At 36.3% G+C, this 72,089-nt stretch overlaps 1 protein-coding gene across 3 annotated transcripts; it reads left to right on the top strand.

Moving 5' to 3' along the window:
* Positions 1-29,278: 29,278 nt before the first annotated feature.
* On the top strand, positions 29,279-61,063 carry LOC145641825 (phospholipid-transporting ATPase 2-like). Of its 3 annotated transcripts, XM_081692803.1 has the most exons (25): positions 29,287-29,535; positions 29,831-29,961; positions 32,111-32,324; positions 34,950-35,066; positions 36,405-36,497; positions 36,589-36,763; positions 39,521-39,687; positions 39,815-39,919; positions 41,062-41,159; positions 41,238-41,380; positions 42,670-42,766; positions 42,900-43,009; positions 43,099-43,263; positions 44,086-44,240; positions 44,323-44,403; positions 51,268-51,388; positions 53,955-54,061; positions 55,931-56,062; positions 56,427-56,580; positions 58,346-58,463; positions 58,562-58,735; positions 59,199-59,250; positions 59,587-59,714; positions 60,081-60,231; positions 60,353-61,063. In XM_081692803.1, exons 2-25 carry the CDS (start codon positions 29,834-29,836, stop codon positions 60,683-60,685), a joined length of 3,318 nt encoding a protein of 1,105 aa, XP_081548929.1. In that variant the 5' UTR covers positions 29,287-29,535; positions 29,831-29,833; the 3' UTR covers positions 60,686-61,063. The 3 variants fall into 3 exon arrangements, 2 of the variants coding, with proteins under 2 accessions (XP_081548930.1, XP_081548929.1); XR_014115546.1 differs by lacking the exon at positions 60,353-61,063 and having other exon boundaries at positions 29,279-29,535; positions 59,571-59,714; positions 60,081-60,219; XM_081692804.1 differs by lacking the exon at positions 59,587-59,714 and having other exon boundaries at positions 29,280-29,535; positions 60,353-60,493.
* The last annotated feature ends 11,026 nt before the right edge of the window (positions 61,064-72,089 follow it).

Here is a 72,089-nt window from a genome sequence, read left to right as displayed (position 1 = left end):
CATACCCTTGGTTGGAACTTGAACCACGCCCCCCTTGTGATCTTGGCCTCTTTGATGCCATTTTGAAACATGGGTTTGTAAAAAGTTTGCTTGAAATTAGAAAAGATTGGTGTAGAAATGTAGAGGATGAAGATAGAAGAACAAATATGTAAAAAAATTTTGGATTTGGGTGAGAAATGAAGAGGAAATCTTAGAGAGAAGGACAGAAGGTAGAGAAAATTTGAGTTTTTAGTGAGAGAAACAATGGAAGAAAAGAAATAAGGAAGAAAGAAAGATGAAGGAAGAAGAAAGAAGAAAAGGGAAGAGGGCGGCTGATCTCGCGCCCGGTCGGACGATCTAATCCACTTAACTTGGCCCTTCTCGCGTCGGTCGGGCGAGCTCACCTCTAATTTTTCTTCTACTCTCGCGCCTGGTCAGGCGCCACCTCACCCGATCGGGCGAAAAAAAGCTCCGTACTCGTCAACCGGGCGCGCCTTCGCCCGGTCGGGCTAATTTCATCCTTTTTGAACTCTCTTCTCGCGCCCGGTCGGGCGCGCTACAGCTCTTGAGTCCGATTTTTTTTCTCTTTTCTTTTCTCCAAATTTGGCTAACTCTTTTCCTCCAAACCTGTACAAAATCTCATAAAACTCATTTTTTTAGTTCTGTAAAAATAAGTTTAGTTCAGCAAAAATAAATTCAGTTAAGAAAAAATAATTTCAATTTAGTAAAAATAATCTCAGTTTAGTAAAAATCACTAAATGTAAAGAAGAAATATAATAGAGATTTATTAAAAATAATTTCAGTTTAGCAAAAAAAATTCATTTTAGTGAATTTAATTTCAATTCAGTAAAAATAATTTAAGTTCAGCAAAAATAATTTCAATTCTGTAAAAATAATTTTAATTCTGCAAAAATAGGGTGAAGTGAACGGGATCTAATACTAAACTAGTATTTAGCCCGGGTGATGCCCCAGATTTATACGTTAAATATTCTTTACTTTGAATTATAGTTTTCTTGTACTATAATAATCTTAAATTAAATACTTTTATTATAGATTTGGATGAAGAAAATAATTTGTATAAAAAAAATATATCTCATGCCATATATTAACTATATTTAAGAAGAATAAATAAATAACTAATATATAAAGCTAAATTTTATGTCAGGTCACGAAATAGCGACACTTGGCATTTCAACTTTTCGTCAAGTGTCGCGCCACCTTGGATAGATTTAAATAGACTTCATATGATAAAAAATCGTCAAGTGTCGCGCCACCTTGGATAGATTTCATAAGATAAAAAAAATTAGGTAAGTGTAGACACCCATTTGTGTCTCCCTGATATGTCTAGTTTATATAGTGTTTTATCCCCGCCCCTTGGTCGTTATTAGTAGTGTTTTGGCTCTTTCGGGCCACTTTTATTACTAATTTGTGTGTTCTAGTGTTTTCGTAGTTTTAGTTGTATTTTACAGGAAATTGCACTCTTGGAGCATTTTCCCGGGCCTTATTGGATCGACTACGGAAGCTAGTAGGACACGACCACTTTTCGAGACCAAGATCGGTGAGAGCCGGTGATTAGGGGCTCGGTAATCTGGATCACGAGGTGATAGGGTAAAGTCGTATCCCCTAATCAAAAGTAATACCTAAATCCTCTAACTAATGTAGATAGGGAAGTAGGGTCGATCTCCATAGGGAAACAAGTCTTTTTACTTCTAATTAATTATTATAATCTAAATTGTCTAAGTAACCAATATTTTAAATGTGAATTCTATGCTACGAAGAATGAGTTTAGGGAGAAAAGAATCAATAATAAGGAAACCTAGGGTCACAGGTTCACCAATAATTAATATTCCGGGATAAAACGAAGTAATTAATAATTAACAATGCACAAATAACATGATTAACAGGCTCTCGCAATTTATTAACCAACATAGATCTAACAGGCTCTCGCAATTTATTAGACCTAAGTTCCTATTAAAAATAGCCTTAAATATTAAATCAACATCTGCTCGATTCATCAATTCAATATTGCTAAACATTCACAATCAAATTACATCTGCTCGATTCATAATCTAATTGCAAAGAATTAGAACAATTCAATAGGAAATTATCATGCAATATCAACAATCAATAATAACAAACTATCCCTTCATATTAATTATGGATCCCCATAAACCCTAGAATTAAACTACTCACTAATCATCATAATTAAACCAATTAAATAAATAAATAAGAACATGATCAAGAAAACAATTAAAATAGCTGAAATTAAAAATGGAAGTAATTGTACCAAACTAAATCTGGAATTAATGAAGGAATTAAGAACAAGAGTTTAGAGAGAATTTAAGAGAGAGAAAAATACTAAGTAGAGAGAGAAAGTCTAAGAGAAAGAAGATCCGTAAATAATCCGTACAAAACGTATAAATACTTCTCCTAAAACAAGAATTAACTAAACTTAATCAGACACTAGGAAAAACACGCGCCCGATCGGGCGAAGGGGCGCCCGATCGGGCCCGCCTTTTTTCCTATGCCCAGTCTAAAGTGCCGCGCCCGATCGAGGCTACGCTCACCCGATCGGGCGCGCCTTTCCTTGATAGCATTCATACGCGCATCCGCCCGATCGGGCGTATGCTTGCCCGATCGGGCCTGGTCTTCATCTTCAAGGCTTGGACTTCGATTGGGCTAGATTTCTCGGCCCAATCCATATTTCATCTCGGGTCTCGAATACATGGTCCAATTGCCTCGTGATCCAAATAACCGAGCCCTTAATCACCGGCTCGATGGCTCTAGCCAGCCTTGGGCTCCAAAAGTGGTCGTGTTCCTCCAATGCTCGTAGTCACTTCATAAAAATCCCGGGAAAATGCTCCAAAGGTGCAATTCCCTGCAAAACTTAACCAAAACTACGAAAACACTAGAAAACACATATTAGTAATAAAAGTGGCCCTAAAGGGCCAAAAACACTACTAATTATGACCAAGGGACGGGGGTAAAATACTATATAAAATAGACATATCAAACTCCCCCAAGCCAAACCTTTGCTTGTCCCTAAGCAAAGAGCTCATCAATGAACATATAAAACATACTTCACCCCAATCAACAAATCAAAAGCCAACGATTCAAGGTAAAATTAAACAAACATGCTTCAACGTCGATCAATCTTATTCATCTAATCACCCTTCCTCCCCAACAATTGTCAAGTAGAGCAAACCACAAGAGCATATAGAATTCAAGACTAGTGCTCACACACTTGACTCTCATTTATGTGGCGAGTAAAGAATGTACTCGATCGCTCTCCACCCAACCCCTTTAATGTGAACAATGCCCTCCCAACTCACACTCTCGTGTGTATAAATACATTGAACGCTCATCCTACTAGTCGACTCGAAATATGCCCAGTCATAACTTGCATTGAAAAGCAACACTTTCACATTTACATAACTTCTATGCACAAGGTCGGAAGGTCTTTTAGGCTTGTAATGTAAGGCTAGGGTAAAGGTAGGATAAATTTGGGATTATGTGAGAGAAAAGCTATGCATTAAGGGAGCCAAATCCTAATAAATCCATGATCAAAAATAATGATCATACACATCTCCAACATAACCAACTCCAAACAACAATCCACCAAATATACTCCAAACAATAAAACAATCCCAACACTCACAATTTCACTCATAAAAATATGATAATGTAGAACAAGAGTGAATAACAAACTTTGAACTCATAACTTGAAATATTTACATTGAAACTCAACTTTTTTTTTCTTTCTTTTGATTAACCTTCACTTAGAACATTTGAACATCAAGCATTTTTTCCTCTTTTTTTTTTTCTTAGAAGTTCACTTTCTTTTATTCAAATTTCTCTTTTTTTTTTAACTTCTTTTTTTTCCATCACACTTTTATTTTTCTCAAATATATACAACTTTTAAACTCATAAAAACAAAAATATGATCAAGAACAAATTACTTCTCAAAACCCACCCAAATTGTGCAAATAATGTGCACACTACAAACTCCCTCACCTCACTCACTAATAGCTCCCCCAAGCCAAGCTTGGGACTAGTAACCAATGGGGCAATTAAGGCTTGTAATGTGGCTATAAACAATAAAGAGTCAAGGCAACAACATGGGTAGCAAGAAGGGAACAAATGTATCTAAATACTCTGAAGGCTACCTAAAAGAATGAATGCCTTCGTCCTCCTCATGTGCATAATAAAAAGTCATGAAACACTACTCATAGTTGCAAATCAATACTCAAATTCATTGACATACCAGGAATTATGGAACTATCACACATTTCCTAACCAAATCAACTAGTCAAGCACGATATTCACAAGTAGTTGGGCAAAATTGACGCAAGTTTAGGAATCCAAACAATTAGACTTCAAATCATGACCAACAAATCCACAATGCTCATCATCAGATACCAAGAATCAAAACAATTTTTTCTCAAGTATGGGGAACAGGGAAGCATAATTTACAATTCATTGGAACGTATTTTTGAATTTTTTTATTTTTTCAATTTTTTTGTATTTTTCAAATATAAAAAAAAAGCAATAAAAAACTACACTAGGAAAGCAAATAAAAACTATACTAGAAAGCAAATAAAGAGAGAAAAGGAAGAGAATTTCCAAGGTGAAAGAACACCCCCCCAAGCCGAATCAAGTAATGCCCTCATTGACTTGGGAGAGTAGCCTACTCGTCATCCTCATCCATCCTAGAGTACCCCCCACCGTGGCTAGAGCCGGCTCCTCCATGGCTAGAGCCACCACCACCATACCCCGAACCACCGGCATAGTAGTTAGGGTCTACATTCCCACCCATACCCCCATATCCGTGGACCGAAGAGTAGTCCACATAAGTACCATAAGCACCGGGGTGAGAATACCCTCCTTGGGGGTATTGGAACCAATCGGGAGTAAGGGAATCGGGAGGAATAGCCCCCCGACGAGCATAATCATCATACATAGGGTAAAGGCCCCTCCCAAGGTTCCTCTCAATAAGACCAACCCGCCCATCTAGGGTGCTTAACCTAGAGTCTAGGTTTTGCATCATGCCCTCAACCCTCCCTTGCCCCGTCTCAATGCGGTCTAGTTGGCTCCTAAAAGCCGAAAAGTCATATGGGGCATTGGGGTCGACATTGTAATCGACCGAGGAAGTGGGCATGCCATAGGTGAAAGGTGGGGGTGGTTGGCAGTGGGGTGAGTGGTGAATGGGGGATTGGTGAGGTTGTGGTGAGGGGTGAGGAGGTTGAACCTCACCTTGACCATCTAACTCGAAAGTGTAAGAGGGCTTCCCCCTCTCAAATTTGGTCAAGGTGGGGTTGGGTAAGGTAAAGGCTTGGTCCCTCCTACCCGATTGTCGGTGGACAATCCACCAAGTATCACTCCCCACCGGTTGTACCCAATTTAAGCTCCCTAAATAGGGTAGGTCTATTAGGTTCGATCCCACAACTTTCCTATGGCCATCGGGGTTCCAACCTAAGTGTTTCCTAGCTATATGGGTCACTAACCCCCCAAAGTAAATAGGCGCTCTAGACCTACTAGCCTCGGCCGCATTGGCCGCCCTTTGGAAATGGTTGGCTATCCTATGGGGTAAATTTAATTTTTCAGCATTAGGAATTATATAGGAAGCTAATAATTCTAATTCATCCCTCCGAACATTTGCCGGTTCATGCCTGCCAAAAATAGTGAGGCCGGCAAATCTTTGCCAAAGTTTGGGGACGGGATGTTGAATCCACGTCCCTTTGGCATGTTGGAGGTTCACCAAATCCTCCCCTGTTAACCTCTTATAGACCACGGCGGTGTGGTCTTGAGAGGGTTCAATAGGCTTGTCCGATTTCAAGTCAAACAACTTACCAAATTCTTTTAAAGTTAGTCTCACATTGTTGTTTAACAATCGAAATTGGACATGAGTGATAAGTGCATTCATTTTGATAACATTAAAACTTGATATAAATTTCAATGTTAAATAATCATAAGTGTCGTGGCACATTTGAAAAAACCCACTCATGCATATGCCCTTAAACAATTTTTCTACGTATTTATCAAGACCTAGCCTAGCTAAAGTAGGACGATGAATGAAACGGGTAGAAATTACCTGACGATCGATGAGGTTGATCATCCGAACCCGTTGCTCCTCCGAGGTGATTACAACCTCCTCCCATCCCGGAATTTGAAGGTCCGGGTTGATTGTTGGTTGTGGTGCACTAGAGCTCTCACCCCTTTGATTTCTTGAACGCTTGGAGGCCATTATCTTTGAAAATAGTAGAAAATTTGAGGTTTCTCCCTCTTAGGGTTTGAGAAAAGTTGAGAGAAAATTGGGGAAAATTAGTATAGAGTGTAGAGGAAGGTGAGGGGAGATGGAATATGTAAAAAATTTTGATTTTGGATGGAAGAATTGGAGAAGATCTTGGATTGAAGTGTAAGTTTAAGGTTTGAAAAATGGAGGTTTTAGAGAGAGAAAGTGAATGAAGAAGATGAAATAAGGAGGAAATGAGGAAAGAAAGAAGAGAAAAGAAAATAAAGGGGGGTCGGCCTGAAGGCGCGCCCGATCGGGCGAAAGTGCGAACATCCAAAACTCAAGTTGCGCGCCCGATCGGGCGAGATCCGCCCGATCGGGCGCGAACGCGAACGAATTTTCGCCCTTTTTCTCGCCCAACATTTCTTTTTCTTTTACTCGATTTTCAAAAAAAATTGCCCGATCGGGCAAGCTTCGCCCGATCGGGCGAAAAAAGCCCCTGAATCCAACTGAGCTTGCGCGCCCGATCGGGCTGTTTCGCCCGTTCGGGCGAAATTAGTTCCGATTTTTAGCTCACTTACGCGCCCGATCGGGCAACGTCGCCCGATCGGGCGAAATTGCTGCTGAATTCTGGGTAGCTTGCGCGCCCGATCGGGCAAGCCTCGCCCGATCGGGCCCGAGAGAGCCTTATTCTCCGATTTCGTTTCTTCTTCAAAATTTTTCTAAGTCTTTATACCCTGTCAAATTCATACCTGTACAACAACACTTAAAACTGGTGAAATATCACTCTCCTCGCCTCTCTAAAAAAAATAAAAATAAAATAAGAAAAATTAAGGAAAAGGAAAACTAGCCTATAAAGCATGAAATACGGGTTGCCTCCCGCAAAGCGCTGGTTTATCTAGGTCCCGCACGACCTTCTCACCACCTTGAAACTCATGTTGGAAGTGGAGTTAGGAGAGTCTCCTCCACATCTCTAATGGTAGCACCTTCATGATACACTTTCAACCTTTGGCCATTAACCGTGAATTCTTCAACTTTGTCATTCACCAACTCTACCGAACCAAATTTGTTTACCTTTGTGACAGTGAAGGGACCGGACCATCTAGACTTCAACTTTCCTGGGAAAATCTTCAATCTAGAATTAAAGAGAAGAACCTTATTGCCCGGTGCAAACTCTCTTGGTAGGATCCTTCTGTCGTGCCACTTCTTGGTCTTCTCCTTGTAGATCCGTGCACTATCATATGCCGACAATCTAAACTCATCCAACTCATTGAGTTGGAGGAGTCTCTTCTTACCCGCGGCCTTAGAATCCATATTAAGCTCTTTGATCGCCCAAAAAGCTTTGTACTCCAATTCTACGGGAAGATGACATGCCTTACCATAGACCAATCTATAAGGTGAAGTACCGATCGGTGTTTTAAATGATGTTCGGTATGCCCAGAGTGTGTCATCAAGCTTCATGCTCCAATCTTTCCTTGACTTGGCTACTACCTTTTCTAGGATCGCCTTGATTTCTGTTGTTTTAATGAATACTACAAGAAGGGGGGGTTGAATTGTAGTATGAGAATTTAGCCAAACTTTTTGCGGAATTAAAATTAAGTTAGCTAAAGGAACTGAGAGATTATCTAAAGGAACTAAAGAATGCAAGAGAGATTTTACGTGGAAAACTCCTTGGCCCTAACAAGGAGAAAAACCACGACCACTTGGGATTTTGGGAAAATAATCTTCACTATAATAGGGCAAATGATCCTATTACAAGCTAAAGACTCAAACTCAAGTTCCTCAACGAACTTGAGACCCTGAGGAACAAGTCACCCAACTTGTTACTCTTCTCTTCTCTTTCTCTCTTCTCACTTCTCTGTTCTCTCTTCTCTTTCTCTTCTCTTTCTCTTCTCTCTCTCTCTTCTCTTTCTCATACACAAATGTTCACTCGAACTTCCCCATTCCCCAATTACAACTCGAAAGAAAAACAAACTCTAGTATAAGGACATTAAGAACACTCTAATGAACTTGTGTGGAATTTGACTCTTAACTCGTTTAAAGCTTGAAAACTTATGTGAGTAGGGGTAAGTTTTTCCATCTGAAATCAACAGCTATTTATAGACCAAAATTCGTTTAAGAAAAACTTCTTTGTGCAGCAAATCCACAACGCCACTACTCCAACCCACTAAGAAGATCATGTTCCTAAAATTAAGGAAACATGAACTCCTTAATGTGCACGACCATGACTTGAAGAAAATCATGGAGGAGTAGGCCGCAAGTTTTTAGAAAACGTGGGAGATTTTATTTGCAAAAGGTATTTTTAGAAAATCAGAAATAAAATCTTTTTGGTTAAGAAAAAGATAATCGTTAAAAGACTTAACCACTTACCTAAAAACTAGCATGCACAATTTTATCTCTTTAGACCAATTCCACACAGATTTTTCGAGTGCCATTTAATATCTTATACTTACATAAATCCTAAAATATAAAAATATATTTAGTCTTCATGTTCTCTGATGAAGCTTCTACTCCGAGGCTTCTGTTCCTTGGGAGGAACTTCTCTTCTCTGATGAGGCTTCTTCTCTGAAGCTTCTGTTCCCTGAGGGAACCTTCTCTTCTCCAGTCTTCATTTCTGAAGCGCCAGTTCCTGTGAGGGAACTCTTCTATATGGCTAGCTCTGCTTCTGGCCTTCTTGTTCCTCATGGTATTTTTACAAGACACTTAATTCTCCTGGTCTTTATAACTGAGTACACACTTAAACAATCAAGCACTTATTAGTTTGTAAGTAAGTGAGGTTGTGTCATCATCAAAATCATTAAGTCCAACAATATTCCCCCTTTTTGATGATGACAAACAAACCAAACTTACTTACAAGGAAACAGAGATAATCCATTTTATTCCTAAAGAAAGGAAATGCAAAAACAAAATACAATGCAGAATGGAAACTAATGTTTAAGGAAATAAACAATGCATAAATGAATAACTTAAGGAAAAACTGAAAAATAAAAAATAACTAATGTTTAAGGAAATAAACAATCTAGAACACCTGGGCATAAACAAAGAACTAAAGACAAATATGAGATTTGCCTCAAAGAACTAATGTTCTCTGAGGCAAAAAGGGGACAATCTAGGCTACAAAAATATAATCAGAAAATAAAAATAAAACCGTTTCCCCGGCAACGGTGCCAAATTTTGATAGGGTAAAGTCGTATCCCCTAATCAAAAGTAATACCTAAATCCTCTAACTAATGTAGATAGGGAAGTAGGGTCGATCTCCACAGGGAAACAAGTCTTTTTACTTCTAATTAATTATTATAATCTAAATTATCTAAGTAACCAATATTTTAAATGTGAATTCTATGCTACGAAGAATGAGTTTAGGGAGAAAAGAATCAATAATAAGGAAACCTAGGGTCACAGGTTCACCAATAATTAATATTCCGGGATAAAACGAAGTAGTTAATAATTAACAATGCACAAATAACATGATTAACAAGCTCTCGCAATTTATTAACCAACATAGATCTAACAGGCTCTCGCAATTTATTAGACCTAAGTTCCTATTAAAAATAGCCTTAAATATTAAATCAACATCTGCTCGATTCATCAATTCAATATTGCTAAACATTCACAATCAAATTACATCTGCTCGATTCATAATCTAATTGCAAAGAATTAAAACAATTCAATAGGAAATTATCATGCAATATCAACAATCAATAATAACAAACTATCCCTTCACATTAATTATGGATCCCCAAAAACCCTAGAATTAAACTACTCACTAATCATCATAACTAAACCAATCAAATAAATAATTAAAAGCATAAACAAGAAAACAATTAAAATAGCTGAAATTAAAAAGGGAAGAAATTGTACCAAAGTAAATCTGGAATTAAAGGAAGTATTAAGAACAAGAGTTTAGAGAGAATTTAAGAGAGAGAAAAATACTAAGTAGAGAGAGAAAGTCTAAGAGAAAGAAGATCCGTAAATAATCCGTACAAAACGTATAAATACTTCTCCTAAAACAAGAATTAACTAAACTTAATCAGACACTAGGAAAAACACGCGCCCGATCGGGCGAAGGGGCGCCCGATCGGGCCTGCCTTTTTTCCTATGCCCAGTCTAAAGTGCCGCGCCCGATCGAGCCTACGCTCACCCGATCGGGCGCGCCTTTCCTTGATAGCATTCATACGCGCATCCGCCCGATCGGGCGTATGCTTGCCCGATCGGGCCCGGTCTTCATCTTCAAGGCTTGAACTTCGATTGGGCTAGATTTCTCGGCCCAATCCATATTTCCTCTCGGGTCTCGAATACATGGTCCAATTGCCTCGTGATCCAAATAACCGAGCCCTTAATCACCGGCTCGATGGCTCTAGCTAGTCTTGGGCTCCAAAAGTGGTCGTGTTCCTCCAATGCTCGTAGTCGCTTCATAAAAATCCCGGGAAAATGCACCAAAGGTGCAATTCCCTGCAAAACTTAACCAAAACTACAAAAACACTAGAAAACACATATTAGTAATAAAAGTGGCCCTAAAGGGCCAAAAACACTACTAATTATGACCAAGGGACGGGGGTAAAATACTATATAAAATAGACATATCACGAGGCATTTGGACCAAGTATTCGAGACCCGAGAGGAAATATGGATTGGGCCGAGAAATCTAGCCCAATCGAAGTCTAAGCCTCGAAGAAGAAGACCGGGCCCGATCGGGCGAGCATATGCCCGATCGGGCGGATGCGCGCAAAGGCACCCTTAAGGAAGAAGCGCGCCCGATCAGGTGAGCGTAGGCTCGATCGGGCGCGGCACATCAGTGCAGGCGTTGTAAAAAAGGCGGGCCCGATCGGGCGGCCCTTCGCCCGATCGGGCGCGTGTTTTCTTAGGACCTGATTAAGTTTAGTTTTAATTCTTGTTTTAGGGGAAGTTTAAATACGTTTTTTGTACGGAATTATTACTTACCTCTTTTCTTAGATTTTCTCTCTCTACTTAGTATTTTTTTCTCTCTTAAATTCTCTCTAAACTCTTATTCTTAATACTTCCTTTAATTCCAGATTTACTTTGGTACAATTTCTTTCCTTTTTAATTTCAGCTATTTTAATTGTTTTCTTATTTATGCTTTTAATTATTTATTTGATTGGTTTAGTTATGATGATTAGTGAGTAGTTTAATTCTAGGGTTTTTGGGGATCCATAATTAATGTGAAGGGATAGTTTGTTATTATTGATTGTTGATATTGCATGATAATTTCCTATTGAATTGTTTTAATTCTTTGCAATTAGATTATGAATCGAGCAAATGTAATTTGATCGTGAATGTTTAGCAATATTGAATTGATGAATCGAGCAGATGTTGATTTAATATTAAAGGCTATTTTTAATAGGAACTTAGGTCTAGTAAATTGCGAGAGCCTGTTAGATCTATGTTGATTAATAAATTGCGAGAGCTTGTTAATCATGTTATCTATGCATTGTTAATTATTAATTACTTCGTTCTATCCCGGAATATTAATTATTGGTGAACCTGTGACCCTAGGTTTCCTTATTATTGATTCTTTTTTCCCTAAACTTATTCTTCGTAGTATAGAATTCATACTTAAAAATATTGGTTACTTAGATAATTTAGAGTATAATAATTAATTAGAATTAAAAAGACCTGTTTCCCTGTGGAGTTCGACCCTACTTCCCTATCTACCTTAGTTAGTGATTTAGGTAATTATTTTTTATTAGGGGATACGACTTTACCCTGTCAAAATTTGGCGCCGTTGCCGGGGAAACGGTTTTATTTTCTGATTATATTTTTGTAGTCTAGATTATCCCCCCTTTTGCCTCAGAGAACATTAGTTCTTTGAGGCAAATCTCATATTTGTCTTTAGTTCTTTGTTTATGCCCAGGTGTTCCAGATCAGGTGACATCCCTTTTGATCCTGAGATCGAGCGTTCTTTTCATAGGCAAAAGAGACTCTATAGACAAATTATGGCAGGTTCTGAGGAGGACAACGATCGAAGAGATCCTCCCCCTGATTCTAGTGACATAGATATTCCTTCAGATTCAGAATCAGAGATGACGGCCCAGAAGAAACTCAGTGATTATTCGCAACCGAAGCTCACAGATTTCCCGCACCTTACTCCCACTCCGGCTCTAGATGGAGTTCAATTTGAGATCAAGCCCCAATTTATCACTATGATAGAGAGGAAGCAGTTCAGCGGAGCTAAGGGTGAAGATCCCAATCTTCACATCGCAGATTTCTGCCAATATTGTAACACCATTAGACAAGCCGGGGTCACGCAAGACCAAATCAGGGAGATTCTTTTTCCCTTTTCATTATGTGGCAAAGCAAAATTATGGTTTAATGGTTTGAATAGAACTGCACTTGGTATTACTGACTGGGAAACTCTTGCTTTGAATTTCTATAATAAATATTATCCTGTAGAGAGAACAGCGGTGCTAAGGAGTGCTATTCAGAACTTTGCTCAAGAGGCCGACGAAACATTATATGAGGCTTGGGAGAGGTTCAAGGATCTACAGAGAAAGTGCCCCCACCACAATCTAGCACAATGTCAATTGATCAAAGCATTTTATAATGGACTTGGAAATTCTTCTAGATCAGTACTAGATTCGGCAACTAGTGGGAGGTTTATGAATTTAAATGTGGATGATGCAGGACAGGTTATCGAAGACATGGCAATACACAACTCCCAATATGGGAATCCGAGGGGGTTTGCAAATAAAGGAAAACATAATGTCGATTCCGTATCCTTTTTGCAAGCTCAACTAACATCTATTTGTCAAAAATTAGATAATCTTACTGCTGCTCCTAACTCTGTAGCTAATGTTTCTGTTGTTGCTAACCATGAGGCTTTCTGTAAAAATTGTGGAATTTTAGGTCATTGGGAGCAAGATTGTAGGAGCTCTATGGAACAAGTTAATGCCTTTCAAACCTATAGGAAAAATAACCCCTATTCCAACTCCTACAATGCCGGTTATAAAAATCATCCTTATCTTTCATACCGGAGTACCAATGTACAAAATCCTCCACCTCCACAACAACCACAACAGCAAACACCACCAAAACAAAAATATTATCATCCTAATGCCGGCCAGAAAAATCAAGCATTACCCTCATCATCTTCCGACCCTGCCATGACAGAAATTAGAGCAATGCTTGCTAATATGCAAAAGCATATGGAGAGTAGGGATGCGCAAATTGATTCTATCCTAGCCCATAATAAAATCATGGACAATCAAATTGCACAACTTTCATCTACCCTACAATCCCGTCAGCAGGGAGCTCTACCTTCACAACCTATCCATCCTACAGATCATGCTAATGCAATCACTCTAAGGAGTGGTTCACATTATGATGGACCTCCTATGCCAAAGGAAGATAGACCAATTCCTGATCTAGATTCCTCTATACCAAACGGTAATCCTACTAGCCTTGCAGGGCTACAAATAGATACTAACCCTACTAATGTTTCTGTGCAGGGTAAATCGCAGGATAAGGGAGGAGATGTGCAGAGCCCAGTTATCAAGCTTCCATTCCCTAATAGACAACTGAAGAGTAAGCTTGATAAACAATTCGGTAAGTTTTTAGAGGTTGTGAAAAACCTGCAGGTAACAGTCCCTTTCACTGATTTAATCACTCAAGTACCTGCTTATGCTAAATTCATGAAAGACATTCTGACTAGGAAAAGGGCCTTTAATGAAGTAGAAACTGTAGCTTTCACAGAGGAGTGTAGCGCTTATTTGCAAAATAAATCCCCTCCTAAATTAAAGGATCCCGGTAGTTTTTCTATCCCTTGTCACATTGGGAATGTTTTTATTGATAAAGCTTTGTGTGATTTGGGTGCTAGTGTCAGTGTCATGCCATCATCTATCTGCGCTAAATTAAATATAGGAAAATTAAAAATTACTAATATAACTTTGCAAATGGCAGATCGTTCAGTAAAATACCCCTTAGGTATTTTAGAGGACGTACCTGTCAGAGTTGGTAAATTTTTCATTCCTGCTGATTTTGTTGTTTTAGATATGGCAGAGGACACACAAATACCCATTATATTAGGTAGGTCTTTCCTCCACACTGCAGGAGCGATTATTGATGTGAAAAATGGTAAACTAACCCTTTCTGTAGGTGACGATAATGTTACCTTTAATTTAGGGAAGGTTTTGAAAGGGCCTATGTTAGAGGAAAATTGTTGCTACATTGATACAATTGATATAATGGACGATATTTGTGATGATAGCTTGCCACAGGTTCTTGCGAAGGATCCCTTAGAGGAAGTTCTCTGCGGGAATTTATCTAGCGACAATGCAAGCGTTTGGGGTAATGAGGTACAGGATATTGAAAAGGCTCTTTCCTTAGAAGAGTTAAGCCCCAAGGAGACAATGAAGGTAGTAAATTTAGTTCAGGAATCAAAACCTGCAGAGGTCAAGAAACCTGAGCTAAAACCTCTCCCTTCTCATTTAAAATATGTTTTTCTCGATGAACAAGAACTACACCCCGTGATCATCAGTACTGCACTCACTGACCTACAATCTTCCCAACTTCTAGGGGTCCTCAAAACCCATAAGAAGGTTATAGGGTACAGTATTGATGATCTCAAGGGTATTAGCCCTGACTTTTGCATGCACAGGATTCATCTAGAGGAAAATTACAAGCCCTGCATTCAACCCCAACGAAGATTAAATCCCAACATGCAGGAAGTAGTCAAGAAGGAGGTGATGAAATTACTTGATGCAGGTATTATCTATCCTATTTCTGACTCCAAGTGGGTAAGTCCTGTGCAGGTAGTACCGAAGAAGGGTGGGATGACTGTGATAACAAATGAAAAAAATGAATTAATTCCCACTAGAACTGTAACAGGGTGGCGTATGTGCATAGACTATCGTAGATTAAATATCTCCACTAAAAAGGATCACTTCCCTCTTCCCTTTATTAATCAAATGCTTGAGAGGTTAGCCAATCACAAATTCTTTTGCTATTTGGACGGGTATTCGGGATTTTTTCAAATTTCGATTCACCCTGAAGATCAGGAAAAGACCACCTTTACATGCCCTTATGGCACTTTTGCATATCGTAGAATGCCCTTTGGTTTATGTAATGCACCCGCTACCTTTCAACGTTGCATGATGAGCATTTTTTCTGATTTCATAGAGTCTATTATGGAGGTCTTTATGGATGATTTTAGCGTATATGGTTCTTCATTTGATTCATGTTTAATTAATCTCGCTAAAATTTTGAAAAGATGTGAAGAGTGCAACTTAGTACTTAATTGGGAAAAATGTCACTTTATGGTGACAGAGGGAGTAGTCCTTGGCCATATTGTATCTGATAAGGGCATACACGTAGACAAGGCTAAAATATCAGTGATTGAGCAATTACCTCCACCAGTCAATGTTAAGGGAGTTAGAAGCTTCTTGGGTCATGCGGGGTTTTATCGCCGCTTTATCAAAGATTTTTCTAAAATTGCTAAACCACTGACACAGCTTTTGCTCAAGGATGCCCCATTTATTTTTACTGACGAGTGTCTTGAGGCTTTTAACAGGATTAAGCAGGCTTTGATATCGGCTCCCATCATATGTGCCCCCGATTGGAACCTTCCTTTCGAGATCATGTGTGATGCAAGTGACTTTGCACTAGGAGCCGTGCTCGGACAGAGGAAGGAAAAGGTTTTGCATGCTATTTATTATGCTAGCAAAACCTTAGATGAAGCCCAAGTCAACTATGCCACCACAGAAAAGGAGTTTCTTGCTGTTATTTATGCTTTAGAAAAATTTAGATCATATCTAGTTGGTTCTAAAGTTATTGTTTTTACTGATCATGCAGCATTGAAATACTTGATAGCCAAGGCGGAATCAAAGCCAAGGCTACTCCGGTGGGTTCTCTTGCTCCAAGATTTCAACATAGAAATAAAAGATAAAAAGGGAGCAGAGAACGTAGTGGCAGACCACTTGTCACGTATCAGGTATGATGAGGGTAAGGACTCTTTACCTATAGATGATTCTTTCCCTGATGACAACCTGTATGCAGTTTTAGAGCATCACCCTTGGTATGCTGATTTTGCTAATTATATAGTGGGTGGTACTCTACCTCCTGACGTGTCCTACCAACAGAAAAAGAAATTCCTTTATGATGTTAAACATTATTTTTGGGATGATCCTTTTTTGTTTCGTGAGTGTGCAGATGGATTATTTCGCAAGTGTGTTCCTGAATGGGAGGTTCACGGCGTCCTTACCAGTTGTCATACTTCACCCTATGGTGGACATCATGGCCCCGCTAAAACGGTGGCTAAGATTAATGAGTCAGGCTTCTTTTGGCCTACTATGTTCAAAGATGCTAACACATTTGTGCAGGCTTGTGACTCTTGCCAAAGGACTGGCAACATTTCGCGGAGGCATGAGATGCCCCAAACTGGGATTCTCGAAGTTGAAATATTTGATGTTTGGGGTATCGATTATATGGGGCCGTTCCCATCTTCCAATGGGAATTGTTACATACTTGTAGCCGTCGATTATGTGTCCAAGTGGGTAGAAGCCATAGCTTCACCAACAAACGATTCTAAGGTAGTCATCAAGCTCTTCAAGAAGATCATATTTCCCAGGTTTGGTGTTCCACGAGCTATTATTAGTGATGGGGGTACCCACTTCCATGAAAAACAATTGGATAACCTCCTTAAGAAGTATGGCGTATATCACAGAACAGGGCTTAGTTACCACCCTCAAACTAGTGGTCAAGTTGAGGTCTCTAATAGGGAAATCAAGGCGATCCTGGAAAAGGTAGTAGCCAAGTCAAGGAAAGATTGGAGCATGAAGCTTGATGACACACTTTGGGCATACCGAACAGCATTTAAGACACCGATTCGTACTTCACCTTATAGATTGGTTTATGGTAAGGAATGTCATCTTCCCGTAGAATTAAAGTACAAAGCCTTTTGGGCGATCAAAGAGCTTAATATGGATTCTAAGGCCGCGGGCAAGAAGAGACTTCTTCAACTCAATGAGTTGGATGAGTTTAGATTGTCGGCATATGATAGTGCGCGGATCTACAAGGAGAAGACCAAGAAGTGGCATGACAAGAGGATCTTACCAAGAGAGTTTGCACCGGGTGATAAGGTTCTTCTCTTTAATTCTAGATTGAAGATTTTCCCAGGAAAGTTGAAGTCTAGGTGGTCCGGTCCCTTCACTGTCACAAAGGTGAACAAATTTGGTTCGGTGGAGTTGGTGAATGACAAAGGTGAAGAGTTCAAGGTAAATGGCCAAAGGTTGAAAGTGTATCATGAAGGTGCTACCATTAGAGATGTGGAGGAGACTCTCCTAACTCCACTTCCAACATGAGCTTCAAGGTGGTAAGAAGGTCGTGCGGGACCTAGATAAACCAGCGCTTTGCGGGAGGCAACCCGTATTTCATGCTTTCTAGGCTAGTTTTTCTTTTCGTTATTTTTGTTTTTTTAGAGAGGCGAGGAGAGTGATATTTCACCAGTTTTAAGTGTTGTTGTACAGGTATGAATTTGACAGGTATAAAGACTTAGAAAAAATTTGAAGAAGAAAAGAAATCGGAGAAAAAGGGCTACTCGGGCCCGATCGGGCGAGGCTCGCCCGATCGGGCGCGCAAGCAACCCAGAATTCAACAGCAAATTCGCCCGATCGGGCGCGCAAGCAAGCTAGAAATCGAAACCATTTTCGCCCGATCGGGCGAAACAGCCCGATCGGGCGCGCAAGCAAGGTTGAATTCAGAGGCTATTTTCGCCCGATCGAGCGCTTTTTTTAGAAAATCGAGTGAGAAGGAAAAGATATGTCGGGCGAGCAAAGGGCGAAAATTTCTTCGCGTTCGCGCCCGATCGGGCAGAGCTCGCCCGATCGGGCGCGCAACTTGAGTTCTGGAAATTTCCACTTTCGCCCGATCGGGCGAGGCTCGCCCGATCGGGCTCGCCATCAGCCCGTCCCCCTTTTATTTTCTTTTCTCTTCTTTCTTTCCTCACTTTCTCCTTATTTCATATTCTTCATTTCACTTTCTCTCTCTAAAACCTCCATTTTCAAACCTTCAACTTACACTTCAATCTAAGATCTCCTCCAATTCTTCCATCCAAACTCAAAAATTCTTACATATTCCATCTCCCCTCATCCTCCTCTACAATCTACACTAATTTTCCCCCATTTTCTCCCAAATTTTCTCAAACCCTAAGAGAGAGAAACCTCCAATTTGCCACTATTTTACAAGAAAATGGCCTCAAAGCGTTCAAGGAACCAAAGGGGTGAGAGCTCAAGTGCACCACAACCAACAATCAACCCGGATCTTCAAATTCCGGGATGGGAGGAGGTTGTCATTACCTCGGAGGAGCAACGGGTTAGGATGGTCAACCTCATCGATCGTCAGGTAATCTCTACCTGTTTTATTCATCATCCCACATTAGTTAGGTTAGGCCTAGATAAATATGTGGAAAAATTATTCAAAGGTATAGGCATGAGTGGTTTTTTTCAAATGTGCCATGATACATATGATTATTTAACATTGGAATTTATCTCAAGTTTTAATGTTATTAAAATGAATGCACTAATCACTCATGTACAATTCCGATTATTAAACAACGATGTGAGACTAACTCTTAAAGAATTTGGAAAGTTGTTTGATTTAAAATTGGATAAACCTATTGATCCCTCTCAAGACCACACCGCCATGGTCTATAAGAGGTTAACTGAGGGAGGATTTAGTGAACCTCCAACATGCCAAAGGGACGTGGATTCAACATCCCGTCCCAAAACTTTGGCAAAGATTTGTCGGCCTCACTATTTTTGGGAGGCATGAACCGGCAAATGTTAGGAGAGATGAATTGGAACTATTGGCATCCTATATAATTCCTAATGCTGAAAAATTGAACATACCCCATAGGATAGCCAATCACTTCCAAAGGGCGGCCAATGCGGCCGAGGCTAGTAGGTCTAGAGCACCTATTTACTTTGGGGGGTTAGTGACCCATATTGCTAGGAAACACCTAGGTTGGAACCCCGATGGGCATAGGAAAGTTGTGGGATCGAACCTCATGGACCTACCCTATTTAGGGAGCTTGAACTGGGTGCAACCGGTGGGGAGTGATACTTGGTGGATTGTCCACCGACAATCGGGTAGGAGAGACCAAGCCTTTACCTTACCCAACCCCGCCTTGACCAAATTTGAGAGGGGGAAGCCCTCTTATACTTTCGAGATAAATGGTCAAGGTGAGGTTCAACCACCTCACCCCTCACCACAACCCCCACCATTCCCCCATTCACCACTCACCACACTACCAACCACCTCCACCCTTCACCTATGGCATGCCCACTTCCTCGGTCGATTACAACGTCGACCCCAATGCCCATATGACTTTTCAGCTTTTAGGAGCCAATTAGACCGCATCGAGACGGGGCAAGGGAGGGTTGAGGGTATGATGCAAAATCTAGACTCTAGGTTAAGCACCTTAGATGGACGGGTTGGTCTTATAGAGAGGAACCTAGGGAGGGGCTTTTACCCCATGTATGATGATTATGCCCGTCGGGGGGCTATTCCTCCCGATTCACTTACTCCCGATTGGTTCCAATACCCCCAAGGAGGGTATTCTCACCCCGGTGCGTATGGTACTTACGTGGACTACTCTTCGGTCCACGGATATGGGGGTGATGCTCCTTTTGGGGGTATGGGTGGGAATGTAGACCCTAACTACTATGCAGGTGGTTCGGGGTATGGAGGTGGTGGCTCTAGCCATGGAGGAGCCGGTTCTAGCCACGGCGGGGGCTATTCGAGGATGGATGAGGATGAGGAGTAGGCTACTCTCCCAAGTCAATGAGGGCATTGCTTGATTTGGCTTGGGGGGTGTTCTTTCACTTGGTAATTCTCTTCCTTTTCTCTCTTTATTTGCTTTCTAGTATAGTTTTTATTTGCTTTCCTAGTGTAGTTTTTATTGCTTTCTTATATATGAAAAATACAAAAAAATTGAAAAATAAAAAAAAAATCAAAAATACGTTCCAATGAATTATGAGTCATACTTCCCTGTGCCCCATACTTGAGAGAATTTGTTTTGATTCTTGGTATTTGATGATGAATATTGTGGATTTGTTGGTCATGATTTGAAGTCTAATTGTTTGGATTCCTAAACATGCGTCAATTTTGTCCAACTACTTGTGAATATAGTGCTTGACTAGTTGATTTGGTTAGGAAATGTGTGATAGTTCCATAATTCCTGGTATGTCAATAAATTTGAGTATTGATTTGCAGCTATGAGTAGTGTTTCATGACTTATTATTATGCACATGAGGAGGACGAAGGCGTTCATTCTTTTAGGTAGCCTTCAGAGTATTAGATACATTTGTTCCCTTCTTGTTACCCATGTTGTTGCTTGTGCCCCTTTATTGTTTATTTAGCCACATTACAAGCTTATATGAGCCCCATTGGTTACTAGTCCCAAGCTTGGCTTGGGGGAGCCATTAGTTGGTGAGGTGAGGGAGTTGTGGTGTGCATATTATTTGCACAATGTGGGAATAAAAGAAGAGTTATTGTTCTTTGATTTTTGATTGGAAAATATTGATGTTGTGTTTCAAAGTTGAAATTTCCAATATGAGTTGAAAAGGAAAAACGAAGAGCAAAAGAAAAAAATTAATGCTCAAATGTTCTATTTGAAGGTTGTTCTAGAGAAAAAAAAAAGAAAAAAAAGAATGAGTTCAAAGTTTGTTTTTCACTCAAAGTTCTACATTATCATATTTTTATGAGTGAAATTGTAAGTGTTGGGATTGTTTATTTTGTTTGGAGTATATTTGGTGGATTGTTGTTTGGAGTTGGTTATGTTGGAGATGTGTATGATCATTATTTTTTATCATGGGTTTATTAGGATTTGGCTCCCTTAATGCATAGCTTTTCTCTCACATAATCCCAAATTTATCCTACCTTTACCCTAGCCTTACATTACAAGCTTAAAAGACCTTCCGACCTTGTGCATAGAAGTTATGTAAATGCGAAAGTGTTGTTTGTCAATGCAAGTTATGACTTGGCATATTTCGAGTCGACTAGTAGGATGAGCGTTCAATGTTTTTATACACACGAGAGTGTGAGTTGGGAGAGCATTGTTCACATTAAAGGGGTTGGTTGGAGAGCGATCGAGTACATTCTTTACTCGCCACATAAATGAGAGTTGAGTGTGTGAGCACTAGTCTTGAATTCTATATGCTCTTGTGGTTTGCTCTATTTGACAATTGTTGGGGAGGAAGGGTGATTAGATGAATAAGATTGATTGATGTTGAAGCGTGTTCATTAGATTTGCTTTGAGTTGTTGGTTTTTGATTTGATTATTGGGGTGAAGTATGTTTTATATGTTCATTGATGAGCTCTTTGCTTAGGGACAAGCAAAGGTTTGGCTTGGGCGAGTTTGATATGTCTAGTTTATATAGTGTTTTATCCCCGTCCCTTGGTCGTTATTAGTAGTGTTTGCTCTTTCGGGCCACTTTTATTACTAATTTGTGTGTTCTAGTGTTTTCGTAGTTTTAGTTGTATTTTACAGGAAATTGCACTCTTGGAGCATTTTCCCGGGCCTTATTGGATCGACTACGGAAGCTAGTAGGACACGACCACTTTTGGAGCCCAAGATCGGTGAGAGCCGGTGATTAGGGGCTCGGTAATCTGGATCACGAGGCATTTGGACCAAGTATTCGAGACCCGAGAGGAAATATGGATTGGGCCGAGAAATCTAGCCCAATCGAAGTCCAAGCCTCGAAGAAGAAGACCGGGCCCGATCGGGCGAGCATACGCCTGATCGGGCGGATGCGCGCAAAGTCACCCTTAAGGAAGAAGCGCGCCCGATCAGGTGAGCGTAGGCTCGATCGGGCGCGGCACATCAGTGAAGGCGTTGTAAAAAAGGCGGGCCCGATCGGGCGGCCCTTCGCCCGATCGGGCGTGTGTTTTCTCAGGACCTGATTAAGTTTAGTTTTAATTCTTGTTTTAGGGGAAGTTTAAATACGTTTTTTGTACGGAATTATTACTTACCTCTTTTCTTAGATTTTCTCTCTCTACTTAGTATTTTTCTCTCTCTTAAATTCTCTCTAAACTCTTGTTCTTAATACTTCCTTTAATTCCAGATTTACTTTGGTACAATTTCTTCCCTTTTTAATTTCAGCTATTTTAATTGTTTTCTTGTTTATGCTTTTAATTATTTATTTGATTGGTTTAGTTATGATGATTAGTGAGTAGTTTAATTCTAGGGTTTTTGGGGATCCATAATTAATGTGAAGGGATAGTTTGTTATTATTGATTGTTGATATTGCATGATAATTTCCTATTGAATTGTTTTAATTCTTTGCAATTAGATTATGAATCGAGCAGATGTAATTTGATTGTGAATGTTTAGCAATATTGAATTGATGAATCGAGCAGATGTTGATTTAATATTAAAGGCTATTTTTAATAGGAACTTAGGTCTAGTAAATTGCGAGAGCCTGTTAGATCTATGTTGATTAATAAATTGCGAGAGCCTGTTAATCATGTTATCTATGCATTGTTAATTATTAATTACTTCGTTCTATCCCGGAATATTAATTATTGGTGAACCTGTGACCCTAGGTTTCCTTATTATTGATTCTTTTCTCCCTAAACTTATTCTTCATAGTATAGAATTCATACTTAAAAATATTGGTTACTTAGATAATTTAGAGTATAATAATTAATTAGAATTAAAAAGACCTGTTTCCCTATGGAGTTCGACCCTACTTCCCTATCTACCTTAATTAGTGATTTAGGTAATTATTTTTTATTAGGGGATACAACTTTACCCTGTCACTCCCCAAAACCAAACCCACTGATGAGTACCTTTCGCGTCGAATCATAATCGAATGAAGCGAAAGTGTGGAAAGTATAGTATTGCGGAAAGTTTTAATTTCTTTTCTCTTCTATCTGTTTTTGAAAACTTATTTTAAGAAAACAGCCAATCCAGTTTGGTTGGTCCATGATATGGGTCCAATAGTAGTGTAGTTGGATGGGGCTTGACAAGAGCTTTCCAACGATATATTATAAGCCCAATTCCGATGAATATTGAGGAAGTTATGGCCAATTTACTGAACTGGGCCCAGTTTGAGCCTTATATGCGGCCCAATGATCTAGGGGAGGGCCTAATATGATTTATCATTCCTAATGCAATTAGGAATGGTTTTAGTCTTTTAGATTCTTCTAGAAGGTTCTTTTCATTCCTAATTCAATTAGCATTGATAAATTGACTTTTGTTGACTTTTAAGAGTTTTAATTAAAATCAAAAAGCATTTTCGAGGAAAAGATACGATTTTATCCTCCAGTACGGCAAACTTATCTGATTTTCGAAAACGCGTCAAGAACAGGCCTGGCGCCTGACTCCAGGCGTTGGCGCCTGGAATCAGGCTTGGCGCCTGCGCCAGCCATTGGCGCCTGGTGCTAGCCATTGGCGCCTGGCGCCAATTAGCTGGTGCTGGCACCAGCTCTGTTTTGCGTGCGCCAATCGTGTTTTACGTGCGCCAAGTGCTCTGTTTTGATATTTTATCTTTTTGGCTTATTTCTCTATAAATAGCGAATTAAAAATTCCGTTTTCATTCACGAATTCTCACCTACAATCAGTTTTCATTCGCAATCATTAATTCTCTAATTCTCTCTTAATCATTCACCAATTCTCATCAAGTTTTCTTGATTATTTCATCTCTCTTTCTTTCTCTAAACTTTGTTTTCACATACAAAATTCCGCATTCGCAAGATCTAGAAACACCTAGCCATATTCGTAGTTGCCTTCGCCCTAGACGTGAAAGGTTTAATTTCTGAGGGTTTGGTCCCAAATCTCTATTTCAATTATTTAATTTAATTGTTTTGATTATTATTTTCCTTGAAGTTACTAACGTGTGTATTTTGTTATTAGAAAGAGGTACGAAGCATCAAAGTAAGTGCTTTAATGGTTTTAATTGATTTATGATGTAGAAATCATGTTTATATTGTTATTATGATATTCCTAGTATCATGTCTAGGGTAATTTTAATATCAAATATGCTTATTATGATTGCTATGATGCCTTTTATTCTCTTCCTAATATTTATGATTGTTAGTATTATGTTAGGGTTAAAGATTTGATTTTTATTGCTTAGTGACATGCTAGGATTTGTTATTAATCTCATTAGTATCATGCCTAGGATCTTGCTATTATTATTATGCTTTAATTGTTATGATTTATGATGATTATGAATACTATTATTATTATTTTAATGATGATTATTTTATTTGTGATGATTATTATTATTATTATTATGATTATTATAATTATTATTCATTATATTGATTATTTATTATGTTGCTTGATATTTATTTTTATTGCTTGATCTCACCTTTTATGCATGTTTAAAGGGAATTTGGTACTTGTAATCACGCTTAATAAGATAATTAATAATCTTGTTTAGGGTAATTATGATTATAATTCAAGTGATCGCCAATAATAGATTTATTTGTGCATTAAATTCAACCAACATAGATAAACAGATTTAGGGTAAATCCTATTGTTTGCATGTTAATTAAAAAGCGCACATGAATACGATCAGAATAAAGTACAGGCCTATTATTAGGGCAGGTTCAATCTCTTTTAGGTTGGATTTGTACCTTCATCCCCGAACCCTTATTTGGTTCTAGACCTTATGGAGTTGACGATCTCTTGGATCGTTAAGGGGTGTAACCTTCACCCTGTGAACGGTTTACAAGTTCCTAAAACTTGTTGGCGACTCTTTTGCTATATCTTTTTCCCTTTTGGACGCCACCGTAATTTAGTGTATGATCACAGTGGGGTTCAAGCTAGGGGTTTAACACTTGAAATCATTCCCTACAGTAAGAATTCTATTTTCAATCAAACTAGGATAGAATTTTAGAATAAGATTATTAGTTTAGAGTTATTTCTTCGATAAAATACCAAATAATAAATTGGAAAAATTGCCCGGATTAATCCGACCTTTTGCTCATCCGCTCAAAATAATCCCACCTATTGATTATTTTTAAACAATCCGACCTTTATACCCAATCCGCTTAAAATGGTCCCAACTGGTCATGTAACCTGTAATAACAAGTTACTTGACATGTGTCGCCATATGATTTGTCAAAAAAATAAAAATAATATAAAATAAATTTTAAAAAAAGTTAAATGTTTTTTTAAAAAAATAAATAAAATTAATAGTTATTTAAATACCACCACCAGCCCAAGTGGCTCCGGTCACCCCTGACACCCAGCCAAGTGGCTCCGGTCACCCAGACCATCAGTGTCGGCAGCACGCCTAAACCCCCTTCCCTGAACTCCGCCTACCTCCCTCACGTCTCAAGAAACCACCGTCTCCCTCCCTCCCTCACGAAACCACCAACCAAACCCCCAACTCAATTCAACCTCTCTCCGAAAACCCACCTCCCCGACCTCAATTCAGGCCGCCTGAAACCGACTAATATCCCAACCCAACCCCAAAACCCTTTCGAAAATCGAAACCCACCACGCAAACGCAATTCAGGCCGCGCGACCTCAATTCATCTAGCGTGGTGGGTTTCGATTTTCGAAAGGGTTTTGGGGTTGGGTTCAGATATCAGTCGGTTTCAGCCGGCGGGGGATTCGGGTCTGGTGGAGCGGTGATTTCCGATCTGGGTAGGGTGGTAGTTCTAGGGTCTGGGTTTGGGTGGTTGTGGGGATGGTGGTGGTTGTGGTGTGGCTTAGGTGGTTGTTTATTTTTATTTTTATTTTTATTTCTTTTTTACTTTTGTATATTCTTTTACTTTTTTTTATTGTTATTATTTTTTTTTTATTATTTTGGACGAATCAAGTTATGACACATGTATATTAAACTTAATAAAAAAAAAATTTACCTCTTCAACCGGTTACTGGTCACCCGGGACTATTTTGAGCGGATTAGATATAAAGGTCGGATTATTAAAAAAATAATCCAAAGGTGGGATTATTTTGAGCGGATGAGCCAAAGGTCGGATTATTCCGGGCAATTTTTCCTAATAAATTTATAATTAGGTCACAAGACAACATCATTTAGCGTTTTAATTTTTCAATCAAATTATAATTATAATAGTGTAGGGAATAAATTCAAGCGTTAATCCCCTAGCTTGAACCCCACTGTGATCATACACTAAAGTACGGTGACGTCCAAAAGGGAAGAAGATAGAGCAAAAGAGTCGCCAACAAGTTTTTTTTAGGAACTTGTAAACCGTTCATAGGATGAAGGTTACACCCCTTAACGATCCAAGAGATCGTCAACTCCATAAGGTCTAGAACCAAATAAGGGTTCGGGGATGAAGGTACAAATCCAACCTAAAAGAGATTGAACCTGCCCTAATAATAGGCCTCTACTTTATTCTGATTGTATTCATGTGCGCTTTTTAACATGCAATCAATAGGTTTAACCCTAAACCTGTTTAATCTATGTTGGTTGAATTTAATGCACAAACAAATCTATTATTGGCGATCACTTGAAATTATAATCAAATTAACCCTAAACAAGATTATTAATTATCTTATTAAGCGTGATTACAAGTACAAATGCTTTTTGAACATACATAAAAAGGTGTGATCAAGCAATAAATAAATATCAAGCAACATAATAATAATCAAAATAAATATCATCATTATAAAATTATAATCATAAAAATAAATTATAATTAAAACAATCATAATAATCATAATATCAATAATAATAATGATCATCACAATAACAATTATAATAAACATTATAATCATAGAATCATAATCATAGCAATCATAATTAATAATAATTATAATAATATTCATGTTAAAGCATAATAATAGCAAGATCCTAGGCATGATAATAACAAGATTAATAACAAACCCTAGCATGTCACTAAGCAATAAAAATCAAATCTTTAACCCTAACATGATACTAACAATCATGAATATTAGGAAGAATAAAAGGCATCATAGCAATCATAATAAGCATATTTGATATTAAAATTACCCTAGACATGATACTAGGAATATCATAATAACAATATAAACATGATTTCTACATCATAAATCAATTAAAACCATTAAAGCACTTACTTTGATGCTTCGTACCTCTTTCTAATAACAAAATACACACGTTAGTAACTTCAAGGAAAATAATAAACAACAATTAAATTAAATAATTGAAATAGAGATTTGAGACCAAACCCTCAGAAATTAAACCTTTCACGTCTAGAGTGAAGGCAACTACGAATATGGCTAGGTGTTTCTAGATCTTGCGAATGCGGAATTTTATATGCGAAAACAAAGTTTAGAGGAAGAAAAGAAAGAGATGAATGAGAGAATTAATGAATGATTGAAGGCGAATGCTAATTAAAACTAATTGTAGATGAGAACTCGTGAATGATGAGAATTGGTGAGAATAGGTGAATGAAAATGGAGTTTTTAATACGCTATTTATAGAGAAAATCAGCCAAAAAAGATAAAATAAACAAAACAGAGTCTGACGCTCAAAAAACAGAGTTGGCGCAAACCTTGGCTAACTGGCGCTAGGCACCAACACTAGCGCCAGGCGCAAATGGCTAGCGCCAGGCGCTGGGCCTGGTTCCAGGCGCTAGTGCCTGGGGTCAGGCGCCAAGCCTGTTTTCAACGCGTTTTCGAAAATCAGATAAGTTTGCCGTACTGGAGGATAAAATCATATAATTTCCTCGATAATGCTATTTGATTTTAATTAAAACTCTGAAAAGTCAAAAGTCAATTTATCCATGCTAATTGAATTAGGAATGAAAAGAACCTTCTAGAAGAATCTAGAAGACTAAAACCATTCTTAATTGCATTAGGAATGATAAATCATATTAGGCCCTCCTCTAGATCATTGGGCCGCATATAAGGCTCAAATCGGGCCCAGTTTAGTAAATTGGCCATAACTTCCTCAATATTCATCGGAATTGGGCTTATAATATATCGTTGGAAAGCTCTTGTCAAGCCCCATCCAACTACACTATTATTGGACCCATATCATGGACCAACCAAACTGGATTGACTGTTTTCTTAAAATAAGTTTTCAAAAACAGAGAGAAAAGAAAAGAAATTAAAACTATCCGCAACACTAGACTTTCCACACTTTCACTTCATTCGATTATGATTCGACGCAAAAGGTAGTCATCCCTGGGTTTGGTTTTGGGGAGACACAAATGGGTGTCTACAAATAGTATAATTTTATCTTACATAAACTATCCCGGGCATCGCCGGAGCACAAAACTAGTAAATAAGGGTTCGTTTGGCATTGCTGTGGTTTTCTGTTTTCAGTTTTTTTGTTTTCTAAAAGCATATGATATGAGTCCCATAATGAATCAAAAATTATATAAACTTATTAAAATTATAATAATTTAAAAAACTGACAACAGAAAAGTGGAAACACTTTTTTCTTGTTTCCTATTTTTGGTTTTTGGTTTTAAAAAAAGGAAACTGAAAACCAAAACTGATGCCAAACAAGCCCTAAATAAACGTATTAGATAGCAAAGATGATATGATTTCTTATCCATTTTCTAATGAACTTGAGTTCAATTCTTGACATAAACGTTTTTTAAGTTGATATGTTCGAATTCTTCTTGGTGACATGGCATCTTTTTAATATAAGAGCGGTGTGCCACGTGGCGTGTATCCTTGATTAGGGACGCCTTTTAATGTATAGTATAGATAGATAGTACAGTATAAAGGAAATTTTGTGAAAAACTACCTATTATACTCCAGAATTTGCAAGAAACTACCTATTAAAAAAATGTTGTAATTGACTACCTAATTTTCGAAAAATGTTGTAATTTACTACCTTACGCCGGATTATGAAGGAGTTTGACCAAAGTTCTCCGGTGTTGACTTGGTCACGTGACCATCACGTGACACTTAATGACCCTTTTCTTTCACAAGTGTGACGTGACCAAGTCAATGTCGGAGAACTTTGGTCAAACTCCTTCATAATCCGGCGTAAAGGTAGTAAATTACAACATTTTAAAAAATTTAGGTAGTCAATTACAACATTTTTTTTAATAGGTAGTTTCTCGCAAATTCTAGATTATAATAGGTAGTTTTTCACAAAATTTCCTATTTTTTTTTTGGAGAAACATATAGATAGATAGTATAGATACATTTATACAGCGTACAAGCCACTTTAATGGATAAATAAAAAATTAAAAAAAATAAAAAAACAAAACAAAAAACTGTGGAACGTACCTGTCTTCTTCCATCTCCGTCTCTCTCTTCCTCAGTTTCCCATTGAAGCGCGCTCCACGCTCTCCGTTGAGTGACTTGAGTCGCCTTCTAATATTAATATCTTCCATTGAAGCAGCTTCTTTTAATATTTCTATCCTCCATTGAAGCAGCTTTTGAGGTAAATTGTTGTTTCTGTATGTAATCATCATTTCAATTTCACAATCTAGGTTTAATCGTTGATCTAATTGAATTGAATTGAATTGAATTTAATTGTCAGTATAGTAATTTAGATTTCAAATTGAATTGAATTATGTGATTTTTCGAGTTTGATTTGATAATTGAATCAAATTTGGTTGATAATGTGTTGTAGAACCTTTAATGTTAGGGTTGAACGATGAACTTTTTCTGTATAAACCTGTAATGTTCGCTTGGGTATGGCTATTGATGTGGTTCGTATGATTTTATGATTACAGAACATGATGAAGCGCTACGTTTATATAAATGATGATGAATCTGTGCATGAACTTTACTGTGATAATCGTGTATCGAATCGGAAATACACATTGCTCAACTTCCTCCCAAAGAACTTATTGGAACAGTTCAGGTGATGTTTTTTTTTTTTCCCTAATTTGTGGGGTTTTGTATTTCGAAGCTGTTTGTTCTTGCATTCTCAATGATGTGCTTAAGTAGGTATTAACTTTGACATTATTATCAACTCTCTTTGGTTGATATTTTGTTGCCAATATTATTGACTGTAATTTTGTAAGTGCTTACGTTTTCAATTTTTCTTTGTAATTTTCTTTAGTAGACTTCTCACTTTCGTTGCCTCATTTGTTGTTGGTTATGTGAAGGTATGTATTTGAAGAATACTATTAATGTGATAATGTCACATTGCTATACATGCTATAATTAGATTTATCACTGAGAACTATTTTGATTTAAGAAACTACAAATTCATAAGTCATTACAAACTTTGTCGCATATTAACAGCAGTAGCATGAGTGTGTCCAGGCGTCCAGCACTACACTTCCAAGCAGAACTGAATTATATGTATACTAGATACTAGGTTTATGGATTGGGCGGTCAGGCATTTAAGAAAGACAAGTAAAACTGTAAATTTGATTTAATGATCTTCTATTATGAAGTATTTGAGAGTAGAATTACAAGATTATTTTGGATTAATAGAAAAGTTGATTATTTAACTGTAAGTGTAAAACTTAAACATTTTGGACTATTCTATCATGTAGGGAGAAATGACAAAAAAGGAAAGTGTCGAAGAAGATACCTGACATGTGAAAAGTTAATCGGGAAAGAAAGTTATGTGTCCACGAAAATGTTCTTATGTAATTGGATCATGTGCAATGGTTTAATGAAATGTAAGTCCCGAGTGAGAGATAAAAGAGTTTAGAGATAAATATAAACTAGTTTATGTCCAGTACCACGCACGATAATAAATCCCAAAAAACTAACATTTTAAATTAATTTAATTGTATGTTACAAATAAAAGTAAAGCAATAGTTCAATATACTACTAACTAGTTTTTCAGACATAAATAAACAAATAAGGTCAAGCACATGATATTTTAGACTTTATTGGAGCATTCACATTGTATCCCTCTTTTATCATTATTTACTACTTCATTCTCTTTGGTTTTATTATCTTATTATTGGCTAAGCTTCATCTATGTCTTTGCCAATCTATTTTTGATGGAACCATCATTAAAAACATTATTAGTTGGTGATACTTTAGAAAGATATTCAATTCCAATTAGGTTCAATATGATCCATTCCAAAAATCTGAAGTTTCAAAAAAGTTTCAATCTGATCTAATATGATTTGAAGTGATCCAAAATGATAATTCGGTTTGGATTGGATTGGATTGGATTTCGGTTTTAAATTGAATAATGAACATTCCTATTACTTATAACTTCCTTCCATTTCACTTGAACTTGGAATGCTATTATCATGCTTAAAAAACCAAGTTCTTTTGAAATAATCTACAACTATGAGAAAGTATTTATAGACATGGTGGGGGACATGTCTGTATCTCAAATACATTTACCACTCTGCAAGAAAGTATCTGGAGTTCTATACTATCCTCACCATTATTATTGGCATCTATCAGATCTATGTATTGCTACCAAATATCAATATGAAACTTAGATTGGTACCTATCCAATTTATTGGTAATGGGAGGAGATGGCTGTTATCTCTCTTCTTTTTCACTTGTCCCCATTATTTATTGGGCTAATTGGTGAGTCTCTTTGATTTAAAATGCATATGGATTAATATAATAATACCCATGAACAAGTTTTGGGTTTAGTACCATTCACCTTCACAGCTTAAGTTCAAGCATTTAACTTTTATTGAATAAAAGAATCTTAAAAAGTTATATATATGTCAGTATATGTGAACTATGTCAAAACTGTATACACAGAGCTATCTTTTAGAAATTATCAAAATTCTAATTAATTCATCATAAAATTCCCTGCGTATGTGGACACATTCTTATGCGCCTCAGTAAAATGAACTCAATTTACATTACTATGAGGTGACATAATCTATTATTTAGCTCTTTTTATTATGCTTTAGTTCATGGAATCTGTTTATTTTCTCTGCTGCATACATCAATATGCACCTTTAAATCAATTGTGAATGTAAGGTGTTCTTTTGTACTTAAAGATGAAACTGGCCATCTTAGGTTCTGCTGTTCTGGTTGTTTGCTGACATGATTGTATCTTCTTTTTATTGCAGCCGATTTATGAACCAGTACTTTCTGTTGATTGCTTGTCTTCAATTATGGCCACTCATCACCCCTGTTAATCCTGCCAGTACCTGGGGTCCACTTATATTTATATTTGCAGTTTCAGCAACAAAAGAAGCATGGGATGATTACAATCGATTTCTTTCTGACAAAAATGCAAACGAGAAAGAAGTGTGGGTTGTTAGGAATGGCATTAGAAAGCATGTATGAATTTCATTACTTCATATATTTGCGTAGCTATTTTCCTCTCTAGAGATTCTCCAGTATAGCTGGCTAAAAGCCACTAGCACACAGAAAGTTGAATTAAGTAAAAGTTTACCTGTCATTTAAATTGTTTTGGTAAAACTAGGTTGCTGGCTTCTAGAAATATATAGTTAAAATTGACAATTGGGTTTAATTCAGGTTTTTAAGTCTATATAATTGTAAAATTTATTAGATTTAGAGGATTTATTGTGCTGCTGTTGCAGTTGTTCACTCTTCAGACTTTGGCCTTGAATTTTTGTGTCTTTGATTGAGTTTCTTTTTTTTTTTTTTTTTTTTTGTAATTTATTTATTTATAAATTTTTTAGTTGGCAAGAATTATGGTGTGGAATTGAGGTCATATTTATTTTTGGAATGGGGAATGTTTTGGTGGGAGCTTACTCTTTCTCTTCACTTGCATCATCTATTTGAACCCATGGTTAACCACTCTTGCATCATCGCTTTTCCCTTTCTTTTGGGGTAGAGGATGTCAATATTATTCCTCTATAATTTCTGAATATACAATTAATGAAAAATGACCTAGACTGAGATATGTTCAGATTCACCATCGATATTTTCTAGATAGGAGAGTTATAGTAGATGCAACATAATAAATCTTATGGAGAAGTCCTCGCTCTCACCTTTCACCTGTAGGTTTTGGAAGCCCAATGTTCTTTAGCAAATAAAGATATTTATTACCTTGGAGATTGATGATAAAGAACCTTACTACGATTTTTATAGTGTTTTTTCAATGATCAAATGAAGTGTCGTTCCTTTATTTATGTGCTTAAGGGTTATGATTAGTCCTTTGTTTTACATTGCAAAAGCTAGTTTTTAGTTGGAATTGACCTTAAATGTTGAAGAGTGGGTTGTCCCAGACACCTAGCTTTAGTCCTTGTAAACTTGTACTTTTCTATTTGAGTTTATAAGACATCATGGGAGGCTTAATTATGGGCTGGGATTCCATTATTATGTTTTGGTTGTTGTGGCTAGTCAGGAATATTATATCAACTGAACCAGTCTTTTGTGGGATTAAGGTTTTTTCTAGCCAAATGTACCCATGCTTTTGGCGCTTTGTCTAAAATATTTTGTTCAGATGTATGGAATTCTAGAATTTTAGTATCATACTTAGTTCTATCTCAGCTGTATACTCTTTTACAAATACAGATTTTTCTCTAGCTACAAGGGATAAAAGGACAATGAGGCTAGGAGCCTAGTGGTTCTAATTATGCAGCATGTTCTAATTATGCTAGGACTCTAGGAGCCTAGTGGTTCTGGATTTAATACCTATTAGAGTATTAGGTAATGCAACCTAAGTGCTAGAATAAACAACATCCAACATCCTTAGCTATACATGAATATAGACATAGTAATCATGTAACATTTCAAGTTTTAGAAGACTACTTGCTTTAATAGGGTTTATATTGGATAACCTGTTTTTCTGTTCAAGCGGTGTTTGGTATGTGGGAATGAGAGTTTGGGAATTAGAGTAGGATGAGGATTAGAAATTGATTATGGGGATAAATTACAAGATTACATACCTTTTCCAACATTTCTTCCTCTTCCTATTCTTGTATGACAATTTAATCATTTCAACTCCCCTCTCGATTCTCATTCCATATTACCAGCCCCCCTGGGTTTTAATTTCTGGGAACTAGGAATTTCTGTTCTCAACCCCCCCTCCTTCTTATGATCCCATTGCTGGATTTGTTACAAATTGGGACCAAGCTTCCTAATCTCCTCTCTAATTCCCACACACCAAACACTCCCTTAGTTCCGATCCCGTACACAGTTAGTTTATGAAGTTTGAAAGACGCAAGGGGTAGTTCACTTGTTTGGCTGGAGAGTAATGATAGGATTGTGGAGTTTTCTTTGGTTACTTTATGGGGGCATGTGTTGTATTAGCATTTCGTTTTGGGTTCATACTCATGTGGCATTCCTATGAATCCTATAGGCTATAGCAGTATAGCTAACTACCAATTTTATGTAACATATTCGGCAAGTATTTCACCCCAAATAATTTCTTTTCAACTTGATGTCTTATTTGGTAAGCATTTCTGTTCTGATAGATTATAAGTTCAACTAACTTACGTTTTCAAGTCAGTTTTCCTCATTTTAGCTGGCTTGTCAATTAATGAGATGGCTTCTCAAAATCTGTTAACTTCACCCAATGTTTGCTGTTAACTATTGTTCCAAGTATATTTCAGCTTTTGGCTATTTCTTTCACAATTCACCAAAATATATTTCACCAAAAGTCACCGATTTGAGCAGCTTATCGATTTCACAATTTCAGCTTGTTCTACTAACAGATCTTAAGCTAAAGAAATCTTCTTGCTAACAACCATCAGGGACAAAATTTGAGACGATGAACTTTAAGCTATCTTTGACTTGAGCCTTAGAAGAGGCAAAACAACTATGAATAGAAGGATAATTGGGTATTGCAAAATGGCTTTTATGATTGATGAGAAACAATAACTTATAAGTCATTGTGACTAAGTCTACAAACATGTTAAGATCTCCTTTAATAGATAGTATGATATATTGCACTTGATATTTGATGTTTTCCGTGTTGCAACTTTATTTTTTCAGATTCAATCTCAAGATATTCATGTGGGCAATCTTGTGTGGCTTCGTGAAAATGATGAAGTTCCATGTGATCTTGTTTTGCTTGGTTCTTCTGATCCGCAAGGAACATGTTATGTGGAGGTGATTTGTTGATCTATTCACACACTCAAGTTGTTTGTTTAAATTACATTATTACAATTATTACTATGACTTTATATTCTTTTTGTTTTCAATGAATAAGAATAAATCAATGTGTGAAGCTGATTATTAAAGAAGCTTGTCTTTGTAATATGAACCAATTTGTAATATTAAACAAATCCAAAGTGAATCAATTTTGCAGTGAATCAATAGTGATTGACATAATATAAATCTACTTTGTTTCAGACTTGGAACAGCCCAAATTTTGTACTCCCTTTGACAACCGAAAAACTATTCTGAAGGTCTACCTGAACATAATAGATTCAGAAATCGAGTAGAAAGCAATGTGTGTAAAACTACAAAAACATCCTTGGGTGTCAAAGGGATTGCACAAACCAAATAATATTACTATGTATAATAAAAAATGGAATTAGTTTGTAGTGATCCTTAATTGAATCTGAATTATTAAGGGATTTCCTAAATTATTAAGGGATTACCTAAATCATTAAGGTATTGTGTACCTAAACACAAATTTACAATAGGGAATTGAATCTGAAGTGGTGTCTTATACTTACTGATAAGTCCATAATTGTCAGTCAGTCCAATTACTTTGAAATGCTCTTTTTTTATTTTGGAAATTTTGCAAAAAACCACCTTTTTTGTAAGCAACTTTTTGCAAGAAACCACCTTATAATTTTTTTTTGCAATGACACACCTTAATAAAAAATTTCTTTACAATGTCACACCTTTGGCCGGAAAAGAGGGTTTAACCTTGTTTCCCGCGTTGATTGGACCACGTACGAGGCAAGTGACCTCTTAAAACCACTCTCCAACTACACCACCCACCAAAACGCCACTAGGGAGAGTGGTTTCGGTGGTGGTTGGGTGGATAAGGCGGTTTTGGTGGTTGGCGTAGTTGGAGAGTGGTTTTAAGAGATCACGTGTCTCGCACGACAGGGTCAAACTCTCTTTTCCGACCAAAGGTGTGTCATTGCAAAAAAAAAATTTTGATTAAGGTGTGTTATTGCGAGAAAAAAAATTCTGATTAAGGTATGTCATTGCAAAAAAAATTTTATAAGGTGGTTTCTTGCAAAAAATTTCTTATAAAAGGTGGTTTTTTGCAATTTTTTTATTTTTTCTTTATTTTTATTTTATATATATATATATATATATATATATATATATATAAATTTGTTGTATAAGGAGTCCCATCCATGTATAAGAGAAGTAATCATAGTGCTTGTGTTATATCATGTTCAGATTTATTAATAAGGTTAGGATAGCTTAGATATTGTAAGTTTGTAACTACGATGCCTTTTCCTTGACTTAACAAAACTACAGACTGCTGCATTGGATGGCGAAACTGATTTGAAGAGAAGAGTCATTCCCTCAGCTTGCATGGGCATAGACTTTGAACTACTACAAAAGATAAAGGCATGATCTCCTATTTAGTGTAGCTATGCCTTTAACTTTTAGATGGGAAATCACATCATAATTAATGTTATTCATTTTCTACCATTTGCAGGGGGTCATTGAGTGCCCTAATCCGGATAAAGATATTATGAGATTTGATGCAAATCTCAGATTATTTCCTCCATTCATTGACAATGATTTATGCCCTTTAACAATTGATAACACAATTCTTCAGTCATGCTATCTGAGGAATACAGAATGGGCTTGTGGAGTTGCAGTTTACACTGGTCAGTCCTCAGTCCTACTTTGTTATTCAACAAACAGAAGATGATCTGATTATCTATACTTTCTTGCAAAAAACTATTTGTGTATTCTTTGCCGACAAGCAATCCTTGTCTATGTTTATGCAAATTTATATGGGCTGTGGGGTTAAACGAAGAATTTCTTCGCTGATGTAGTTCTCTACAAGTCTATAGTCTACCTGATACGAGCACAAAATCAGCTATCCTGTCTCATGGAGATTTATTTGCTTCTTAAAGTTTTGCTCTCCAGAACATAGAAAAATCATGTGTTATAAGATTTTCGCTTACGTCTTTTATTACCTTCTTTATCATTTGTTACCCCCGTTACTCTCACTTGCTCTATCAATATGAGAAGGTATTTTTTACTGCTATAACTAGTTCCTTGTGAAGAGTAAGTGTAAGTGTGTGGTCATTGCTTAGTCCTGGTTTGAAATGGGTGATTGGCTTGGTAACTCAGGTAGTCATGTTGAGTTTAAGTCTGAGTTGGAGAGGGGAACAGAAGCGAAGAGAGCGGGTGTGGGAGTTTGAAACAATTATCCCTCTGATGATTTGTACTGTTCGGCTGTATGACTGACGTTGTGTTCAGCATACCGTTCCTTCTTAATGTTGATGTGCAATTTTGCTTTTGGCCGTGTTTGAGGAAAAGTTGAAAGCTGAAGCTGATGGTGTTAGTTGATTTGACTACTTTTTTTATTAGCTGATTGTATGAAAATGTTTGGTGAACAGCTGATTGGTTAAAGCTGAATGATAATGTTAAATGACCAAAAAGCTAATTGTGGGGTAGATAGTTCATATAGGATTTTAAATTAAATGGGGGTATAAGTGTCATTTTACTATAAGAATTAAATAAGCTAATTGAAAAAGCTCCTAAAAGGAGCTTTTGAAAAAGAGCTTATTTAGTGGAATAAGCTCATTGAATAAGCTTCCCACCAAACACCTTGAATTAGCTTATTTAATAGTCAATAAGCTAATGTTGGTCAAATAAGCTAGTTACCAAACATAGCCTTCCTCCCTCTTAAAATTGAATGGATATTAGAGTTTCATTGAGGATCTTGTGGCTACACATTTACTTGTCACCGACTGAACAAAAGATCTTTGAGGAAAGCTTGTTTTGTCAGATATGTTTCTTGATGCTGTTGTATAGCCTATAGGTAGAGTCAAGTGCTTTATATGGAGTTGCACCTTGATTTGTGGACAAAAATATTTGTAATTCATTAAAGTGCGTCTGTGGCTGTGTGATGGATTTAGCTCTTGCCTATACTGCACGGGTGACATGGTAGGTTTGCTGATGTTATTTTCACTTAAAAGAAAAAAGAGTTTCAAAAGCATGCCTAGGCACACAGTCTACGACACTTTGAGAGTCAGAGGTGTTGCCCCTTTTTAACTCAAGCCGCTCCCAGTACAGTGAATTCTTGCTGGTGCAAGGCAGTACAGAACTACAAATAGAATCAGGCATTATGCAAGTGGTAAGTTTTTGACTTAATGAACACGATGAAATCTAGCTATAGGAGAGAGGGGAAAAAATGTTTAAAATACTGTAGAACCGCTAATATCTCTAAGTTAACTAGGTAATTCGTAATCTTGATTGGAGATGACGAAGAAAGGGAGTTATATTTGATAGTCAAAGGACCTGAGAGTTCCTTTTTATTTTTTGTTTTCTTTTTATTTTTTTGAGAGTTCCTTCCTGACTCCATGTCTGCTTAAAAGTTTTATGCATGATTATTTCACTTAGATTTTATTATATACTTTTTTCCGTTCGTTTTTACTTTACCATTTTGACTTTTACGCTATTCACACATGCGCCTTTGACTTTTGTGATTTATACATTAGAAAAACAGTCATGTGAGTTCTTGTTTGATTTTAAAAATTAAAACTTGATTTTAAAAATTATAACTTCTTCGGGCTATAATCTTGTTGATCTTCCATCAATATGGTCTAACTTTTAACAAAAGATTCCAGTTAGATTTTATTATATACTTTTTTCCGTTCATTTTTACTTTACCATTTTGACTTTTACGCTATTCACACTTGCGCCTTTGACTTTTGTGATTTATACATTAGAAAAACAGTCATGTGAGATCTTGTTTGAATCATCTCAAAATATCCTATCATGTTATATGATTGTTTTAATTTTTACATATAATATAGAATTGAAGATATTGACAATTAAATTTATGCATTGGCAAGCGTCAAGTAAAAAAGAACGCATGAAGTGCGATACAATAACAATAGTAAATAATAGTAAATTAACATTTTGGGTTTACTCAAAGGTTTTTGAGCTAAGCTTTGTTTTGCTCAACTCGTGAAAATTTTCAAGGTGAGCTTTAAAAGTTTTCGAACTTGTTAGGCTTATTAACACCCCTAGTTACAAGGACAAAAATTTAATAAGTTTGTATATGCAATTTAAAACCAATTTTGAGACTCGGGTGTCTTTTGTAAACCTCAACCATTATTGGGTAATTGATTATTATTCTAAAAGTTACATCAACAATTGATGCTGAATCTTTGGTTGATATCATGTGAACAACATGTGAACTACAATAGATCAATATCAAGCATAAGGCCATTAGGTGATGTTGGTTATCTAAATTCTTTGCCATCATGTGGAGTAAATTAAAATTTGTGATTTTCAAATATTTGGTGCAATGTTTCTACTTTCTAGTGACGGCTTGAGATTTTGAAAAGATACATTGAAGCTGCTGTATTTTTTTACTTGACATTTCCCCCATTTTCTATGTCCAGGCAATGAAACCAAGCTTGGAATGAGCCGGGGGATCCCTGAACCCAAGTTAACTGCTGTTGATGCTATGATTGACAAGTTGACTGGGGCAATATTTGTTTTCCAGATAGTGGTTGTGACTGTTCTTGGTGTAGCTGGAAATGTCTGGAAGGATAGTGAAGCAAGAAAGGTCTGCTTCTGCTTGCAAATGTTGTATAAGTTAATTAACTGTTTGTTTGTGTCTATATAAGTTGGAAAAATGTTGTAAAAATTAGTGCCTGCCTAATATTTCTCCTTTCTTCTCCTTTCTCTGGCAGCAATGGTACGTTTTATATCCCAAGGAGAGCCCATGGTATGAACTGCTGATTATCCCTTTACGGTTTGAGCTGCTATGTTCCATAATGATTCCCATTTCAATAAAGGTAGGCAGCTTATTTTACCTCCCCTGTAAGTTTGAACGAACTTGCTTTTGTGAGTTAGCATGTTTCTTTGATACCCTTTTCAATTGTCTGCGTGCGTCATTTTTTGTTTAGCTTACCCTTGTGGCTTTTTTCCTTTATTTTTCAAACTTATCATCCCCTTCGTTTCTTTCCCGTGTCTCCTTATATGTATCATATTGGCGTGCTCTGTTCAGGGATTGCTTGGAGCTCTCTGCTCCTAATTTATCTTTCCTCTTTGTTTCCTTCTACATTGCTTCTCCTAGTGATATTATAAACCATTTCATTCTTATTGCTGTTTTTTTGTCCTCTGCTGTTTGCATGTCATGGTTCCTTTCTTTGAAGTTTTTATGTAGCTGTTGTCAAGTATTAAGTTCTGAGTGACACTTGGCATTTTTTGCTTACTTAGATAAATGTTTTCACAATAGCTTGATTGAATGAGTCCTTCAATCTTTATCTTTCCTCTGTATATGGGTGACAATGTGAAATCCCGTTGGTGTCTGTCTAGTTTATTTTCTGTATCACAAAATAGGAATAAGCCTTTGCACAGATGCACTCAATATTCAAGTTTCATTTTAAGTGGCTGGGGGTTATTGCCTGGTTCACATTTTAAAAACTGACTGCCTTTTCAATTGAAAGTAATTTTTAATGGTTAGGTGGGTTCTTGATTATGTTCAAGTCCTAGAGTATGCCATTCTCTTCCTGTTTACTGTTACTTTCAATAAGTGGGCATCAAGAAAAACTGGGCCATATAGAATGAGTATCTGGTACTGTTAACTGTCCTTTGGTTTATTTCGAAGTTTTAGATCTGTAACTGAAGTAGTGATGAGGATTATATGGAGATACTATGAGAAACCTGTTCATTGACAGGTATATCCGTAGAAAATGACATACTAATAACAGAAGTTTTGGTCGTGTAGATGTCTGTATCTGAAAACGTACAAAACTCTGATATGTACTCTAATTTGAGCTAGATGAGCATGTATTCTGGTTTTGGAGTTAGACGGACATGTATACTGGCTTTGGACTGATGAACATGTATACTGGTGTTGAAACAATAATAATTAGTTATGTATAACTCTGCAGTGCGTCTTATATGTGAAGTTTGTATACTTTGATTTTGGCAGGTATCTCTTGATCTGGTAAAGAGTTTATATGCTAAGTTTATTGACTGGGATCTTGAAATGTTTGACCAAGAAACTGGTGTCCCTTCTCATGCAGCAAAGTAAGATATGATTCTTTGCTTCTATAAGTCCAATAAACAATGAATGTGGAAGGATATAATTGTATTTTTCTTTTGCAGTACAGCAATTAGTGAAGACTTGGGACAAGTTGAATATATTTTGACCGATAAAACTGGCACCTTAACCGAGAACAAAATGGTCTTCAAGAAATGCTGCATTGGTGGAGTTTTCTACGGGAGTGAGAATGGGGATGCCTTGAAAGGTTTGTTTTTGGCAAGGAATTTGTGATGCTGTTATCTGTAATTTGCTGTTTCAGTTTCATTTGTATTGCATTAGGTCTTCAAATTTTGTAGTGGCATGCATTCACAGGTACTATATGGGTGTTGTCAAAATATATCTTTTCAGAGTATTCCTTTGTTAAAATCTGAAACTGGCTTTCCTGGGATAATCAATAAATAAATGACAAATGATTTGTTTGAGATTTTTTATTCTGGCTTCTACAGTTGCCAGGTGGCCCAGGTCTGTTTACTTTCTTTAGGTCTTATTAATGAAAAAAATCTCCTCTGACAGTTACTTATCAACTTATAAAACATTAGAAATTTTGAAATAGGAATTGAACTTTTTAAAACCTACCTAAAATAGAAACATTTCAACCAAAAAGAAAATTCCCAAAAAGGGATACATGTCAACTAATTTTGAACAACGGAAGTATATAGGTTTTTTAAGATGAGTGACTCCAAGTAAGAGAATATGATTGTTTTTTTAGCAAGAGGCTTTTTGTGGGAAATGATGAGGCAATTTCATATCTTTGAAAAACTGAGTGAATTCACAGAATGTTATAAAACTCAGCGAGGTTGAGGATTCTTGTGTATGAGGATCACTTGAGGGCTAATTAAGCTCTTTAGTACTTGGTGTTGAGTCTAGGCCGCAGAATCCATGTGTTGTTAAGGTTGGTGGATTACCATATACTGTTGTTTAACTGGTTACTGATTGCCTGATCGTCCTAGCAGTGTTTTAATTTTGTGCAAGTAAAGGATAAGGAATCTGGCCTAAGTTATAGCTGTTGAATTAGCGGAACAATTGCCATTTTTCCAATCAGAGGTTTAAAGAAATAGATTTTTGGTTTTCTAGGAAAAAGATCTTCCTGTCGTCCCTGCATTACTTGACTACAGTTGGTGTGGAAGAGGGGAAAGGGGTATAGCCTTATGTTTTGGTTTATTGTGTATTTAAATATAATTTATTTGGGTGCAGCTGTTATTTGAATTGTATTCTCACAACTGCCAATTCTGTAATGTGTGAAGCAGCACATGTATGCCATGATAATAAAACACAATAGACTTACTGCTTATTCCTTGGATGTTTAAATATCAGACCTATTTTTACCTATAAATGTTTCCTCTGTAATTCTGTGATTACACCAGTTGTCCTCATGGTAAATGCTTCTTCAATATTCCTAAACCTGTTAAACTACATGGGAAGCCTGGTTTGATCGTGTATAAATTTGTTTGGGGTTTGTGTGCTGGCTCTTAATTCTTTATATATATTTTACAGATGCTGCACTTCTCGATGCTGTTTCCAGTGGCTCTTCAGATATCATCAGATCTCTAACTGTTATGGCAATATGTAATACAGTTATACCAACAAAGAGGTGACCTTTATATTTGAATTGAATGTCACTTTAATTAGGCTCTTTCCTTTTGTATGATTTTTACTGCTGAGGTTTGCGTTTGATCTTATGGTAAAGTTCTGTGTTGTCCGTTTTTGTCTTTCTCAATCTTCAGTAAAAGGGGAGATGTTCTGTATAAGTCACAATCTCAGGATGAAGAGGCCCTAGTTCATGCTGCTGCTCAACTGCATATGGTTCTAATCAATAAGGCTGCAAATGTTCTTGGTATCATTCTGTTTCTGTCTTATCTATATAAGTACATGTCAGGTGTTTATATATCTGCCAGGCTCATAATTTGAATTTTTTTTTTCCAGAGATCAATTGCAATGGGTCATTGATACAATATGAACTACTGGACGTACTGGAGTTCACCTCTGATAGGAAGAGAATGTCAGTTGTCGTGAGAGATTATCAGAATGGGAAGATTATGCTATTGTCGAAAGGGGCTGATGAAGCAATTTTCCCTTGTGCAAATACTGGTAAAAAACCTTCCTTGGTTTTCTTTTTTGAATAGTAGGGGTAAGGCTGTTCCCATTTGGACCATCCAAGATCATGCCTCAGTGGGTTTAATAATAGGTCCTCTTCTTTTAATATATTTTATTTTATTATTTTATTTTGGAGTGGCAAAAACTAAGAGGGGGGGGGGGGGGGGGGGAGGTCTTGATCTTTTTTATTGGAAATCATGCTATAGAATCTCATGATCCTTTGAGAGGGACAATTAATTTAGCCTGTCAAAGTTGTAGAGATGGTTCACATAACACTTATATTAAAGATACGGTATCGAGTGATGTTTGGTGTGTTTGTGAATGCAGTGTTTTTTTAATGGTTTTTGAGATGGTTGACATGGAAAGGGAGTGATGAAAAGACAAGTACCTGGATTCTAATCTCTCTCTCAATATATATTCTCAAATATTTGAATAATGTTTTTTTCTTCTCAACTTCAGTATCTCTCATGTCTGTACATGAAATAATTGTTAATAATTTTTAGTGTGGTGTAATCGCCACCTGTTAAAAATTTAAAATTTCCTTGGTGTTGAAGTGAGAGTTATTTTGTCTTAAAACCTCTCAAAATTCTTATTCATAATGTCACCCAACTTAAATGCCGTTTTTTTTTCTGTGACCTATTTTGATATGAAGTTTTTATTTCTGATGATGATGTGCATCATACTTGCTAGTGTGGGCCTTGGTTCTGTAGTCAAGAGATGTGCCTTCACAGGATTAACACGGTAGTTTTTGCTATTTTTATTATAGACATGATATTCCTTTTGCCACTTTATTGAGTGCTTGCTTTCTGAAACTAGGTCAACATATACGGACATTTACCGAAGCTGTTGAACATTATGCTCAACTGGGATTACGGACTTTATGTTTGGCATATCGTGAGCTTAAGGAGGATGAATATCGTGAATGGTCTTTGATGTTTAAGGAGGCTAGTAGTACTTTGGTTGATAGGGAGGTAACTCTACATCTCACCATTATCTATATGATTATATAACAATATCTTGTTTTCCTTGAATATAATATACATTGATTTGCAGTGGCGGATAGCCGAAGTGTGCCAATTAATTGAACATGACCTTGAAATTCTTGCTGTGACTGCAATAGAAGACCGTTTACAAGTAAGTACCCTATTATGAAGACGTTAAGTTTTTTTTTTTTCTAATTTCGGCGTGGAAAAACTCAAGTTTTGATTGCAAACTTATGGCATGTTTATTGCTGTTTGTTTTTACATTCATATAATTTTATTTTTTTTTGCTTGTTTTTGTGCCCTTTCTGAGAAAGTACATATATTTTATACGTCTTCTGTTCATAAATAGTCATACCATCTCTGAATGGATAATATGTTAAGGAAATGGAGAGAGAATGTCAAAAATACAGTTCTTCCCTTGGTACTCAACACCAAGCACCCACTGTCATTTTGGGAAGCATGGCCATAGATATCATGACTATTACCACTGTTACATCACCCACCCGCCACCACCACCACCAATACCATACTACCACAATCACTTAAATTTCATTGCCCCAAAACCACCACAATACCTCTAACATCCAACAATTTAAAGAGGGATTGGGAACCTACCACAATTGAATCCAACATCTAATTAAAAAATAATGTTAATAAAAACATGGCAAAGATTATAGTAGCATTTCAAACCAATTCTAAAATAAAAAGCCACTCAAAATATATGAAAGAACAAGAACTACAAAGCAAAACCCATCAAATTAGCAACTAGATGAGAAAACTTGACAAAACTTTGAATCAGTAGAGAAAATACAATCGATAAGAAATAATGAACTATGCTTGGTGGTTGAATTTGGGTATTGATCCGTAACCTCTTGTCAATTCCGACCTCCCAAGTACTTTATTTTGCTGATTTACTCAAGCTATGTCATAAGCAAAGAAGCTTAGATTGGTTATACACGTGAATTTGGTTGTCGGAGCTGTGGGAAAGGATGAGTTTTCAGTTGATGACAATATAGGGTATGGGGTAGGAGTTGCTGATTTGGTACTGGTACGGCACGGTGGTAGGGTAGAATGGAGAAGATGAAGACTCAGAGGAGATGTAGGAGTAAAGATGGGAGTGGATAATGAAACATAGCTATAATTTGTTGGAGAGAACTTTTGTGATTATTTAATGGTGGAAGAATTCTTCATAAGACTAGTTCTATAATATGGTTGGCCAGATATGATATTAGCAATTTAGCATATGCCTTTTGCAACTGGGTTCTTTTTGATGTCAAGTAAATAAGGAGCTAGAACCATTATAGTTTCTTAGTCCTTATAATGTTATGGTACTTTGATTCTGATGAACTGCTTGCGGCTGTTCAGAGTGCAGTCCAAACTACAAACCAAATAGTTTAGTGGTTTGAGAATTTTAGCCGATTATAGTTTTGTGGTTTTTATGCTGTTTCTAAATTTTTTTGGAGTTAAACTGCTCTGCAAACTGCAATTTAATGTGGTGTTTGGTCCAAACCACTCATCACATTAGATCATTAGTCTTTATCATTTTGTTTTGTCAAAATAAAAAAAAAAAAAAGTTGAAGAAATAAGTCCAGGGGTATCTTTTGTGCAATTTTATATAGATGATGTGGATAAAATGCATCGGAACAAACAGTGTATGTTTTTGTCTTTTTTTTTTGGGTGCAGTTTTAGACAAAATAAGTTGAGCCAAAAATAGTTTTAATTGGGTAAATGTTGGATTTTATAGTGTTTTTTGTTAACTCATTTTTTCCCAATATCCATTATTAACTCATTTTTGTGGTGCACTTTTGTTGTGCTTCAGATAAAATAAGTTGAACCAAACATAGTGTTTATTGTTAACTTTTTTTTTTTCACTGTCTTGGCAACAAGGTCATTGCTTTTGCATGTCTAGCACATATGCATGCTTGGTATTTTGAAGAGTGAAATAAGAAAAACAGCTATTATTTAGTTGGCGGACCTGGAGGCTTGCGGGTAAAATTACATTCCTTTCCATGGGTGGAGGAATAAGCAATCAAAAGAGGGTAATTCGTCCACTCAGGAAAGTCAATGGTTTGTGCATCTGGTGGGGCATGGTTCTGACGGTTTGGTGAATCAAAGGGTTAAGTGCAAGTGCTGAACTGCCAATGATAGTGGGTATGATGATGGTCTGGGCGTTATCAATTTATCATTGAAGGTTACTGCGGTGATGGCCGTGATGTCTCTGTCAGAAATTGTATCATGATGAAGAAAAAATTAGTGATGCTTTAAGGAAGTGACAGGGATAACATCGACTTTGTTGCTGCCCTAGAGAATAGTTCTGCGGACATTATTAAGGGTAATTTGATCACACACCTTGAGGTTGGATAAGGAGCTTGCAATTAAATTGGGAAAGGATCTGAATGACAACTCATTTATCTGTAGATGTAAAGCAAGGGATTGTGGACATTCTCTTACCCACTTATTTCAATCCTCACCTCACCTATAAACCCAACACAAGTTTGGATAACCCCACAAATATATTAAACATTAATCCCTTGATTAGTAGCTCATCTAAGCCCATAAAGAGAGGGCATGAGCCCCACTAGGTTGATGCCCAATGCCTAAAACTTTCAACCCCCATATTTCCATCCTTCACCTTACAACTCCAACATTATTAAACCCGACCTTCTCACCCGTTCTCAGCCCACAAAACTCCAACTCCAGCACCTATCCACCTCTTTACCTCAGTTTAGCCTCATTCATCCTATTGCAATCCCAACAGCAAGCACTAAGAACTTCATCTGGACATTACAACAGTTCATAACCATATCTAACCTTTTGTACAGAAATTGTTTTTATTATGCCTCCCAACTCACCAGATTCCAGCACCAAACCCATCCTACTCTTGATATCATTCCATGGAAGTCTCATAACTAATGTTCATGGCTCAGCCATTGAAAGAAAAGATAAAAGCTTACTGCTGGGTAGTTTCATGTCAAGCTGATGTATTATCTCGGTTTTGTGTAGCGACAAGTGGGATGTGGATCATTGTTGCCTATGCCGGGAGTCAAATGCGAACTAATATCTACCTTAAGGAAAGAACAGGGTGAAAGTTTGGAGTTAGGTTGTGATAAGCAACAAAACAAGGTGGAGTGGGGTGGGGGGGGGGGGGGGGGGGTTACTTACGTAGTGGTGTTATAATATAGTTTGCTTGATGAAATAGGTAGGTAGTTATCTAGAGGGGAAGCACTATTATAGGGAATATTAGAGGGTGGAAATTCATCTTGAGTATTGATGAGAGTTTATGTTTGCTTTTAGATTGTTAAAATAGGTGAGAATCAAACCTGTCGAAGTTTGAATATCCTTTTGTTATTGCTGTTTTTTCCTGAAATTAATCAAACTCCTCTTTCTTAACAGTATCCTCCATTCTGTTATTCCGAATAGAAACTTTATAGTGGTGCTGAGGGATAACAAGATTCTGACTTGATGCTGGTTTTCAGGTGTTTTTGTTTTTTGTTTTTTTTATTAGATCCAGGCCTCTTTGTCGTGCATACTTCGGATTTGTTTGTTTACAACAACATCAACAACAAAGCCTTAGGCCCAAAATGATTTGGGGTTGGCACATGAATCTTCTTAAGGAACCGTCCGAAAAGGAAAAAGAGCATAGCAAAATAATCAATTGAATAAAAGTTAGAGAAGTGTGTAAAGTGAAAAACAGAAAGAGTATACAAATAAAATTTACGAGAGTTTTAAAAGAGTTGTAAAGAGATTAGAAGGAGAGGATAAACATGCTAGTAAAAATATTAAGGTATGAGAAATTGAAAAAACATTAGCGAAAGAAATAAGTAAAGCTTGCAAAGCACGAGGTGAGTAAATAATAGGGGTGACCGGGTGAGCATAGCAGGGTACTCTGTAAGGACCCGGAACCGAAACCTGTTGCAAAAGGTTCCTAAAAATAGGAACTGGAACCAGGTTCCTACAAATTGGGAGCCGAAACCAACCAATTTTGGAACAGGGTACTCTGTCTTTCAAAGTAAGCTTAATAGTTACTTGATGTCTAGAATATTTAATACAAAATTACAAATACTTATATTAATATCACAGGGTTACTCAGACACGTCTGTAAGTGTCGTGTCCAACACCTCAAGGGAGTAATATTTAGGATACGACTACTGTATAAAGTGTCCAAAAAATTTAATCCGACAGTTAAAAATGAACGTAATAATTATTTATTTATTTATTTTTTTTTGAAAAACAACGTTTTAAATTTTTAATGTTTCACACTTAATAATACATAGGGGACATTTTTCTCAAAAAAATAAAAAAATAATAATATGGAGTCAGTACTACATAGGGAATTCCAAATTCCAATACACTTTTTTGTCTTCTTTTGTTCCTTTCTCTTTCGACGTATTCTACTCTTTCTATCTTCTCTTCTCTTCTATCTTCTCTTTCTATCTTCTCTTTCCTCCATTAAATCAGATATTTAGATGCATGCAAAATCAAACTTAATCCCCTCTCTTTTCTCTTTCAAATTTCAAAGGCAGCATGTCATTTATTTTTGCTAACACTTCTTTCATTCTTTGTTCATTCATTCAACAACCAGCCACCACAACTCGTCGTCGCCGACGCTGTTCAATGAGCCGGAAAATACATAAGTGAAATTGGAATTTTCAGGCAACCAAAAGCCCTATACTTTTGTTGTCTATATGTGTCTTGTAAATTAGCAATTCACGAAATTTTGGTAAAATTTTGAATTAAACCCTAAAATTTTAAATTACAAATCTTGATTATCACCTATTTCAGACACTTTTCCGATCCCCGAGTTGACACTTTCCCGGAGCCGTGTCAAGGGTCGTGTCGTGTCGTGTTGACACGCGACACCATTAATTAAACCATTTAGGGTAAGATGAAAAATGAATAAGAGGAGGGAGAGAGGTAGGTGACGGCTTTATACAATTTTGATATAGGGCTTTTAAAATAGGGCTTAAATGATAGGTGTAACACCCCAATAATTCTCCCTTTTCCAAACCACTTAATTGAAATAAAATAGAGGAGAACCATTGGCATGTTACCGCCACGTGTTAAAACATTAAGGCTTTATCAAAGTATCGCAGCGGAAATCCAACTTAAATCTTAAAATAATTTAATTTAGAAAATCAATAAGTCAAAGCTTACAAATTGGAACCATAAAGGCCCTTATTTAAAACCAAACTAGTAATGAAAATCCAAAACATAAACGGAGTAGCAAAGCATAAATAAGTTCAACACAAGAATCGAATACTCTCAATCACACCAATCCCTTGATAATGCGTATGTCAAATCCCCGAATTTCACATCATCAAGCATTAACCTTGCAATGCTGCTCAATAATACAAGTGTAATAATTGGATCATCACAAGGTCATTGGAAGGCAAAGGCCATGACCAAAAGAAAACATACACAAAAGCACTCAATCAGCATCCCATACAAACAATTAATCCAATATAATTCAACGTGCTTGCATCCATAATTCCATACAAACATAATCAATTCACCAAAACATGTCTCATAAACATAAGCACATGAATTAATTAAATGTATAACCAAACAATTTTCATCCAAGTGTTCTCTAAACATGAAACTAAGTTCTTTTCTTTTGGTACCAAAACATGATACTACTTACAGCGAAGTAGACATGTACGTACCTCGTATAAACAATCCTTTGTGCTACTTTTAATCAATTATTAAAAGTTTCCTAGGGAATAATCACTTCCTAGAAAACAACCAATAATCACAAATTAATACCCAAACTAATTTCCAGCAATATAACTTTTATTAAAACTCCTTAAAACTTCCTTTAAAACATGTTTTTATGCTTAATTACTTTTTAGAAATTGAATAGATACAAAAGCCCCAATTTAATTGCTCATAAGAACCCTAAAATCCCAATTTCAATAATTAGAACCCTAGGTTTTAAAATTTTAAAATCTGAAAATTATAACAATTATAATCTGAAATTATTAGTTTAAAACATCAAAAATATGATTTTGATACTAAAAATATAATATTTATACTACAAAATCAAAACCCAAACACAATTTAATAACATTAAGCAAAATAATGAAACAAAGGAGGAAGGAGAAAAGGGGGCGGCTGCCGGCAAGGTGGCAGCGGCGCCGGGGTCAGATGGCCGGCGTTCCGGCGACCGACAGCGGCTGGCGGTGAACAGTAGCAGTAGCAGGTGGAATTAATGAGCATGGCTCACGTATAAAAGGAGGAAAGGGGAAAGGAAAAGAAAGAAAAGAAAAAGAAAGAAAGAAAGAAAAGAAAAAGAAAGAAAGAAAAAAAATAAAGGTAAAAGGAAATAATAGAAATAAAATTGAAGGAGAAAGAAAAATAAGGTTAACCTTTTGTGTGGGAAAAATTTTGGGGATTTATGGGGTATTAATAGGAGATAGAGTAGTAGGGTAAGTAGGAATATTGGGCTTCATAAAAAATAATGGGCCAATTAAGGAATAAATGGACTAGGCTTATTTGTATTCATATGAACTATAGAATGATGGTTCATAAAAACCATAATGTAATAAAATAATTTTCCACCCAAAATAATTTGAAACTTTTTAAAATAAAATCCGGAAAAATAGAAAATAAATATTATAAATAAAATAAAATTTCATTTATAAACTATTTAAAAATACGGGGGATTACAATAGGTTCCGGTTTTATGTACCCTATAGGGAACCTAAACTATAAGGGTACCCTACAGGTTGGTCCAAAATTTTATTACCCGGAACCGGAACCCGAACCTGTTGCAACAGGTTCCCATTTTTATTACCCAGATCGGAACCTTGTCTACAGGTTCATCGTTCCTAGCAGGTTCCGGTTCTCAGGGTACCCTAAATTTTTACTCACCCCTAGTAACTAATGAAAGTAAATGCTTAACACGAGGTGCATTCTTTGTATCTCTGTGGATTTGTTTGTTTGAATAAAAAACAGAGAAGATTTGCAAAACCTGCATTGGTACTTCTTTTTATTGGTATGCTTCTGTGTTGTGCAGAATGGGGTACCAGAAACCATTGAGACTCTCAGAAAAGCTGGAATAAACTTTTGGATGTTAACCGGAGACAAGCAGGGAACTGCTATTCAAATCGCACTTTCTTGCAATTTTGTATCCCCAGGTACTTTAATTTGTGCTAATTGCTGTTTTCCTTTTATATCGGTATATAAATTGGGTAAAGCCCCAGAGATATGAAAACCAATCTTGAAAAACATGAAGCCTCAAATCTCAGAAGTTTCACACATACATTTTCTATATCTTATATACAGACGCCTCCTATGCTTTGGGGATCTATTTGTTAATGTAATAGAACATCAGCAATATCTTATTTGTCTAATATACATTATCTCAAATGATCCATTTGATAGAGAGCCTACTCTTTTCCTGAATCTCTGTAATTTCTTATTCTGGTAACAATAACATTTATAAATGATTCCTCATGTTTAAAGTGCTTCATGCTAATATGAATCTCATATGTGTGGTACAAAAACTTTAAATCTACATGAACAACCTTTCAATGCATCCTTTTCCATGTGCTAGATACGTTCTACTCCTTGCGTGCTCAAATAAACGCCCTATATGCCTTATGCACATGTTTATTAGATGGTAATAAAACATTAAGATAGTGGAGATTGGTTGAGTTAAAGTGAATAAAAAAGGAATACAAGAGAGGTTTGGTCAGTCATGTCTGCTTAGGGGGCCTTATGCACATGTTTATTAGATGGTAATAAAAAATTAAGATAGTAGAGATTGGTTGAGTTAAAGTGAATAAAAAAGGAATATAAGAGAGGTTTGGTCAGTCATGTCCGCTTAGGGCTAGGTGCCTGTCACCAAATTCAAGAAAATGTCCCTTTTAGGATAAGGAAAATTGCCCAGAATAATCCCAGCTTTGGGGCGTCCGTTAAAAATAATCTCACTTTTGAGTTATTTTTAAATAATCCCACCTTTACCCCCCGATCTTTTTTAATGGTCCCATTTTACTTGGAACCGGTTGATAGGTAAACTTTATTTTTTAAAAAATTAATTTACACGTGTCATCACGTGATTGGTCAAAAAATAAGTTTTAATTTTAATTTTGTTTTAAGAAATGATTATTAGTAATTAGCTATTAATTAACTATTTTAAACTTTTTTTCTAAAAAAAATAAAATTAAAACCAACCAGCTCTACCACCCAGGTTGCCAGCAGCCATGTTAACCCCCAGCCACCACCAACGGACCCCACAAATTCTCTCTCCTTTACCCCTCGCCATTTCTCTTCTCTCTCCTCCGATCCCAGCTCCTCTTCTTCTGCCGCGGAAACCGCATATACATCGGCTACACACTCCTCCTCCTCGGCTGCGGCGTTGGAACTGACTACTACTTCCTTCTCCCTGAAAACACCAAGCACAAAAAAGCCCAACTCTTGATGATCTTCATACCGTCTCTAATTGGAGTGCTACCCATGAAGTTCATACCAGTAATTTCCTTTAACCAGAATCGATTTGGACCTTGAAAAGCTTGTTAATGAAGCCCATCAAAAGTCCCAGAAGAAAGTCGACAGTTCAAGGGGAAAGGGGGGTGGTGGTCAGCGCGGCGCTCCGGTGCCGGGGGGCAGGCAGGACTTTGGGCTGCTGGGGGTGGGCGGTTGTGGAGTCAGGCACGGGGAAGGTGGCTTGGGCAGCCGGTGGAGTGGTTTTTAAATATTTAATTGTTTTTATTTTTTATTTTTTTCATTATAAAAAATTAATTTTTTTTTGAAGCAATCACATGCCGCCACGTGTCAGGTAATTTGCTATAACAAATTGACCGGTTGGGACCATTTAAAGAGAATTGACATCAAAGGTGTGATTATTTAAAAATTGCTATAACAAATTGACCGGTTGGGACCATTTAAAGAGAATTGACATCAAAGGTGTGATTATTTAAAAATTGCTATAACAAATTGACCGGTTGGGACCATTTAAAGAGAATTGACATCAAAGGTGTGATTATTTAAAAATAACCCAAAGGTGGGATTATTATTAGCGGATTCCCCAAAGGTGGGATTGTTCCGGGCAATTTTTCCTTTTTGATATGACTTGACTTGTAGCAAATCTGGCCATAGGTTTTATTTAGAGAGAGCCACAAAGGGCATACAGTTCTTGGGTACCAGTGTACCACTTCGCAATAATTTAATCTATATGATCCAAGGCAGTTGGGGGGTTTCAAGTATTACTCAATCTGGTGACCGAGGAGTTGGGGTTATTTGTAAACTTGTTTACTTTGTGAGGACTCTTTATCCTTATGCTTTATTCAATCTACAATATCAACTTTCAACACTATATAATCACTGTCAGGGCCATCAAGATTCAAGGAAGGTCAGTAGGATAGGGAGTTCACCTAATCCCTCTCTTGAGGATCACTCGTAAATTGAATATTTAGATAATTGCACACTGTTCCCCAAAAAAGACAAAAGAGAACAAAAGGAAGTAAGGTGAATACTAACTCCCTTTCTTTATCATTATCCAAGTTGCTCTGTTCCAATTTTTTTCATCAGAAGGATTAGATACTTAGCTCAGCATTTGTTGAATACATGACCTCATTTCCATGTAATATATGTGGAATTCACTTGCTTTGCTTTCTTTTCCTATCTACAGATACTGAGATGATCGTATCATGTCTATCATCTCAATAATAAGGGTTATAACTTTTTCTGAACTTTGGACAGAACCAAAAGGTCAGCTCCTGTTGATTGATGGAAAGACAGCAGATGAAGTTCGCAGAAACTTGGAAAGGGTCCTGCGTACAATGAGAATAACAACTGCTGAGCCAAAGGTACTGTTATATCATTTTTAGTGGTTTTGGTCTGATGATAGGACTCTCCAGTCTCCACTGTGTTTGTTACTCTATATTTTCTGTTTGTGTGAACTGTTAATAATCCATTCATTTTTTTAGAAGCTATGGCTCCTCTGATCAATAACTCAAGTATATGATCTTCAAAGTGTGTATAGTGGCTGGTTTAAAGGAATATACTGATTATGAATTGTTTATTTGAATATTTGAATAAATTCATTTACAGCTGTCTCTTGATTCATTAACCTACTTTGAAGTTTATGTAGAAAAAAAAGGTGAAAACGAAATAAGTTGATACATGGATGGGTTCGCTGACTTTGTGACGCTCGACAAATTTCATAATGAATCAAGAATAATTCCACCTTTGCTTGATTTGCTCAAAACGAGCCAACTTTTGCAAAATCTGGAAACAAGCCCACCTTTCACCCCTATTTTCTCAAAACTAGCCTTTTTACCTACGACTTGTTTAGCTGGTTTTTTGTTTTTCTCTTTAATCTCTCTCCTCCCACCCTAACTACCAGTCCACCAACTTCAATGGCAGCCCCACCCCCATCGTTATTCCCTACCACCCCCACCTCGGAAAGCCTGCCCTCTGTCCCGGAAACCCCCACCCAGCCACCCGGAAACCCCACCCAACTACCCTGAAACCCAGCCAGCCCAAAATACTCAATCCAGCCACCCCAAAAACCTTCTCACCTTCTTCAATTTCATAATCATTGTTAACAAGAGCAGCACCGTTACTTTCTTTTTTCTTCAATGAATTTAAATCCAAAATCCAAGTAAACTCTCTTACAACTACCTGATTTTATCATTATTGAAGCATGAGACACTTAGCCATGTTAGGAGTCTCAATTTCTGGGTTGGTTTATTTGAGATGGAGTTGGAGTTTTCTGACTGGCTGCTGGGGTTTCGGGAAGAGGTTTGAGTAGCCATTTAGGCGGGGTAGCGCTGCGGCGGTGAGGGGGTGGCCACTAGGGCGGAGGGGGAAGGGCGGTAGTGGCAGTGGCTGAAGGAAGGAGAAGGCTGGAGAGAGTTTTTTTATTATTATTATTTTTTTTAAAAAAAATGTTTATATCAAAAAAATGTTTTTTTTTTAAAAAATTGAACCAATTAGAAAGTGACACGTGTCAAGTCACCTTCTAAATCTGGTTACTAACTTAAAGAATCGGTTAAAGGCTTGTTTTGAGAAAATAGGGGTGAAGGTGGGCTTGTTCCCAGATTGAGCAAAGGTGGGATTATTCTTTTCAATTTTTCCATTAAAATATCTATTGCAATTTTTTAGCAGTATGAGAAATTTGTTGTTACTGATATGCTGTACTTCTGCCAATTTTTTAGATGAAACATCTCTTGGTTCATGCTTGCTTATGCATATTTAAACATTTTTATTTTTAATCATCAAGAAGTGAAATTGTAAAATAAAATAAAATAAAATAGTATTTGGAAAGTATAAATGAAGACAAATCTAACTGAGAATTCACTAAGAATGAGATTAATATTGTGTGCGATGTAAGATTATAATTGTTTCATCTTAAAGGGAATAAAAATTATAGGTACTAATTGAAAATGCATACACTTGTATTTGAAAGTGAAATTAGAAGAATGCTTTATTTGTGAGGGGGAGAGCATTTAGTTTCTAAACTATATATGCAGTGCAGCTGACAATGCTTTGCACACAGTAATAGTTGCATGTATCTAGCTTTTCCACCATTTGTAATCTGTTTATGATTTATCCTTAGAAAATATGGCAAGAAGGGGAGACGGAGAGCAATAGATGTCTTTCTCATGGCTGTTTCATATCATTCTATGTTGTTCCATCAATATTTTCTTTTCATTTTTTTCCTATTAATGCAGGATGTAGCCTTTGTAATAGATGGCTGGGCACTTGAAATTGCACTGAAGCATAACAAAAAAGAGTTCTCTGAATTAGCAATACTGTCAAGAACTGCCATATGTTGCCGTGTGACTCCATCACAGAAGGCACAGGTGCAATTTGTTATGACTTTCTATATGTGGTCTATACATGATTACATCATATTTTCTTACCCAATGCACTTTCATCCATTGAGTTTTTAAAGTCGAACCTAAGTATAGTTACAAAAGAAGTTTGATGAACTTGTCTATGATTTGTTGCTCATAAACAATTTAAACCATGGCTATGCACTTTTTGCAAAAGGTAGATGGGTGCCCCAAAACTGATAGAATTCTGTATCCCTGAAGCCCAAAAAATCTTACCTATTTAGGCCAACTTCTTGTGCTGGAAGATTAATTGTTATCTAAAAATTGATATTACATGGACGTATGGGTGTTCGTGAATGCATCGTGATTATTTTTTGACCCTTGATTGCAGCTTGTACAGCTCTTAAAGTCATGTGACTATAAAACATTGGCTATTGGTGATGGTGGCAATGATGTAAGGATGATACAGCAAGCTGATATTGGTGTTGGAATCAGTGGGAGGGAAGGATTACAAGCTGCAAGGGCAGCCGATTATAGCATTGGGAGTATGCATTTTCAAGTTTTTTTTTGTTAATTTTACTCCTCATCTCATATAATTAAATGTGGTTTTGTTTTTAGTCATGAACTTTCGTTGTTTTTTTATGTTTTTTTTGTTACTGTGTCAAGTTTATTATCTTTATTACTAGTTGTGGAATTTTTAATTAAGAAAAGTTAACATTGATTAGGGAAACTAAAATCTTCTTAGCTTCTCTTCTTCTTCTTCTTTTTTTTTCTTTTTTTCTTTTTTTTTTTTTTTCTTTTTTTCTTTTTTTATTTTTTTCCCCCATATGTGTTTAGTTTGTAAATCTTATGAAGGAAATCAAAATTATCAGTTAAAGCAATTGCTGGTTTAGTCTGAAAATATACTTCCTCCGTTTTTTAATACTTGCAACACACTTTTTCACGGTAATTAAAAATAGTGGGCCTCACATGATTTGATATACTCAAAATGAGGTTGGGCCATGACCTTTAAATAAGGGTAATAGTACAACTTTTAACCTAAAAAACTTTCCAATTATAGTGAGTTGCAAGTATTGTGACATTTCCATTTTAGGGAAGTGTTGTAAGTATTAAGATACGAAGGAAGAATTTGTTTGCATTAAATTATTTCTTTTGTTGAAGTAGGCTAGCTTATCTTTTCCCTTTAGGAATTATCTGTTAATGAGATAGGAAAAAAGTTAGTAAGCTTATCTTCTTATTTCCTTTCCCTCAATCATCAGCAATTTTCTTACAAAAACTTTCCTAGGACTTTTAGATCTTGGCAGCTTAGTTGTATCAGGTGCCCAATGTAGCCTTCTGTTACACGTAATGGATAGACATGCATCCTTAATTGTGCTAGAGGGTTTTTTATGAACCACTATGCGAGAAGTATCAAGTGGTCCTTGGCAATAAATTAAATATTGTTAAGAATTCTAGATACCACCTCCGTTCCTCATAATACAGTTTGACTTTTTTCTCTATTTATATCCTAACTTTGACTATAGCTATTTATTAATTTATTAAAAGAAAAAGAAAAACAAAAAAACAGAACAAGCATTACCATGTCAATTGTTGTTAAATAAGTGTAATTAACAGTTTTATAATTTCACTTACATATAGTCAATTATTCCAGAATGGAGGAAGTAGTACATAAAGGAAATGGATGGAATTATCCATTGATGAATATGGAAAGATAAGAGTTGATATAGGGAATGAGAAAAACCACGGTATATAAACATGGCCTTGATCTATTGGTAGTTTCCTATAAATGTATGAGTAATATTGTTTCCTTTTTTTTTTTGGTAGAAGATTTAGAGTTGTGTCCAGACTTTGTCCATAAATAAGTTTTCAGACTTGGATTTATCCAAAAGGCACCTCTTATATCATTTTCTTTTTATATTTTATCAACTCAGGCTGTCAGTCAGTTGCCGATATTTGGGTCTTGATGATTTTAAGCGACTACCATATTGCCATACATTCAAAAATCCTGATTGTTAATTGTAGGTTGCCGGATCATCTCTCTAACTGAAGATGATTGAACATCTTTTGACCTTATAAAATTTATACATATTACAGATAATTCATTTTCAAGCTAATTTATGGAAGAGGAGCATATTGTTTCTGATTAAGAATTTAATTAGTATGGTAAACTGTTTATTACATGTTCCTTCTTAGATAAATCTTTTGACATGGATCTTGGAAGCCTCTTAAACACGTTGGATGTGTTTTTGAGGCTTGACTTTGGTCTAAAATCTTATGTAAATGTGTCTCACAAGAATATCTCAATTGCAGGATTCCAATATTTAAAGAGATTGATTCTTGTGCATGGACGCTATTCATATAACCGCACTGCATTTCTTTCCCAATACTCCTTTTACAAGTCCCTAATTATCTGCTTCATACAAATATTGTACGCCACTCTTAAAGCTCTTAATCTTTGTACTTTTCTTTTATTTGGCTTCATTTAATACAATTTACCTAACTCTTCCAGCCTTCTGGGACATTCAGTTACTCTTTTGTTTCAGGCATATCTGGAACTAGCCTTTTCAATTCTGTCAGTTTAATGGCTTATAATGTTTTCTACACAAGTGTTCCTGTGCTAGTTAGTGTCCTTGACAAAGATCTAAATGAGAGGACAGTTATGCAGCATCCCCAGATCTTATTTTACTGTCAAGCTGGAAGGTCTGCACTTTTCTCTTGGAGCTTGAAATATATGGTTCACTAAAGAAAACAAAAAAATCAATTAATTTGTTGGTTTGCTTCCTTGTTAAATGCATGTTTAGTTTGATGTCTTCAGAGATGATGGAAAGAGTAGTTTAAATACTTAGTGAAATCATTTAATTTTGCAGAATAATGGGTAAAAGACTGATCAGGATATGTTGGTGAAAAACTTATGATACATTATTACATTCTAGTCAAATTATTTTGTCAGACTGGGTGAGACAGATTAAATCTATATTTCTCAATGATTACATGAATTTGCTCGGCATTGATTTCATATTTATATGTTACTTTAAGACATTTCTTTTGATTATAACTCTTATTGGGATAAATTGTTTATAAAAATTAAAATCTCTCTGATTTAGCATTTAATATATAATCAGCTGAGTGTACTGTGTGTCTCATAGTTGCTCCTTTGTAACAGGGTTCTGAATCCAAGTACCTTTGCTGGGTGGTTTGGACGGTCTCTTTTCCATGTACGTATTTTAATCCTCATTTGCGTCTATAATGTTGTAATTCTATTGAGAATAGTGACGAAATGAAAGTCCTTAGTGAGTTAGTGCACAAATCTTAAGCATAACAATTAATTTCTTCAGGCATTTCTACCCCCTTGAGACAATTTTCACTAGTTTGATCATCTTTATCTGCCACCTTAGGAAAGTCTATTCACACACTGTAAATTCCTGATTGCATTTGGTACTGGTTATCTATCAGGGACCGATGTATTTAAGTTGCACTTATCCATTGAGCTAATTTCCTATATATTCATCTTCTTGGTTGTATTTAACCGGCCAAGTTGATGCAATATGCAGGCTATTGTTGTATTTATTATCAGTTTAAATGCATATGCTGGTGAAAAAAGTGAAACGGAGCAGGTAGCTATGGTTGCGCTGTCTGGATGCATTTGGCTGCAAGCTTTTGTTGTAGCACTGGAAACAAAGTAAGCCCTAAAAAATACTTGTCTCTGATTGCTAGATTTAGAATATGCTGGTTGAAGAAAGTAATATGCTGGCGAGGAATTTCGAATAAAAGATGTAGGTTTTTTTTTTCCTCCCCAACCCCCTCCCCCCAGTTAAAGGCAACTCCCTTGGGATCCAATGTGGGTCTCTTAAACCTTTCATCATTAAATGCGGTTATTAAATTGCAATTTCTGGAGCTATATATTTTAAAAAGAGAGATTGGGGTGGTTCACACTTTGGCTCAGTTATGTACCTCGATTGGTTTGATATAAAGTATTATTATTTCATACTTAGCCCCCTTGTTAGTTTATCCTGTCAAACTTATGTTCTTGTTTCCCTGGTTGTAGTTCTTTTACGATATTACAGCACCTTGCAATATGGGGGAATTTGATTGCCTTCTACATCATCAATCTCATTGTCAGCACTATTCCATCTTCAGGAATGCACACAATCATGTTCCGGTTGTGTAAGCAACCATCGTACTGGATTACTATGTTTGTAAGTCTCTACTCGATGGATATCTGTTAGACTCCCTATAGATACCTTTCCTTGCCTGCTGCTTTCTTCAACTTCTGTTTTTTTTTTTTGTTTGACTGACAGAAACCTGTGTTTGTTTCAGCTAATTGTTGTTGCGGGAATGGGTCCCATACTAGCTCTAAAATACTTCCGATTCACATACAGACCAAGTAAGATCAACCTATTACAGCAAGCTGAGCGCTTGGGTGGCCCCATCTTATCTCTAGGTAATATTGAACCGCAGCCTAGGCTAATTGAGAACGAAGCTATACCCATGTCTGTAGCTCACCCGAAGAGGACTCCAGTGTTCGAGCCTCTGTTGCCTGGCTCGCCGAATTCCACCAGAAGGTCATTTGGCCCAGGGACACCATTTGAGTTTTTCCAGACACAAGGCAGGTTATCTTCTAACTACTCGAGAAATTGTAAGACGAATTGATTCTGCAGCATGATGGGAGTGTATAGCTTATCATACATAGCCCTTGTATTGTTTGTAATGTCATCATTTAGGCTAAATATAGAATGCGAGTATCATGTGTACAGAGGGAAAAAAAGGGGTTTATGCACATTTTTTGGGGATGGGGTTACAATTTTGAGTTTAACCTTGTAATAACATTCTATTTTCAGAGTGACATTCGCAAGGATGCTTATCTCTAATACTTAGGGGGTGGTTTTCACTCATCGCATGGATTCTACGTTGTGGTGGTGGTTGATCAAACTTTGTATTAATTGGGATAAATCAAAATCAAAATAAAAATGTAATTACAATAAAAATCTGAATAAAAAATTAAAAATGTATTATATATTACTTGCTCTATTATTCTTGTGGACATGTTACTTTGTCATGCTTCTCATTGCAAAATTCAATCAGTTGCGTTTAGATAATATCCTTAAATTAAGGATTTTTTGAGAAATAACCCGCCCACTATTGTTATTGTTAACTTATCATATTAGTACCCGTCAACAAAAAAAATATTATATTTTGGAAAATTGTCAAAGTAATACAAATTTGAGCTTTTCGCTATAAATAATTCAATCTTTTGATTATTTCTAAATACAAATTTTGTGGAGTTTTCGCCTAAATCAAGTTATAATTGGTTATTGACTTGATTAACAGATTATATGGGACACCTGTCAAAATATTATCGGTTTAGCAATTTAATGTGATTATTTATTTATTTATTTATTCATTTTTAAAAGATTATTAGCCACCGCTCCACCCTTCTCTACCCCCGGCACCAGCAGCGTAGATCCAACCTCCCCCGATATCGGCGCTGACCCCCTTGCCTCTTCCGTCCAACCGCCAACCCATCCCGAAACCACCATTCTTCTGCCCACAAAACCCCCTAAAACTCATCCCCCACCTTCAAAAACCCTAACAGAAACCCTAGAGATGATGGGAAAGGTTCGATTAGGGTTTTTCGATGGTGGGAGATAGTTGTAGGGGATTCCGTGGGGAAAGGAGGAAGATTTCGAGGTGAGGGGTTATTGGTTCGGGGAAGTGGGAATGGGAAATGGGGATGCGCGAGAGGCGTGAGCTAAGGAAGTGAAAGTTGGCAGCGGTGGCCGGTAAAGGAGAGGGGTTTAGGGAACTTGATCTTGCTTGATTAAAATTGATAACTTGATCTTGATCTTGCTTGATAGAAGCTTGATTGAATTTTATCTTGCTTGATAATTTAATCTTGCTTGATTAAAACTTGATTAAACTTAATCTTGCTTGATAACTTGATCTCGATATTTCTTGATTAAAGCTTGACTAAACTTAATCTTGTTGTGTGATTCACATTTGATCTTGTTAAGTAGCTCGAATAAACTATTAGTAAAACAGAAGTTGCTGACGTCACCATTGCCCACGTGTCGTTTTCTCAATAAAAATTTTCTCGCCTATATGCAATGATGATGTTTTTTTTTTTTTTTTTTTTTTTTTTTTTTTTTTTTTTTGTAGAGCTATTATATTTAACATATTTGAAATTTAAATATTAGAAGCTTCTATATTACAATTAAAATCTATCAATTTATCGTAGGAAATTGAAATAATTTTAAATAGCACACGAATAAATGACCTCCTACATTCAACTATATATTAGACAACGTTGAACATATACTATATCATAATTTTGATGAAAATAAAAAATTTAAAATTACAAACTATACGCAATTCTTATTTATATTAATGTATAATAGCGATTTATTTTTAAAATATACAAATTAAAATTAGGTTTTATATAAGCCATGCATCGCACGCGTTCTAACCTAGTAGGCTAATAAACTCGGCTTGGCTCATTTCATTTGAATTATGGACAAGAGATTTTCATTATTTTTAAGCAACGTGAGTTGCACATGTTTATGAACTTTTTTAATGTTAATTAACACATCTAGCTAGATGAAGTGGTATTTAAACATATAAGTATAGCTATGATTGTGTAATCACAAACTATTGAGTTAGTTCTACTTGACCAATAGTTGTGTCATTCGCGCAGGCTTGTTGGCCCGGTCATCTTTTGTTCAGCCCAACAATCATATTAATGATGTTTAGCCCAATTTCTTTTAATTTTTGTCCAGTCCAATATTCCGTTTATATTTTCGCAACGTTTATATTTCCTTTTATTTTGTTTTCCCAAAATAAACCTCCATTAATTTGAAGTTTCTGTATTTTCCTTCTTCTTCTTCTTCATTCACTCGTTTTCGATTTATTTTCTCTGTATTTTCTTATCGTTCTTCTTACATTGTTCTTCATTTGTTCATCGTTTGTTGATTTCTTTTCTCTGCATTTTTTTCTTCGTTGTATGAAAGACTTTAGTCTTACTTATTATCGTCGTAAATCAACGATGAGGTCGAAGAATGCTAATAAACCTTCGTTAACTTCCGATGATTTTGATTCTTCTAAGTTGAATTGTGCTTCTAGGTATACATTTGAACGTTTTTTTAGTTGTTTATTTTTATTCGATTTAGGTATTCCTGTCGATTTTTGCTTCTTATGATATTTACTGTTGACGTTCTTATTTTATTGATCATTATGTTAATTTTGATGAATTTATTTTTTGTTTTTACTGTAATTTACTTCTTTGATTGCTTATTATTGTTGTTGAATTTCTTTTTAGTGTTTTATTAAATTTTATTAGGTTTTTAGTTCAATTACAATTTGTTCCACAATTTTGTGCTTAAAATTTCATTGTTCATTTGCAGAAAATCGCCGAAGAAATCTTCGAAGAGAAAGCGAACTGCCGAAACTAGATTTGTTTTGTCGTCGCTGTAATATATGTTTCGTTTTTAACTATATCTTCAAATTCTTGATTGCTATCCTCGATTGTGTTGATGATGTCTTATGTGTATTGTGTGTATAATATCTTATTTTTTGTTTTACTGGTTTTTGTCACTTTTTAATGAGGTTTTTTTTTTTTTTTTGTGTGTTTGTTGTTGATATTCTAAATTGTTTGATGATTTCCTCTATAGTTGGGCATTATATCCTTTATTGATCTAGATATAGTTTTTGATACTTTGTCTGATGTTTTGCATTCTCATGATGATGTGATGTATTGCAATATATGATGTCCTCTATTTTGTTGACGATTTCCTCTATTCTATTGGTGATGTTTTATGTTTTGTTGATGACGTTCTCTTTTACTTTGTTGATGTCCTTTAAATGGTTATATAATTTCCTCTATTGTTTTGTTGTTATCAGTTATTTTATTCAGCATATTTTGTATTGTGTTCACTTTGTTATTTTGGTTTACTGTTATTTCACTTTGTAATGAGTTTATTATGTACTTGTTTATGATATCCTTAATTGTGTTGATGACATGCTGAATTGTTGGACTTATATTCTCTATTTCTGTTTAAAATTTTTGGTTTATGTTTTGCATTTTGTTGTTGATGTCCTTCATTGCATAAATGCTGCCCTCTATTCTATATTGTATTATGTGTATAATATGTTTTTTTGTTTTATTTTTGTCTGACTTTGATGATATCCTATATTTACTTTATAATTTCCTATATTGTTTTACATTATATCATTTATTGTAAAAATGATGTCCTCTATTCTATTGATAATTTCCTTTATTGTTAGATATTATATCCTTTATTGCATAATTATTGTTCTCCATTTTTAGATATTATATCCTTTATTGCATAAATAATGTCCTCTTTGGTGTCAATTATATCCTTTATTCTATTGATGATGCCCTATATTCTGTATTTTTGTATCTAATTGATGATGTCTTATATTCTGCTATTTATGTGCTGTATTTTACACACTGTATTTTATATTGCTGTATACAAGTGAAAAAATCTTCTGTGAAAAAAAGTTAAAGCTGATGCATCTAATCCTCAAAAAAGAAAGAAGTTGGATAAACAAGTTTTTGATTTGAGGTATTAGATTGTGAAAACATTATTATATTTTTTTATATCATTTTTCTTTGTCTAATCAATTTCTTGTTATTTTTTGTTGTTCCAGTGATATAACTGAAGATGATATGACAAATGTTACAATTTCCAGTCAATCCAGTGCACCATCAATGTCATATTTTATAAGTCTTTTATCTAAGGATCAGAGGTCTGATGTTGAAGACATTGAGTTTGGTGGACTATTACATATGAACTTTTCCAAAGATCTAAATAGATCTTTATATCAACCTCTTGTTTTGAATTATAATCCTATTGCTAAAATTTTGTTGGTTGGTGATCAGAAGATTTCTTTTAACAGTGCTGATTTACACAATGTTCTTGGCATTCCTCACACTGCTACACCAGTTATTGAGTTGTCTAAAAAGAAGGTATGTGAAAATCCAGATAAGGATATAATCAAGGAATGGAGAGACTATTTTGGTTTAGACAATGAAGAGGATGCTGGAGTTGTGAAGCCCCACAAGAAGAAGTTTAATTTTGTATCTAGAACGGCTCCTTTAAAAGGAGAAAAAGTTGGTGACAAAGGTATTGATTTCTTTTATTGTGTGATATTATATTGTTTATTGCTTTTTTGATATCCTTTATTGTTTTTATGATATCTTTCTTATGTATACTAATGTAATTATTTTTTGTATCTCTAGCTCCTATATCTTGTGAGATTGGGAAGATGTCTTCTGAAGATATACCTGAAGAGGAGGCTAGTGCAGCTAAAACTGTTGCCAATAAGAGATATGTTCCTTTGGATGTATTTAAGGAAAAATTTCTGGCTTTAAAGGATGGTGGAGATGAGTTTAAGAGACTTTTTGTTGTTTATGTAATGATTAATTTTCTAGTACCTTATGGTGACAAATCTCTTAACATTAGTTGTGTTAAATCTTTGAGAGATGTTAATAAAATCAAAGATTTTGATTGGTGTGGTTATATTATAAGGGAAATGTGCAGTTCTATAGAGGATTTTCAAAAGTTTTTGATTGAAAAGAAAAAAAAAGCCCACAAGTGGTAGTAAGTATTTGAAGAAGATTGGTGGGTGTTTGCCAGCATTATTGATTGGTTTTGTTCAAAAAGTGCATTTTGGAGAACATGTAGAAGTTAAATTTCCTTTTATAAGAAATTGGGATTCAGATTCCTTGAATGCTCGAGTTAAAGCTCAGAGTAAAAGCCCATCTCAATTTGGAAGTGGTATAGTGTTGTCAAATATTGTTGTTTCTAGCATAGTGATTGTTGAACCTGCTTCCAATGTTGGTCAATCTCCAAAGGAAACTGAACAAATTCAGAAGGATGTGCCTTTAAGTCTTGAATTTAAATCTGATGTGCCTGAGGTTTTTAGTTATGATGATTCTGATTTGTTTGTAAAATATAAGATTCCTAAAGGTTTTCCTTCTGACAAAGAAATTCAATCTATGGATATATCAGTAAGTTTTTATTCTTTTTATGTTTTATATGTTTATAACATTTCTATATCCTTGATAATGTTAAAGATATCCTTTGTTCTCTGTATCATTTATATTCTCCTTATTATCATATCTTGTTATGATTTGATCATATCCTTTATGGTGTTTATTTTATACTCTTTTATGTGCATCACATGTTGTATATTTAGTTTGATATCCTACTCATTAATTAAAACGATATCCTCAATTTTATGAATTGTAATCTATACCTCTTGTTTCAGTTCTTTAAATGTTTTAATAATATTATTATAATTTGTATCATATATATACTTATCCTTGATGTTGTTAATCATATCCTATGATTTCTTTAGCAATTATATTATTCTTATTATCATATCCTGTTATGATTTAATGATATCCTCTATGTTGTTTATTGTATCTTCTGTCACTGCATTTTATCCTGTATACTTATTTTGATATCCTATCATTTAGAATGATATCCTCAATTTTATGAATGATATCCTCTATGTTGTTTATTGTATCCTCTGTTACTACTTTTATTCTTGATTAATATCTTCTATTTATATTTTGATATCCTTTATGTATTTATAGATATCCTGTAATTTATTCATTAGGTACTGTATACTTATTTTGGTATTCTTAATTATTTAAATTATATCCTCGATTTTTTGAATTCTGTTCTAATATTATTTTTTTGTTTTCTTTTCAAGATCTTGATAAGAAATTGATAATTATATATCGCAATATTCAAATTAGCGCTTGACAGACTCAAGTCGTATTCACCGAATCAAAAATAAAACCTAAATTCACTAACTATGTAGATAGGGAAGAAGGGTCGAACCACAGAGAAACAAGTCAATTTACTCCTAATTAATTAAATGCAATCTAAATTATCAAGTAACAAATTGTTGTAAAAAGGTAATTAAATACTAAAAGATAAGAGTAGGAAGGGAATAAAAAGGGTATAAATCAATGAAGGGAAAACCTAGGGTATAGGTTCACTAATAAACAATATTCCAGGGCAAATCATAATAAGCAATCATCAAGCATCAATCAATCAAATTATAAAGGGCTTTCTCTACGTATTATAATCACAGAGTTAATTTACCAGTATTAAATCTCATCTTTCGAATCTCGAATTATCCATTTATAAATTAGTCCGCCTATTGAAACTAAGCCTAAACATCAATTCTCATCTGTCGAATCTCGAATTAATATTGCTAAACTCATACAATTAAATCTGGCCAAACCTAATTACATAGCATTAAATCAATCAATAGGAAATTAATCAAGCATTGATAATCAACAACCACAATTACCCCTTCATATTATTTATTACATCCCCATAAACCCTAGAAATAAAACTACTCAAGAATAATTAAATCTAAACTAATCAAATCAATAAAGCAAGACATAATGAAAGAATTAAATAAAATAACTAAAATTAAAAGAGAAGAAATTGTTACCAAAAGAAATCTGGATTAAGGAATGAAGTTAAGAACAATAGTTGAGAGAATTTAAGAGAGAGAAAATATTCTAAGTAGAGAGAGAAAATCTAAAAGAGAGAAGGTAATCAAAATTACGTACAAAAATCGTACTTAAACATCCCTAAAACAAATCCTAATCGAAAACTAATCAGGCTGCTAAAAAACACGCGCCCGATCGGGCCCGCCTTTTTTCCTTCGCCCTTCCTGGTGCGCCGCGCCCGATCGAGCCTACGCTCACCCGATCGGGCGCCTTTTTCTTGCTGCTTCTTTGTGCGTGCCCGCCCGATTGGGCGCAAGCTTGCCCGATTGGGCTCGGCTTCTTATTTCGAGGCTTGGACTCGGGATTGGGCTTGATTCTTCGGCCCAATCCGGATTTCCTCTTCGGGTCTTGAATACTCGATCCAATTGCCCCGGTATCACATACCGAGCCTTTAATCACCGGCTCTAACCGGTCATGGGCTTCAAAAACGGTCGTGTCCTCCTAATGCTCGTAGTTGCTTCGTGAAAAATCCGGAAAACGCTCCAAATGTGCAATTTCCTACAAAACTCAAGCAAAGCTATAAAAACACTAGAAAACACAAAGTAGTAATAAAAGTGGCTCTAAAGAGCCAAAAACACCACTAATTATGACCATGGGACGAGGGTAAAACATTATATAAATTGGACATATCAAACTCACCCAAGCCAAACCTTTTCTTGTCCCTAAGCAAAGAGCTCCTCAATGAACATATAAAACAGGCTTCATCCCAAATAAACAAAATCAAGCACAAACGATTCAAGGCAAATCTAATGAACATGATTCAATGTCAATCAATCTCATTCATCTAATCATCCTTCCTCCCCAACAATTGTCAAGTAGAGAAAACCACATGAGCATATAGAATTCAAGATTAGTGCTCACACACTCAACTCTCATTTATGTGGCGAGTAAAAGATGTACTTGATCTCTCTCCAACCAACACCTTTATTTGTGAACAATGCCCTCCCAACTCACACTCTCGTGTGTTTAAAACAATGAACGCTCAACCTACTAGTCGACTCGAAATATGTCAAATCATAACTTGCATTGATAAACAACACTTTCACATTCATACAACTCTTATGCACAAAGGTCGGAAGGTCTTTAAAGCTTGTAATGAAAGGCTAGGGTAAAGGGTAGGATAAATTTAGGAAAATGTGAGAGTAAAGCCATGCTTAAGGGAGCCATATCCTAATAAAACCCAAGGTCACAACAAGTGATGACCAAAACATCTCCAATCACAACTCAACTCCACAAATATTCACCAAACCATCATATACACAACACAATCCCAACACTTACATATTCACTCACAAAGTATGATAATATGAAATAGAGTGAATTAAAACAAACTTTGAACTACTTATTCTTTTTTCTTTCTTTTTTTTCAAACTTGAACTCTTTTTTTTTCTTTTGAATTTTTTTTTTCTTTTTTTTCTTGAGCAACCTTCAAATAGAACATTTGAACATATGAAACAACTTTTTTTCTTTGCTTTTTTTTTTCTTTTTTTTTTTACCTCATATTGGAAATTTTCAACTTTGAAACGCAAAACATCAATATTTTCCAATCAAAATATCAAAGAACATTCACTCTTCTTTTATTCCCACATTGTGCAAATGATATGCACACCACAACTCCCTCACCTCACCAACTAATAGCTCCCCCAATCCAAGCTTGGGACTAGTAACCAATGGGGCTCATATAGGCTTGTAATGGATAAATAAACAATAAAAAGGGCACAAGCAACAACATGGGTAACAAGAAGGGAACAAATGTATCTAATATCGTCTGAAGGCTACCTAAGAGAACAAATGCCTTCGTCCTCCTCAATGTGCATAATATTGAGCCATATAAACATTACTAATAGTTGCAAACCAATACTCAAATTCCTTGACATACCAGGAACTATCACACATTCCTAACCAAATCAACTAGTCAAGCACTATATTCACAAGTTTTTGGGCAAAATTGACGCATGTTTAGGAATCCAAACAATTAAACTTCAAATCATGATCAACAAATTCACAAAGCTCATTATCATATACCAAGAATCAAAACAATATTTTCCAAGTATGGGGCACAGGGAAGCATGATTTACAATTCATTGGAACACATTTTTGAAATTTTATATTTTTCATTTTTTTTTTTGTATTTTTCATAAAGGAAAGCAATAAAAATTACACTAGAAAGCAATAAAATCTATACTAGAAAAGCAATAAATAGAGAAAAGAGAGAAAGAGTTACCATATATACAAGAAATCTCCCCCCAAGCCAAATCAAGCAATGCCCTCATTGAATTGGGAGGTTAGCTAGGAGAAGCTACTCCTCGTCATCATCCATCCTCTCGTAGTCTCCTCCATAACTCGAGCCGGCACCACCCTGGCTCGTTCCAGCACCACCGTAGCCCGAACCACCTGCAAAGTAGTTAGGGTCTACATTTCCCCCCATACCCCCAAAAGGAGCATCACCCCCATATCCATGGACTAAAGAGTAGTCCACATAAGTACCAAAAGCTCCGGGGGTGGAATACCCTCCTTGTGGGTATTGAAACCAATCGGGAACTAATGCCTCGGGGGGAATAGCCCCTCGGCGTGCATAGTCATCGTACATAGGGTATAAACCCCTCCCGAGGTTCCTCTCTACATAACCTACCCGCCTATCCAAAGTGCCTAACCTAGAGTCTAGGTTTTGCACCATGCCCTCCACTCTCCCTTGCTCCCTCTCTATGCGGTCAAGTTGGCTCCGAAAAGCCAAGAAGTCATAAGGGGCATGGGGGTCAATGTTATAATCGATGGAGGTGGTGGACATACCATAGGTGTAGGGTTGGGGTGGTGGTTGGTAGTGTGGTGAATGGTGTTGGGGGGAATAGTGGGGTTGTGGTGAAAGGTGAGGTTCTTGAACCTCGCCTTGACCGTTTATCTCGAAAGTGTAAGAAGGCTTCCCCTTCTCAAATTTGGTCAAGGCGGGGTTGGGTAGTGTAAATTCTTGGTCTCTCCTACCCGATTCCCGGTGGACTATCCACCAAGTCTCATCGCCCATAGGTTGCACCCAGTTTAGGCTCCCTAAGTAAGCTAGGTCCATGAGGGTTGAACCCTCTACTTTCCTATGCCCGGTTGGGTTCTATCCTAGGTGTTTAACAGCAATATGGGTCACCAACCCACTAAAGTAGATAGGCGCCCTAGACCTACCCCCCTCGGCCGCATTGGCCGCCCTTTGAAAGTGTTGGGCTATCCTATGTGGTATGTTTAATTTTTCAGTGTTAGGAATCATATAGGAAGCCAACAATTCAAGTTCATCCCTCCTAACGTTTGCCGGTTCATGCCTCCTAAAAACTGTGAGGCCGGCAAATCTTTGCCAAAACTTTGGGATGGGATGTTGAATCCACGTCCCTTTGGCGTGTTGGAGATTAAGCAAACCCTCCCCGATGAGTCTCTTGTAGACCACGACAATGTGGTCTTGGGAGGTTTCGATAGGTTTGTCCGATTTAAGCTCAAACAATTTACCAAATTCTTTTAGAGTTAATCGCACATCATTGTTTAGCAATCAGAATTGTACATGAGTGATTAAAGCATTCATTTTAATAACATTGAAACTAGAAATAAATTCTAATGTCAAATAATCATAGGTATCATGATGCATTTGGAAGAAACCACTCATTCCTATACCCTTAAACAATTTCTCTACGGGTTTATCAAGACCTAGCCTAGACAATGTAGGATGATGAACGAAACGAGTAGAGATTACCTGCGTATTGTTCTGTTGAGGTGATAACAACCTCCTCCCATCTCGGTATTTGAAGCTCCGGGTCGACCTTCGGTTGTTGTTGCCTAGAACTTTCACCCCTTTGTTGTCTAGATCGTTTGGAAGCCATTTGTAGTGAAAAATTTGGGTATTGAAGCTTTCTCTCTCTAAGGATTTTAAGGAATTTTGAGAGAAAGTGGGAGAAAGTTGGTGGAAAATGTAGAGGAAGGTGTGAGGATTAAGAATATGTAAAAAATTTTGGGTTTTGATGGATGAATTTGAGAAGATCTTGGAAAGAAAGTCAGTTTGGAGGTTTGAAAATGGAGGTTTTAGAGAGAGAAAGTGTGAATGAAGAATAAGAAGTAAGAAAGAAAAAGAAAAGAAAGGGGGAGAAAGAGATTTAAAACGGCCTGGAAATAGACGCGCCCGATCGGGCGAGCCTCGCCCGATCGGGCGAATATGATCTTTGCTGAAATGTGAAATGCGCGCCCGATCGGGCGCGAACTCGAACTTGGAATCGCCACATTGCTCGCCCGATATTTCTTTTTGTGTCACTCGATTTCTCCAAATTTCCGCCCAATCGGGCGAAATTTCCCTTGATTTTCTTCCTTCTTTGCGCGCCCGATCGGGCGAGCTTCTCCCGATCGGGCGATTTAAATCTCCAATAAAATCCATATTTCATGCCCAATCGGGACTCCTTGCCCGATCGGGCGAAATATTGCTCGATTATGACCTTCAAGTGTGCGCCTGATCGGGCGGACCTCGCCCGATCGGGCCCG

Source organism: Chenopodium album, chromosome 8 (genome assembly GCF_948465745.1).
Source record: "Chenopodium album chromosome 8, dcCheAlbu1.1, whole genome shotgun sequence".
In the NCBI taxonomy this organism is placed as follows: domain Eukaryota; kingdom Viridiplantae; phylum Streptophyta; class Magnoliopsida; order Caryophyllales; family Amaranthaceae; genus Chenopodium; species Chenopodium album.
This window is presented reverse-complemented; position numbering and strand designations above follow the sequence as displayed.

Excerpts from the sequence above, each read along its gene's own strand:
- LOC145641825 (XM_081692803.1), top strand. The coding sequence starts at position 29,834 with ATGATGAAGCGCTACGTTTATATAAATGATGATGAATCTGTGCATGAA. Across the intron at positions 29,962-32,110 it reads AACTTATTGGAACAGTTCAG|CCGATTTATGAACCAGTACT; the intron begins GTGATGTTTTTT and ends TTTTTATTGCAG. Across the intron at positions 43,010-43,098 it reads TAAGGCTGCAAATGTTCTTG|AGATCAATTGCAATGGGTCA; the intron begins GTATCATTCTGT and ends TTTTTTTTCCAG.